The sequence below is a fragment of the Erpetoichthys calabaricus genome, chromosome 3, assembly GCF_900747795.2.
Source record: "Erpetoichthys calabaricus chromosome 3, fErpCal1.3, whole genome shotgun sequence".
NCBI classification, from domain to species: Eukaryota; Metazoa; Chordata; class Cladistia; order Polypteriformes; family Polypteridae; genus Erpetoichthys; species Erpetoichthys calabaricus.
In genome coordinates, this window is record NC_041396.2 from 279839838 (window position 1) to 279911926 (window position 72089).

At 38.9% G+C, this 72089-nt stretch overlaps 1 protein-coding gene across 1 annotated transcript; it reads right to left on the reverse strand.

Moving 5' to 3' along the window:
• Nucleotides 1-5146: 5146 nt before the first annotated feature.
• Nucleotides 5147-41486, reverse strand: sox19b (SRY-box transcription factor 19b). The gene is made up of 2 exons (XM_028798433.2): nt 40367-41486; nt 5147-7421 (listed from the first exon to the last, which is right to left on the reverse strand). The coding sequence occupies exons 1-2, from the start codon at nt 41011-41013 to the stop codon at nt 7175-7177; spliced, it is 894 nt and encodes a 297-aa protein (XP_028654266.1). The 5' UTR covers nt 41014-41486; the 3' UTR covers nt 5147-7174.
• Nucleotides 41487-72089: the final 30603 nt, after the last annotated feature.

The window sequence follows — 72089 nt, forward strand, 5'->3', positions numbered from 1 at the left end:
TGGCGAGAGTGAACTCAATACAATACAAACTCTTAAATAGAAGACAATAGGGTAACTATGATATACAGTAAATATGAAGAATGACAAACTCAGTGAAATATGTAAGTGAGAGATGACAACTCGTAAAATGTGGAAGATTAGGGACTCAATATTAGAAAAGTATGTAAATTTGATATGAATGCGAGACGTGAGAAAATAAAGTAGAAATTTGAAAAAGATCAGAAATGCAGTATGTAGAAGATATGGGTTGAGAAAAATAAAAGTGACATGAATGCAAAAAATTTCAAACTAAACCAACAGTAAAGTTAGAGTTAAATAACTGACTGTTAAAATTGAGAATCATAAACCTCTTATAATGTAATCACCACAGGTGATGGTCGCCAATGACTATGGTTAAGAGAGACATTGAAGTTACCAAGATACTGAAGCAGTTAAAAAGAAATTGAATAAAGTTTACAGACAACTGTGGAGGTGGAGAACACAAAATTAGACAAATCATTATTTAAGCATCTGGACAGAATTTAGTGATGGCCAGATACACAGCAGATACAGTTTAACGTCAGTTAATGTAAAAAAGAAGTCAAATACTAGATTTGAATGCACAGGTTTGAAACTTGAAAGGACAACTTATGAGAAAGATCTGGGAGTCAAAGTGGACTATCTACATCCAGACAGTGCACAGAAGAAATCCAAAAGGCTAGTATAATGTTAGTTTGTGAATGTTGTTAAGCCTTAGGTAGGGCTTATGTTTATTTTCCATTTTATTGTTATTTTTGAATGATTATTTTTCAAGGTTTTACCTGATGCAATTTTTTTAAGATTGTTATTTTTTGTTTATTTAAGATTTATATATTGTATATACTGCCTTTGCTTAAAGGATACATTGTTTACTTTCTGTAGGTGGAACTCCAAGAGGCAAAGCACTGAGGGAACACCCTAAACCTTTATATGGCAGGTTAGGAAGTGATTCCCTCTGAGATTCTTTGGAGTTTGTGGAGTGGAGATCCTTCTGTTTGGAGTATTATTGGATTTTCTGGTTTTTGTGAATATGATTACTGGATTTTACTTATGAGTTATAGATTTGGACTTGTTTGCTTCAGATTGCATTTTGAGTTGTAACACTTTGACTTATGTTACAATATTTTGATCTTCTTCAGCTGATTTAAAAAATTCTTTGAATTTGAAGAATATGGTTTTGGTTTTATTTATCAAGACAGAATGGTTAATAGTTTTATTTTTAATTTTTGTATATTTAGTACATTTAAAAGTGTCCCTAAACTTTTTAATGCCAGTGGCTCTTTTGGGGCATATGCAGGCCTTGAGGCCTACTGTTTGTGTTTGGGGTCAGGCTGCTTGAGGTGAGGCCTGCTTCTAAGCAGACCAGTGAAGGTCTTGGTCTGCTTTTGCTCATTTTTTGAAGACTTACACTCTTTTAATCATTTTCTGTTGCTGCCTTCACAACAGATCGGTGTAGTATAAGTCAAAAGAAAGTTATGTTTAAGCTATTTAACGCGTTAATGAGGCCTCACCTCATTTGTAAAACTTTGCCTGGATTTGAATGTAAAAATATTTGCACGCCATAAAAACAGGAAAATGTGTACATGTGTATGACCTGGTACACTGTGCATTATCGGCCCCTACACCTAGTTTGGGATCATCTGCAGACTTAACAATCTTATTGATTATATTCTTGTCCAGGTCATTCATGTATATTAAAAAGTCCAGCAGCCCCAGCACTTATCCCTGAGGGCACCACTTTGTGATCTCAAAATAGGGAAATGTAAGCTGAGATGGATCAGCAACCCATCCAGGGCTGGTCCCTGCCACAAGTCTGAAGTTGTTGGGGTGGACTCTTGCCACGTGCAGCACTGAAATGGATCAAGTGGAATTGGGAATGTAATTTTATGGTATATTAATTGCTTGATGTGGCATCTATGACAATCTATGATTAAAGGTTGTTCCATCCATGCAGTAATGTTGCCAATGTTTAATGAACTTCTGTAGTAATAAAGTCACCCTTCAAAGTGCATACATGGAAGCAAGGTTTTCATTTATACCTTTTATGTGTTAATTTAACTCTAGTGATTTTGCTCTTCCAACCATCTATCCTTATTAGCCACTTCTATCCTGAGCTTGAATTCTTTCAGCTTTGTGGTGACACATCTGTAGCCAGGGCGGGCCAGTGGTGTGTTGTGTACCTACAGTGAGTGTTCCAAGGTCATGTTTCAGTCACAGAGCTGCATGAATGAGGAACTAATCCAAGACACAGGAGATTTAAAGGATAAGTTTGGTATTTTTCGAGTGAAAGCTATTTCTTCATAAATAAGGTATATATGCATTTACCGTGCAAAGTTGTGTTCTAAAGTTAAGCATTTTCTATCATTTTTTTTAAAATATCCTGCCCACCCAAATGTTGTATAATTGGAAGTTATGAGGCATGGGACACCACTGAAAAATAAAAGCCTAAAACCTGCCAAACACATCCACTTTGAAGTTGCAAAAGTTTCAATAGAAGAAAAGATGTCTTCTGGGTTTCCAATGCATGTTTGTGACAACAAAATGGATCTGGAAATAATCACTTTATCGCATATTCATGGTACTAATTTTCTTGAGGTAATTAAGCGTTGTCTATTTGCTTGTGTGATACCAGGAGTTCTTATAAATGTGGAAGTAAATCAACATGACACCAAGCATGTGGCATGTACAGTTTACTGTGATTTTGTCTTTCGAGAGAATAGGATAAAATATTATTGTGGGGAAAGACAAGTGGTAAAGTAATGTGCACAACTGGCCTTCTTTAAAATGGCTGAATCTCATAATATTGGTGGTTGTTGTTCAGAAATTACATGCAAAAGCTCTTTTACAATGTGTGTGTAATCAATGCTTGACAACATCCTGGCTTACTCTGTATGCTTTTTGTAACTTTTACTTTTAGGTGCTCTGTACCCTATGGGTTCCATTATAAAATGCCAAATATATAGAAAACACTTGGCAAATGCATATATACCATGTAATAATTTGACTTGAAAAATTTTGAACTTATCCTTTAAGGGTCTGCCTAGGATGAATGCATTTTGGTGGAGGGAACCTGGACAGAGCGTTAGCAAGTGATTCCAGAGCTCTGCAAAACTTTATTTATTTTATTTGACATTTTGTTAATATAGGTGTTTTTCAATACACTGAACTGAATATCCCAAGTAAAGATAGCAATGTTGATTAATATTTATCTATTGGGCAGAGCACAGAGAAAGAAAAATCAAGAATGTATTAAAGCAGAAAGCAAATGACTTGATTGCCCTGAGTCACAATGAATTTTATATGCTGTGGCAATCACTTCAGTCGGGGAACTCTCATCTCTTCACGTGGCACAAATGCTGGCTCTGGGTTGCGTCACTTCATCCGATAAAAATAACAAGGTTTTACTTTGAAATATCACATAAACCTGCATTTCTGGGGCTTTCCTTGTTCTTCAGTACCGTCACAACTTTGGCTGACGCTTTTCCATTGGAAGTATTGTGATCTCCGTGAGAATTTTATCGTGCTGACACTTTTTTAGCCAGTTTTCATCTAAGTGACACAGACGCTTGGCATTCTGTGTGTGGTTGATTAAAATCACATAGCTGGACTTCTTTATCTCGAGCACCTTTGTTTTGCATTTTTTGCTTTGCTGGAATTTGCTGTCCGACCTCCCACCTCGTTTTCAGGCAGCGTGTAAAGAGTCTGAGACTACAAGAAAAACAATTCTGAGTCAGCCGGTGTAACACCTGGGGAGGTGTCTCTACGGTTGAAGTGAACCTCTCTGCAGGTGCTGAAGTGGATCATTATATGGATCAAGGCTTCGAGTCATTGTGAGGGCCCAGTGGGGACTTCCTGCCGGTGTTTAGTGTCCAAAGGTGAAGAGAGACCTCTGAGGAGGAGAATCTCAATGGAATTCAAGCTCCAGCAGTGTTATAATGTCAATATGTCTTAGTGCACAGTGAGTCACAGCCTCTCAGCTTCACTCCTCCTGCATCACACTGCGCAGCATGAAAAGGTGCAGCACCCTCAGAACACTCTCTGGTGGTAAAGGTGGACTTGCCTAAGGGATGAGTGGATGAACTGCAATTTTAGGCAAATGGAGAATAAGATATAACACGATTGTGTTTACAGTTATGAAAGAAATTAGTACAGTAGTTTGAGGCTGTTACGCAGTTGGAAACTTATTAAGGGTAAATTTCATACAAACATTTGGAATTTTTTCTTCACACAGAGAACAACAGACACATGGAATGTGTTGCCAAGTAGTGTGGTGGACATTAGAACCCTAGGGATGAATTAGGTGCATAGAACTGGCAAGCTCTGTTGGGCAGAATGGCCTGTTCTTGTCAAACGTTTTTCTAATGATTTAATTTGTAACCATCTCTCCCTTTAAAGGAGACAAGATAGTGAGGTCATTCAGTTCTCATGAGCAGGCAGGGGGCTGAGTGTACAGCATGGACTGCCAGTGTTTTATGATATACTGAGGTGCTTGATACTGAATATCCTGGGGCTTTTAGGTCTACCATGGGGCTGTATAATTAAAAAAGGGGGGAATTTGAATTGGATAGGAAACTAAACACTGTGGGGTGCAGTTAAACCAGAGCTGACCAGGGTTAAACAGGGAAATTTGTTCAAAGGTGGAAAATTGAGCACTGAATTGAAGAATAACGCTAATCCCATCTCTACATCAGCTAATGAACTAGTTAATTTGCTGATAAATTAATTACTTGTGAATCAGTTAGTTTAACTTTATAAGAAAGAAGAATATGACACAAAACGTCCTCAGCCTGGTTGGTCGAATTCTTGGGAGGCTGAAGCTTAGCACTAGCAACACTTGGAACAAGCCAGAAACAAAACCTCGAATGGGACACCAGTGCATGGCAGGCCCCACTCATGTGGAACCCTAACCTAACATGCACATGCTTGGGATGATATGGGAGACATGCAAACTCTACACAGGCCGGGGTTCAGGCTGCTGTGAGACAGCAATGCTGATCACTGTGTCACCAAAACCACTTTAAAATTGTAGACATATCAATGATAAATTATAGAATTAAACATAAACCTATACAATTAATTACTCAATTATCAATTTCAATGAAAAGACATTAATGTTCAAAGGCAGGTGTACAAACTTTAAAAATGTTCTTTTATTTTATTGTTTTTAAACCCTGGGCCCTTACTGTAAGGGCTTTGCTTTTTTGTTTTGCTTTTTTTTTAATTTTTTTTTAATATTCTGTACAACATTATCTCCAGCCCATTCCTTCAGACTATATACACAAAACACAAATCAAACCAAAAGCACGCTAAAAATTCAAACACAAACTATAATTTACAGTGTCACATTGATGGTGGTTTTGCAATATAAACATAAGCGTTTAATGCATTTTGTAAAAAAAAAAATAAACATAAAAAAATCACAGCGTTTTGACCTGCTTGATTGATTTATTTCTTATTCTTCTGGGAGACATAAAGAAGCAGGCTGTGAAATGTTTACTAAAATGTGGCTTCAACAATGTGTATCACTTTATTAGTAGCATTTCTGAAAGTACATCTTAGAAATCACAGTATACTATAAAGAGGTTTTTACATCTTTTTTTAGAGAATTGTTAACTGAGCAAGCATTTGCACACTTATCTTTAAAATATTGATATCTTGGGGATATAAATGTGTGAAATCAATACTTTACATTAAATGAAAACAAATGAACCTCTGTATCAATTGTAATGGAGACCTTTGAGAGCAGAAACTGACATCATGAGCAGTCAAGTGGGAAAAGAGTGATGGACTGTGGATAAAAACCTGTATCTAAATGTATGTAGAACATCTATTTCAAATGTGTATATATATACAGTATGTATATGCACTCCTATATATTTGAAATGTGTGTAAAGATAGATAGATAGATAGATAGATAGATAGATAGATAGATAGATAGATAGATAGATAGATAGATAGATAGATAGATAGATAGATAGATAGATAGATAGATAGAGGGCTTGTGTTAAAATAAAATAAAACAGAGCTGCTTAATTGTGATGGTATTTGATTAACAAACAATATTTTTGGCCTTCTGTTCTCTCATATATACTGTATGCATATATATATATATATATATATATATAAACACACACACATATACAGTATACATATATATGAATACATACATGTATGCAGTAAATATATTTACATATGCATATACTATATTTATATATGAATACACACATATGTACAAATATATTTACAGTATGTGTATATAGAGAATGTATATTTAGATATGAATATACACACGTGTATGAATACACACATATGTACATATATGCATACACTACATGTATTTGTATCTAAAGTATTCAGCCCTGACATGCTTGTCCAACATGCCATCACTTCTCCTCACTTACTGCGTATAAGTACCAATAAGTACACGCACATTATGATGTCCTCTGTAGGATGAGAGCCTGCAGTTTTCCATTCACACCCTCACCCCAGGATCTAGAATGGACCGTTCTGTTTCCATTAGTGCATCTCAGAAGCTTCCAACCAAAAAGGACCTGTTGGGGATGCAATGTCCATAATGTAACATCCTCGCACAACTTTCTAATGTGCATGGAAGCAACAAGTTCTTGGAGTTATGGAACTGAGAGGCAGTTAGAATTTTATGAATATAAAGAGGAGTTCAAGCCGCATTTCTACACCTAATCCCTTTGGCATAGTATATACATGTTTTGCATCAGTTCTCTGCTGTTAGTTTGGCTTCACTTCCTTCTCCACTTGCTCCTAGTGTTCAGTTTTACTTCTCTAGTTTTCTAAAGGCTGGAGAGGACATGGTACCAAAGAAACATTTACCGAGAAATGTAATATTTTATTCCTTAATTTTTATAAAGGGTTGAGTGTTTTTGTCTTTCAAAAGTATGTCCTTTTAATTATGATTGTTATTATTATTATGGTCATCATTAATATTATTATTATTATCATTAATATTTTTTTATTATTACACAAAATGTGGGTTTTCCTTAAACCAAGGAAAAAAACGTTTGTACTGTTTCCAAAAATAAAAAGTAGACTATTTACAGTGCTCCTTCATACGTTCTGTACAGAGAAGTCTTTCCATTTGTTTCTCTCTCTTTCTTTCAGGTTACTTCCATGGTGAGAGTGGTCAGATGTGCGTCAAGGGCACAGTCCCATTGAGGTAATGTTGCTGGACGCTGGCATAGCCTCTTTGTCCAGATGGGTCGGCTGTGTCATTGCTGGGGATGTACATGCTGATCATGTCACGCAGGTCTCCTTGCAGACCCCCTCGGTGGTGGCTAGGGGCCCCAGTTGGAGAGTGTGACACTGGCTCAGGTTTGACCATTGACATCACAGAGCTGGCTTGCTGGGCGCTCCCTCCGTATGACATGGAGCTGCAGAAAGAAAAAGGAGGAAGAGAGTTTAATTAGATGGAAACACATTTTATTCCACTTTTAAACTGGTTTGGTAGTTTGTTGGCTAAAGTCTATCCCACCTCTGACATCAGTTTGCTTGATTTTATCCTTCTTCAGAAACTCCAATAACTATTGTGCATTAAAGATTAGTATTTTGGATAATGTAGTCATTAAAGAACATAAATAGCAACACATACTGAATGTACATCAGCGTTTAAACTAGTACAATTTCTGCCTACACTCTTAAAAATACAAGTTCTTTAAAGAAACTTTACTGAACCACTACTTGACACAGCACCATTTCATTCATGGAAAGTGTCTTTGCATATGAAATTGTTTCTTTGGATTTTGAAAAGGTTCCTAATATGTGGACAAAACAGAAATGTTTGATGAATATTAGGTTAACTACCAGGATACAACAGATCAAGAAAACCTGAATTCTGCCTCAGTTATTATATGCAGCAAGAGTCATTTTAAATTCAGGAACCTACTGGCATTTCATAAATCTGCCATCATGTATTCATGGTTGCTTGTAGAACCTGCTACAGATCTTAAAAAAGTTCTTTCTGTAACCTTCATTTGGTTGGTTCCCCTATGGAATCGCTCTGAAGAACAGCATTGGCACCTTAATTTTTAGGAATGTAGATGTAAGCCTGCATTATGATTAACTAAATAAATAAATAGACAACACAGAAAACTAAGTGGTGTTCTAATTTGAATCATATAGATTCATTGTCTGGTCTTTTGTGAAAGCCTTAGACATATAGGATGGAGTGGACCAGTTATTAAAACAACTGCTGTTATAACAGTTATTCATTATTAAGAATTATCTAATACAAATGGCAGCTCAACGTGTAAGCTCCTCAAAACAAAGTAGAATGTCATATATGTGGGGTATACTATAGTGTAGTCCTACTCCATTTCAACATTTGTTCCAAAACATGATCATTTATAAGTATCTGCAGTACTCCCATATGAAACATGAGAGCAAACTTCAACCCTCTAACATACCTTCTTGACTTTAACACCAACTTTCAGATTTTTCAGGAACTTTTAATTGCATAAAGTAATACAATTATCCAGACTTCACTGTACTACTGAACTTTATAGCCCAGAAAATATGTTTCACTTCGTCTGGTTTTCTATAGCTACAGTACAATAAACCCACATGCAAACTCCCTGTGCTTTGTTTTTCAACCAGTCTGCCACCAGCAAATCATTAATGTTGTGAAGGCAGGACGGTGATACTGAATGTCTGATGAGCTGGCTTCTACGGAGCTGCCACCATGTTGCTTAATTTTAAGAGTCTGAGAAAGAATCATTCTCAGAGAACCCGAGTGGACACATCATAAGCTGTCATGTTTGAAACAAGTCGGTAAATGAACAAACAATTACAATGTTCAAGATACTCAGTAAATAAATGAAAGAATGAATAAATCCACAAATAAATAAATCCAGGCACGCCAGTTTTCTCCTACATGCCAAAGATAGAAATGTTGCACCAACCGGCAATTCTGAATTTACAAAGTATGAGTGAGTGTGGGTGTGTGTGCAAGTGTGCCCTGTGATATGCCTGATGATGCTGTGGTGGGATATGGATTTTGTGACTAAATACTTGGAATAAAATGGTGAGGAAAATAGATAGCTTCGTGTTAGATTGATGTTCCCTCCAGGGAAGGTTGCCTTTCCGCTAGAAGCTCTGTAGAGATAGATAGATAGATAGATAGATAGATAGATAGATAGATAGATAGATAGATAGATAGATAGATAGATAGATAGATAGATAGATAGATAGATAGATAGATAGATAGATAGATAGATAGATAGATAGATAGATAGATAGATAGATAGATAGATAGATAGATAGATAGATAGATAGATAGATAGATAGATAGATAGATAGATAGATAGATAGATAGATAGATAGATAGATAGATAGATATTCTCTGTCAACCAGCACATTTACTTAGAGCCTCATTTGTGTATCCATGCCACTGTCTAATAATTTGAGAGCATCTAGCAGATTACAGCAACTGACATTTAACTGGAGACATAATGGTATGATCCACTTCTTAAAATGGTCACTGTTACTACAGGTAAACCTTCTGTGATAAGTGACCATCCAATTGTTTTCTATTTTAAATGAGCACCAAAGTTTGAGATGTCATCTTCGGTTTTCATAATGAGACAGAGCACAATCAAATATAAAGAGTTAAAAATCTTCCGATGATGATGATGACAGTCCATTTATTGACATTCTTTTCTAATCCTGCTGTAATCTAAGTTGGCAGCATTGCCCACAATACAAGACACAGCCTAGAACAGGATGCCAGCCAAAACCATCCATAAGACCACAGAATGCACTGTCCCTCTATCTTGTAATTCAATTAAACTAATTCAATTTTTGGCATTTTGGGGTGGCCTAAGCCTATGCCAGCAGCATCAGGCAAAGGACAGGAGCCAATTCCGAATGAAAAGCAAAGGCCCGTTCAATTTCTGTGATTATTACATGGATTGTACATGAGTAGCAACAGCCATGAATGCACTGCCCATAACGCAATAATGCTTGGTGGCAATGGAGGAGAGGAAAACAAAAACTTCAGAGTGATGAAAATCCTAGAAAAAGGAAACTCCTGTGAGTTTATAAAAGCTGTATTTTTAATGTATGTTGCTATAATGCTCACTATGAAAGGGGAAATGTGATTGATTTTACAAACAGAATTGATTTTATTGGCACGCTGAAACCGAGTTTGAATCTATCAATCCACACTGGAATAATTTGTCTATACCAGTGAAGATAATGAATCACTCACATGTACAGTGGATCAAACAGTTGATTAGTGAATGGTTAAGCTGCACCTACTGCTGTATAAAAGATGGCAGCCTGATGCTTGCAAGCAATGAGGACAGACTCTTTATGCTGACAAATACAGAGAGGCAAATATTTTTATAGAATATTGTACATGTGAGTTCAACTGTGTCTTAACACAACATTTTTGTGTTCTGCAATATATAGGACAATGCCAACATTCCAAGCCCCTTTTTATTTGTAATTCACATGATACACACATTCACATAATATTAGAGCTTGAAATATGGCAATTTGTTTTTATTGAATTATGCAAATACACATGGATGTGTCTTGTTTACTACCAATATCTAAAGGGGCTTTAGCCTTAAAACATCTGAAAGTAAACCAAATTAAATTTCTTTAGTGAAAGAATTTTTCTTTTGCACATTAATTTAACATGATTCCAATCCAGAAGAATTCTCAGATATGTGTCTGGTGTTCACCATAAACTGTAGATGACGCCTTTTAGAGGAGGCCATCATGTATTATCAATTCTACGGGAATTTTTCAAAGGTATTTTTCTGCAAAGCTTTAACCACTGGGAATATGGAAATGGAGCAAAAAGAACAACATAAAATAAAATAGATTTCTGTATTTTAATACATTATATTTTATTAATTCCCAAGGGAAAACTGTCTTGGGGGCCTGTATATTGGTCAGATACGCAAGTAAGAATTTCAATGTACTCTGTACACTTAATACAACTACAGCTGCTGCTGCTGCTACTACTTCTACCTTAAGACCCACTAATTAAGTTTATATATGTTTAAATATATTTATTTAGCATATGGTTTTATCCAAAGCATCTTCAAATGACAGCAGTTGAGAAGAACTCTTGCTTCCATAATTCTTTCAATTGTGTACCAGCAAGTGGAGGAGCTCACTTTAGGGCACACAGTAAGTCAGTGTCAATGGCTGAGAGACCTACACCTATCCAACCATCCCTGTAAACTAATAATAATTCATTACATTTATATAGCGCTTTTCTCAGTACTCAAAGCACTATCCACACAGGGAGGAACCGGGAAGCGAACCCACAATCTTCCACAGTCTCCTTACTGCAAAGCAGCAGCACTACCACTGCGCCACCTGTGAGGACTCAAGCTTTCTCAGTGGCTACCTTAACACATGCAGGCTGTACTAGGAATACAGCATATTGATAAACTAACTGGGCTTGAAGTTGTCTATGAATCTATGAAAGTAAGAGTCAATATGCAGGAACCTCGAGACAGCAGTGTTATTCAGTGTTGGAGCAAACAAATTTCTACTCTCTGGATGATAAATACGAAGTAAATTTGAAACTTAAACCGATCCACTGTTGTTTCCAAGGTGTCTACCTCCTTGGGTTATAAGAGAGCAAAACAAAAATTACTGGGGCCATTTACACAAAATGTTCTACTCTAACAGAATTGGAGAATTAAACCTTTTTAGTCTTTAAGCAGAGGAAACTGTGTGGGGACCTAATTCAGATCTTCATAATACCGAAAGGCATCGATAAAGTGGATCCAGCAGAATTCATTCAGCTTAAGCGTGAATCACGTAGTCGAGGACACAGTAGAATTGAAGGGGATGTGTGTTTAGGACTGAAGCTAGGAAGCACCTTTTTACACAAAGAGTTGTGAGACTCTGGAACAAACTACCAAGACATGCAGTCGAAGCAGAAACCTTAACAACCTTTAAGGAGAGTCTGGACGAGGCAGCTTAGCTATACAATGAGCTTGATGGACTGAGTGATCTTCTCTCGTTTGTCAAATTTGTTATATTAGAAGGTTGCAGAATTTTAGAACATAAGAATACAAATCTCACGTATCGAAGAATGTGATTGTGAGTTACTTGTGAGTTTTCACAAACAAGCACCAAACTAAAACCTTTGTTTGTTTACATGGTTGGATATTTAAAAAGTTAAAATAAAAAGAAAAGAAAAAATACATGAAACAAAAAGAATCATATTTGAAATTAAAAAATGCAGTTAATTTTATTAAAAATTATTAGCCAATACTAAAAAAAATAGTGTAGTCCACCCATTCAGTTTCTAACTTGCCTAGTTCAGGATGTCGGGGTGCTGGCATCTATCTCAGTAGTGCCAGAAGACATTATGGATGAGACACCACTTTTAAAATACAGTACATTAAAACGTGCTGTGAGACAGGCTAGGGGATTGGAATATAAATTATAGAGCTCAGGTTATACATAAATGGAAAACTCTTTAGAAATGAGCTGATCATTTTTTGCACAATTCCCAGCAACTCCACCACGCTGTTTTGAAGCACTGCTGTCAGCTACTATAATAAATGGGTCATCCTTAGTAGTCTGATCAAGTAAAGTCCAATAAATTTTTGGGATTGTCATCCAAGCAATGTCTCAGACTCACTGTAGCAAAATAGGAAGGGTCTCGTCCAGTCTCTTCTTAACCGAGGGCAGAGTAACTTGACTCCTACTACCAGCTACCACCAAATGCTTCCAATTTGAGAATGCTGCTTTGTTGAGCATAACTCATCCATGAAGATGATTTTAATCAGTAGCTTGATAAAAAAAAAAAGTTCTGTAGTCTTTCCATTCTGCCTTTTCTTTTTATTTTCTATGCCTGGAGGCTAGGCCACCAGAGTAGTTTGGGAACCCCGTAGATTAATGCTTTTCCAGAATTTCTACAGCCAGTCTCTTTTTTCCCCCCTTTCTCCCCCAACCAGTTCTCCGTTTTTTCTTGACTCCTTGAGAATATACGGTACAAGATTCTCAAACTAGATTAAGCAAAGTCAGGGTTGTTGGGCTGGCAAAGCCCACCCTGGCAGCACTGGGTGAAATGAAGGACCCATCCCTGGATTTGGTGCTAATCCATGGCAGGGCCCACACACACATCCAAACTTACTCACACTGCATTAGTTTCGAGAATATGAAAAGGTGGCATAACATAACATTCGCAAACCAGCTTAACCCAGTTTAAGGTTGTTGGGGGCTAGGGCATATTCTAGCAGCCCTGGGTACAAGGCAGGAACAAACCCTGAACAGAAACAGGAATTGGACAAGAGCGACTCATGCACACACCCACATGGGGTCAATTTAGAACCGCTAATTAATCTAACATGCATGTCTTTTGAAATCATCCAAATGAATTCTTTTGGAAGCTGACAGGATTTTAGAAATAGACATAAAAATGTGTATACAGAATGAGCAAAGCCGAGGACACCTGCCGGGATTTTTAGTAATAAAAAGGCAAAGAAAAAAATGTCTGATTACCCAAACTCTGAAGAGCCCCCCCCCACCAGCAAAATCTGTTGCATTATTAGACAAAAAACCATGTTAGAACAATTTTCTTGTTATTTAGTGCACCAGAAGTTAAAAAAGGCTCCTTAATAAAAACAGATGTTTTTGTTGTTAAGCGGAACACAACATTTATTCAGTATTATGAAAGCATGGCGGCACTTGGCGGGCATCTTCAGTCGCTTTCAATGGCGTCCTCCAATGGGAGCGCAGTGCCTTTGACAGCGGGCCCGTGCTCAGCCAGCCACGCACATCCTCACTCCGCCGCCCCTAGGCCTAGGCCTCAATGGCTCTTCTATTGAGGCTTTTTGAGCTCTTGGGTTGCCATGGCAGTAAATTCTAAAGGCCTACTTTTTTCACACTGGACAAGGCTGCACGTTGGAGTTTGCATAACTACTCCAGCAAAGGAAAGAAGGCGCAAAGTTAACTGTTACCTTGCTCATGAGCCGCATATTGACTATTATAAGCAGGATACCTCACAAGAATGGAACCATAAGGGAATTACATAAAGGGGCAAAGGCAAACAAAGACAGCAGAAGTCTCAAAAAACCCCAGTCCGCCTTTGTCATTGAAGGTGAGCTGCAGTTTTTAATGACAGATTAGCCCTACAGTTGTGCTTACTCTACCCTTCAGTCTGAAAAACGTTATGCTTATAAGTAACCTGCCTTTCCTCTCGCTCCATTTAGTTGGAGCACCTTTCATTAGATCTGCTCAGTCCTTCCAGGACTCTACAGAATGGTGGACTACCACATTTTATGGACACCAAAAATTGAAATAGTTTATAAAGAGCTCAAAGAACCATCCATCCATCAGATCACCACTAAACAGTTCTGCTGCTCCCTGCCATAAACCAAATGTACGTTTATCTTTTACCAGAAGCCATCCCAGTTGCCCTTTGGAACAGGTAATCCACCTGAAGCTAAGCATGTTTGGACCTGGCCAGATTGGGTTGCTCCTGGAAGATGTGTTGGTGGGGTCAGCAGGGGACACTTACTCTGAGATAACAATACCCCAGTACAGTGATGGTGCCAGTCTTAAGAAAAGACCTTAAACTAATGTCTTAACTCTGTGGTTATAAAAGATCCCAGAGCATCTTTCGAAAATATTAGGGTATTTCCCGATGTCCTGGCTAAATCGCTCACCACAGCCTTGTCCATTCTGGCCCCCTAATCATTACTTGTCTTTAACTGGCTAACTCTCTCTCTTATCCCTACACCCCCTAATAACTAATGTGTGGTGAATGTACCAGCACAAGAATGGCTGCCGTCCCATCGTCCAAGTGGATATAACAAATGGTAGAGATTGAAGTGACACCCGTACTGTCTATGTAAAGCATTTTGAGACAGTTAGAAAAGCACTATATAAATATAATGAATTATTATTATTATTAGTTTTATTGGCCATGAATTAATATTGAACTAACTCACTCAAGAATGAGGGCAGAGGAGTTATTTAAGAACAATAATTTTAGGAAGAAAGTCAGTTTGGTCATAAAAACTGGTTTAGAAGCGTGTACATAGATAAGGGTCTGTCTGTCTGTATCTATCTATCTATCTATCTATCTATCTATCTATCTATCTATCTATCTATCTATCTAAGACAGACTGAGGGGTGGACAGAGAAACACACAGATGTAAAATATACTGTAGCATATAATAGATAGACAGTTAAATGTAAAGGCCATATATAATGAGTTAACAGACAGATAAATTGTTAGATATGTAACACACCGACAGTATAAGGATTTGTTTTTCCTTTACAAGCAGGTCCACTCCCAACCTGACTTCTGCAAACATTCACTAAACGCTAGGGGATCTATTGGACTACACTAACTCATATTTCACAGGAAACACAACATCACGGTCTATAAGATCTGCCCCCACGTTTTTTGTTTTCTTTTGTGGTTGTTGCCCACTTCACACTAATCTGTGGAGTACTCATCTGTGCCAAAGTTTGACCCAAAGCCATTATTATCACAATGTGCTAACCTGTTAAAGAGTATTGCATTCTGTTTTCTGCATTACTGTACATTTTCTACATTGAATATCATTAAATCTTTACTCAAAGCCTACAATTAGATTAAAGACACCCTGAGTGAACAAATAACACAGAAATGTGACTTTTTTTAGAATCAGATAATGCTATGTATTTCGGCAGATGAAAAAGTAACTGCCCCCTTTGGACTCAGTAATTGGGAGAAGTGTTCTTCATTAGAAGAGCATGACTCTGACTGTGGTCCAATGGCGTCTCAGAGTCCAATTAATGGGTTTATACCATCCATCCCCACCATAGATATCAAAAACATTTTTTCATGGGATGCCATGAATTTCTTTTGATTGTTGCATGATAGGCAGCAGGAACCTTTGCACTGACAACATCCCTTTGACAGCAATGGCTCATGTTGCCCCAATTTATATTGGGGAGAAAAAAAAAAGAGTAAAAATGAAAAAGAAAGTTAGAGACACAGCTAAATCAAATCTGTTTGCTATTCAAATTATTCCAAAATAACACCACACTCTCACATTTGATTCATATTATTCAGGGCTGGAATCACTGGGGCAGGAACCAGACCTGGACGGGGTGCAAGCGCATCTAAGGACCACTTTAGAGTTGTTAATTAACAAAACCTATATAATCTCTGAGTTGTGAGCAGAAAAACTAGAGGACTTGGAGTGTTTGCCTTACAACGAACCCCTACAAGTTTTTTCCCCCAGCATCTCACCAGTTGGAGTTTGTACTTTTCTTTTCTCGCTGGTGATCTGACCTCAGAAACAGACTTATCACTATAACCATTAGAGACTTAAGAATTAATTTAGCAATTTAATCCATGTTTAAGGACTTTACTTTTTCTGCTACTGGTTTTATTGGTATTACATAAGAACATATTGATCACTTCTAATTTACTATAAATGGTATCCATTTATTTATTTATTCTCCCACTTATTAATTTCCAATATACAGTATTATTTTTCTTTTTACTTAATTCTTTTTTTCTTTAATATTTTATAAAGCACTTCCAGCCATCCATTTTCCAACCCACTGAATCCGAACACAGGGTCATGGGGGTCTGCTGGAGCCAATCCCAGCCAACACAGGGCGCAAGGCAGGAACCAATCCCAGGCAGGGCGCCAACCCACCGCAGGACACACACACAGCAAGCACACACTAGGGACAATTTAGGATCGCCAATGCACCTAACCTGCATGTCTTTGGACTGTGGGAGGAAACCCAGGCAGACACGGGGAGAACTTGCAAACTCCAAGCAGGGAGGACCCGGGAAGCGAACCCGGGTCTCCTTACTGTGAGGCAGCAGTGCTACCACGCCGCTCTATAAAGCACTTTCAGCTGCATATTTTGTATGAAAATGTGTTATACAAATAAATGGAGGATTGACGCAAACACAGGAGGAACACTACGCATGGACAACATCACAGTGTGAAATTTGAATTTCGCATGTGAGATTTGTGAGGCAGCAGCACTAACCATTGTGCTAAACTGGTGACTCTTATTGCCTATTTAATGAACTCATTGGAGAAGCAATATCTTGTACATGTCAGAAGATTACATGTCTGAACACTGAGAATGTCACACAAATGAAAGAAGCATCAGACTTTGTCATTTTTCTGTCATACTCTTCTCTGTTGGTAACTCTAAACAACAAAAATAATCTGCTCAAATTCTCTATGAAAAAATATGTAGTGGTCTACAATATCAGACAGCACCAAATAGTTTTAACAGAATGTTATATTTGTAAATAATTAGGCCAACAGAATGCCTAGCAATTCTAGGTGCTAAGAAACATTCTGAGTTTTCACACAAGGTGACAAGCAGATTCTGCATTCTGGGTTTGAATCCTGTGCCTGTTTGTTGTCCATGTTGAGTCTTCATGTTCTCCCCATGTCCGTGTGGATTTCCTCCCACAGCCCCTAAGATGTGCTTATCATGTTAAATGGTGACTCTGAGTTGGCTCTTTGCAAATATGGGTGTTTACAGTGCACCCTGCCAAAGGTTCCAGTCTAATGCAGTGCTGATTCCTGCCTTCCACAACCCGGAACAGGGTTAAACAGGTTTAACAATTATATATTGTAAGGTGCTATAGATAAGGTATCATTATAGTAATTTACAGCACTACCATTTTTTATTTCACTGGATAGTGTCAGCAAAGACACAGAAACCTGTGAATGAGCCAGCCATGTTACTCATCTAGTGCCTTTGTGACTTACAATCCAAGTCACATACTTTTCAAAAAAAATACAAATGCAGTTATGCATGAAAAAATACAGAAATACATAATACTACATCGCCTTTCACAACTCCTGTCCAACCCCTCTTACCCCCACTTTTGCCCTCTTACCCTTACAGGGTAAAACATTCCCATCAGACTTGCCTGAGAGGATGAATAAAGTATCTATCTATCTATCTATCTATCTATCTATCTATCTATCTATCTATCTATCTATCTATCTATCTATCTATCTATCTATCTATCTATCTATCTATCTATCTATCTATCTATCTATCTATCTATCTATCTATCTATCTATCTATCTATCTATCTATCTATCCACTACAGACATTTACATTTACATTTACATCATTTAGCAGACGCTCTTATCCAGAGCGACTTACAACAGTGCTTAGTAGTCTACGACTGTTCTTCAGTCTTTAAGGCTAGGATTAAATCTACTGTCATTAAACAAGTTACCGCTGACCAAGTTGTATACAAAACCCTGCTAGAAGAAAATAGTAAGTTAGTACAAATTTTTTTTTTTTTTTTTGAAAAAAAAGGGTAGAAAAAAAAGTATGGGGACTTTAGTCCAAGTGCTGTTGAAAGAAGTGTGTCTTCAGGCGACGTTTGAAGACAGTGAGGGTCTCCGCTGTTCGTACAGCAAGAGGAAGTTCGTTCCACCACTGAGGAGCCAAAACTGCAAAGAGTCTTGATGCATGTCGTCCTCTTCTTTTAAGTAAGGGTGGTTCGAGACGTGCAGTGCTTGATGTTCTGAGACAGACCCTCCTCTGCAAAAGCTACTATGAAATGGATATTGGCTCCTTTGAATTAATTTCTAGTGACGTCAACCATTACTGTGACACAACTTTCAAAAAGAACTGATCCACAGATTTAAAATTTGTATTACATTTTTTAACAAAGAAATAATTTCATCCGGAGGCCATTGTCCAGTATATATGAAAACCAGCCACTAGTGAGACTTTTGTACCCTCAACTGCCTCTAGAGGGCATAACGAGGAAAACTTGATGCCACTTCAGCACACCTGCAATGTCCTTACATTGCAATTCAACAACTGAGCTCTTTTAATCGGTCTTTTAAAGTGTGGGTGGTCAGCCTGATGTGCTGAGCCTTTTACCGTTAAAGATGGTTGAAGGAATACTCTAATGTCAGGTGGAAAAAAACCTGGGAGGTACAGAAGAACAGCACATTATATGGATTATGCAACAGGCCATTTGAGTGCCTACATCTTCATTTTCTTGAACTGGCAGATAATAACACTGACCTTGGGATGACAACTCAGAAGAAAGGGTCCATTCCCAGCAGCCATTACAATATCAGGCACAAAATGTCTGGACTAGTATTAGACTCAAGCAGCCCTGACTTCTATGCACTGGAGATGTGACATCTTTGTTGGTGTGTTCCACTGTCGGCTTGGTTTTCATGCCATCTGGATCCGCACATGGAGACAAAGAAGACACAAGTGCCATCTGGAAAATATTGCTGTTGCAAAAGTGGGTGTCTTTGTGTAGGGTGAAATATAGTCAGTCGCCACAATCCGATCGCTGCGGAGGTCCTGTCACTCAAATGACCTTCCTTGGCAAGCCTCCCTGATGCCATTTTTCAGAAGGACAATGCCTGGCCTGTCACAGATGCAATCCTTCTTTCTAGAATGCCTACATGACACCTCCATTGGAGTGTGTGCATGTGAGATGTTGTAGAATGTTAGAAAGCGTTCACTCCACAACCTTCATGTGCCACTAACTCCTTCAAGGAGAAACGCCTGCATGGATGTACCATAGGCACCACTCAGCGCCCTCTTGACTCTTGAATATAAAACAATATGCCAAAGATCCACATGGGTCGCCCCAATCTGGAAAAATAAATTACTCCTTTGCTCTTAATGGAATCTTTTGTCTTCTGTATGTCAGTATTTACACAAACAGTACCAGTGCTTCGTGGTACCACAGAGATATTTACAAAGTCCATTTAAATAATCCTAATTAGAATCTATTTAAATATAGCTACATTAAAATATTTAAGTCATTTAAAAACATCTTCTCAGTTTCAGAAACTATCTTCTTTATTACGGGCTCATGATAGCAAAGCAGATGAGTACCAGCTCAGAGCAAATGCCAAGATACTCATGCCAGGCCACTTATCCAGTTTTGAGAACTAGGAAGACAACCAAGTGGCTGGAGAGAAAGCCATGGGGACAAGAGAAGAACATGCCTCCTTCACTCCTTGCTGGGAAGCCCTCAACCCCCACATACAAGGTCAAGTTAGAGATATAACTAATCTGCGTATATTTGGGTTGTAAGAGGAAAACATGAGTGCAAAAAACAAAAACACTAACCATTGTGTCACTTCAAATAATTTCTGAAACCAGTTAGCTGAAGGGGTACTTGAAACAATGACCATGTAAATCTTTTTTTAGGTTCTCATATTGCACCATCGCTTCATCTCCCACTGCATTCATTTCACCTGGGTGGTGACACTCATGCTGCCGCTGGTGACACAAATAAACACACATTTCATTGCCTCAAACGTGCATACGGTAAAACGCTTTAAGGCTGCTAAACCTTGTGTTTAAGATCAAACGAAATGTCATTGCTGTCATTAATCTGGAGATGGCATCTGATCCTCACCTGAATCTCACCTTAAGGTATAAGCTTCTGGCAGGTTGCCTTTAAGTCACTCCTCCTTCTGAGTGCATCATCAGTGTATCACTCAAATTATTCTTTTAATTGCTTGTTGTTGGCACGACTTAACTAAGTATGAGGCCTGTAATTTCTTGAAGTTGGAGTTCACGGCCAGCAAAAAGAGAATTTAAATATATGAGTTTAAAAAACACGAAGAATGGGAAGAGCAGCTGTAAGGGTTCATTCTGACAAAGGCTGAGATTTCTCCTTAAAATATTCAACACCATCAAGGCCCCGTTTTCTTATAATTACTTTGTTATTGTTGTAGTGGGTGCGCTCTTTTTAAAGTTCTCTGACTGCCTGTTTAGTAGAGTGTAGTAAGGGCTCCCCAAAAAACTGACCCTGCCTAATGATTAGGACCCTGTACAAGTGACCCTGCTTTTTCAGTAAACCCTCAGTCTGAGTATGGTGTGATATAATTTACCATGTCTGCTTAGTAGGGTGCTATATGAATAACTCCACCGCCTGAGCTGGGTGCTTTATAAATGACCGCACCTACGAAGTAGGGTACTATATAAGTATCTGTATCTACTTATTCGGGTGCAATATAAATGACTACAACTACTAATAGGGTGCTATACAAGTACCTGTGCCCACTTAATAGGGTGCTTTATAAATGACCATACCCACTGAGTAGGGTGCTATATAAGAGCTTGTGTTTGCTTAGTAGGGTGCTATATAAATGACCACACCCTCTCAGTAGGGTGCTATATAAGTATGTGTCTACTTAATGGGGTGCAATATGAATGACCACAACTACTAAATAGTGTGCTATACAAGTAATTGTGTCTGCTTAATAGGGTGCTTTATAAATGTCCACACTTACTAAGTGGGTGCTATATAAGTACCTGTGTCTACTTAATAGGGTGGTTTATAAATGACCAAACCTACTAAATAGGGTGGTAAACAAGTACCTGTGTCTACTTAATAGGGTGCTTCATAAATGACAACACCTACTGAGTAGGGTGGTATATAAGTGCTTGTGTTTGCTTAGTAGGTTGCTACATACACTAATTGACCATGTCTTCTACACAGTGTAAGTGACCATATCTATTAAGTAGATTTTATAAAGTCCCATTTCAAGTTTATCATCATGTGTACATGACATACTGACATTATGTCTCCCACAGGGGCGGCACAGTGGCACAGTGGGTAGTGCTGCTGCCTCGCAGTTGGGACACCTGGGGACCTGGGTTCACTTCCCGGGTCCTCCTTGCGTGGAGTTTGCATGTTCTCCCTGTGTCTGCGTGGGTTTCCTCCGGGCGCTCCGGTTTCCTCCCACAGTCCCAAGACATGCAGGTTAGGTGGATTGGCGATTCTAAATTGGCCCTAGTGTGTGCTTGGTGTGTTTGTGTGTGTCCTGCGGTGGGTTGGCACCCTGCCCGGGATTGGTTCCTGCCTTGTGCCCTGTGTTGGCTGGGATTGGCTCCAGCAGACCCCCGTGACCATATGTTCGGATTCAGCGGGTTGGAAAGTGGATGGATGTCTCCCACAGAGTAGTAACGAATGAGCAATACAAACCAGAAATGGTGAATATCACACCATAAATTAAACAAACTTCAGCTGATGGACATACAAAGCAGGCCTGCTCGTGCTCCTGTCATCATGGTTGCCTTTTATGTGATTTTGTAACCCAAATTGTGACTCTGTCTACTAAATAGGGAAGTATATAAGTGACCATACCCAATGGGCAGGGCACTTTAAAGAACAAACTAAGCTGAGGAGAGCACGTTAGTATTCAAGCTGTGGGCTCGTTCAGATTGATTCATTACTAAAGGTGGCCAGCAAACAGGTTGGCTTAGTAAAAGTCCTGTTGTACAGCCTCCATCAAGGATGTCTGGATTTCCCTTTTCACAAAGTAAATAATTTGATGTCAGTCTTCTAAAAGCCCACTGCGAGTCCTTATTACAAGAACAATCATTCAGATGGGGCATTCAACAGCTTTTCTCTGACCAAAGATAAAGACTAGAGGTTTAATAAAATACAGATAATAATACTTCTCTCTTAAGTACAGTAAGCTTCTTGCTGTTTTTATTGCTACTAGCAACACAATTATTATTATTATTATTATTAATTATTAGGGACATGTTGCCAATTAATTTAGAATGTCTTTGTTGTTTGTGTAATTATTATGGGTTGTATTATTAGTAGTGGTATCCATCCATTTATTTTCTGAATCTGTTTTTTTTTCAGTTCAGTATCGCCCTGAAGTTCATTCTAGAAACACCAGCACAAGGTAAAGAGAGATCACTCGAAGGGATGCCAGTTCACAACAGTGCACACTCACATACAGTTCATACCCAATGAGCCAACTCATTCACCAATTAACAACTTATGAAATTTGACAAACAAGAAAAGACCATTCAGTCTATCGAGCTCATTTGTTTAGCTAATTGCTATTCTGTCCCAAAATCGCATTCAGATATTTCTTAAAAGTTGACAAGGTTTCTGCTTCAACTACATGTCACAGTAGTTTGTTCCAGAAATAAAAATATGGGTGGAAAACAAAACACCAGCAAACTACACCCAGAGAGTAGCTGGGTTAGACATGGAGCTCTACAGTTTTTATTCATCGGTGCTCAACATCGCATTACAGTGATGCCATCATTATTACTATTGTTAAAAATAAGAGTAAGAATTCTATTGCCTCATGGATACAAGGTTGAATCATGCTTGTTGTCTGTGTGCAGCTTATGTGTTTTTCCTGTATCACTGTGGGTTTCCTTCTACAGCCCCAAAATTGTGCAGGTTAGGCTAAGTAACATATCCAAACATGACATTCTCATACCCACTTTATCATCACAGAGAACCAAAGCCCATCCTGGTAGCCCATCCAACACCAGGCCCATTAATACATACTCAACCCCAATCAAGGCGAATATAGACCTGTAAATTAACCTAATCCACACATCTCCACACCTATAACATCTAGATATAGGGTCCAAACCTTGGACAATGGATTCATGCATAGACAGTTATAACAACCCCACGTGTCACCCACTCATCAGTAATGCTAAACTGGCCCTTTTTATTAGACTCTGTAACACACTAGTGAGACCAAATCTGGACTGCTGTGTGCAGTTCTGGTCTCTACACTACAAGAAAGACAGAGCAGGACTTAAAGCTGTACAGAGCAGAGCAACTCAGGATTTAAGGACGTGTCTTACTGTGACCGACTCAGAGCCTCAAATTTGTTCGTTTTCGAGCAGAGGAGACTGCATGGAGACCTAATCCGGGATATCAAAATTTTCAAAGGCGTTGATAAAGTAGATCCAGCCGAATTCTTTCTACTTAATGGTGAAACAAATACTCGAGGACACAAATGGAAATTAAGGGGAAGTGCAATATGTCCAGGGCTCTTTCCAGACTTTATGGGCAATGCTGGCCCCACATCCCCAAAATGGAAAAAATGAGTCAGATATTGAATTGATACTGGATTATAGATTATTAATAATAATAATAATAATAATAATAAACAGAAATTAAACAGAACTTCACATGATTTATGTAGGAAACATATATCAGGACCTAATAATAATAATAATATAGCAATCGTGTCTAATTTCTTTATGTTTTCATTGTTATAAACAAACCTTTTGGCTTTATTGTCCTTGCTGTTATTGCAGTAGCTGTTGACTTAATCTTATAAATGGATTACACCTAATTTTCCTTCATCTTCCTTTTAATGTTATAGAGATTCATGTCTCTTTTGAACCTGCTTTCTTCACTACTGACTGTCGGGTGGTGATTATCATATTACAGGAAATTGTTTGTTTGTGTTTCTCTTGTGCCTGCGGTGGTCACTTCCTGCAGGTGTGTTCTGAGGGTGAGGCAGTGTGACCTGAACTAGAAAGCTAAGGGTCGGCTATCAGCCACCATCATGGACACCCTGTGCCATCCTGAGTGTGTCATTTCATCTCCAAGTGCTCATACCTGTAAAGCACCTCCAGTTAGGGGTCACTTGGGAAAGCTGCTGTACACCTAATAAAGGATAGCCATTACATCAGCCCAGCAACCGTGGTGTTGCACTTTATAAATCACAAGGTTTCTGGCTTAAGCACCTCGACTAAGCTGCTCAGCCTGGGCTTACTCCAGTTGTACAAATGTGAAGACTTGTTCAGCACACTTGTAAAGCATCTGGGATTGGCTTTTATTCTACCCTTAGAAGAGTATCCTTTTTGGAAAGGCACTATATAAAATGGTGTGTCTGTAACCTGAAGTCTTACCCGAGTTAATCAGTTCATTTATCAAGTCTCTAATTGTAGAAACACGGAAAGAATTACAATATAGCTTTGAAAAAAAGTTGTAGCTTATTCTGTGTGGTCCTGAGTCACAGAATATGTCCGCATCGCAAATAAAGGAAGACAGAAACAACTGTTTTACACTTCTGCTATGCAGGTGGTTTTGGACAAGCTTGTTATAAAAGTGTTAACAGAACAGGTCAGAAAGTGACACTGTAAGCAAAGGGGGCACGTGCTGTCTGAACTTGCATTCATAAAAATACATTCGGCTCTTTTACAGCTTTCACATCTTACTATCTGACTACTACATTTTTTTCATCCATTTTATAATATTTTCCTTTTAAAAGGCAAACAAACGCCATGGTATGGCTAATCAATTGTGTTCTCAAGACTTCGCCTCATGTGAACATGGCTCTGATCCTAAATTGCATAAGCAGATGGTGAAGAAAGATGTAAGGATGAGTGAATGGAGACATATTTCTTACGTTAAAATTAAAATTAGTGGCTACTACACCAATCCAACATCAGGAATTCAAGTTGTGTGCCTGTCACTCTGTCTGTCGTTTTCCCCCTTGCATGCCAGTTTCTTTTTTTTTTTCTTTTACATCCCATGAACTGGCATTCTTGATCAGCACTATGATTTTGAATTGGCATCCTGTCCAGGCTTGGTTCTTGCCTTGTGTCCCGATGCTGCCAGGATAGCCTCTGCCTGTGAAACCTTAAATTATACTATTATGTAATGGCATATTACACCCTTCAAAGTTTTCACAATATCCTTCTACTTCTTATTGTCTTTATGTTAGCAAGAGTGAAGTTTTATTCACTTTTGGATTATTGAAATATTGTTATTATGTTCAACATTGAACAATGACATACTTCATTACTATAGCTAACACATGTCAATGGGGGACATTATTATTCTTTAATGGTTGCCCTGTTTTAGTTGCATAGCGGCTAATCCTACCCTGCAAGCACTGGGTACAAACCTGGAACCAACCCTGGCTAGAATATCAATCTATCAGCGGGCACACTCACATATGCCAGTTGATCCAGCACACACACATATGTCTTTGAAATGTGAAGTATAAAGACTCACAGCCAAGGGAAGAATGTGACAAGTGTACAGAGACGGTGACCTGACCAAGTCCATAAGGCATGAGGTGAACCACTACCTCACCTGGCCATGCATCACCATTACCTTTAATTTTCCATTTTTGAAATAGTTCTTTAGTAGACTGTACACATTTTGCTTCAAGACATGATTTATCCTTTTTCATTTCTCCCTATTGTAACAAGCCCTCTTTAAACGGTCAGCATGCTCCTGATTAATTTCAGGAGCATTCTTCTTAATGAGAATCACTACCATGATCGTCACGATCAAAGATAAAGCCTTTCCACAGGTTGTTAGGCCGACTTGTTTAGACTAACATGATTAGAATGGTCGAACCTGGAAAGAGCAGGAGCAGAAGATGGATGAACTGAGAGATTTTCATGTCAGTGATAATCAATGCACATATCATATTTGGCCTTCTACAGCAGCCATCCTACTGAATGGAGCTATATAAGCATGAAGTAAACTGAATTGAAACATCTGAGGAATGGAAAGTGTTACAGAGACAGCGGGAGAGGTACAGCTAAACTAGTCATTCAACACTTCACTAACACTTCACAGCACTCGATATTAACTCCATCCAGTTCAGAGGTATGGGCGAAATGTTACCTGTCATGGGAATCCAGTTTGGATACTCATATGCTCCCTGACCTGCACACACTTACAAAACATCACTTCTTACTGGAAAGCCCACGCAGACACAAGGAGAACCTGCAAACTCCAAACAGGTGGTAGCCAGGCTGGGATTTTAACCCAAGACTCCAAGTGTGTAAGTGTGTGTGTGTGTGTATGTCTGTTAGTCAGCTATGTGTCCTGTCCAGGGTTGTTTTCAGGCTTGCACTTGATGCTTCTAGAACCCTAAATCTAAACCTAACCCCGAAAGTGTCATGTTATGTTAAGTGGTGCTATGGAAGAGTGAGGCTAACCACTGCACCACAACAACACATTGTGTAATAAGTCACATTTGAAAATAAAGACACAGTCAGTGACAGGTCAGTGTGTCACATGTAGATAAACAAAGTGCTATATGTATTCCTAAGTTTCTAAAAACAACATCCCAATATAGCACCTTTCTATACGGAATACCAGCCTCCAGATTCCGTTTTCTGATCCCTCATTTTTTAATACAGGGTCACAGACAGTAAGAACTCATTACATACATCATGGAGTGCAAGGTGGTGGTGCTGCTTATTAACCTTGAATGGGATGCCAGCCCATAACACCTCACACTCAATCCTACATCTTCACCCCAAGCCAATTTTAAGTTAAATCTCCAGGATTCAGGAGGGAACAGAAGTACCCAGCAGAAAATCATATGAAACAGGGGAGGCCTGCCAACCACCACAATGACAGTGTCCAGCCCAGGAGCTGAATCAAGGTGACAAGGTTTGTAATGCAGCAGCTTTAACTACTGCGCCACTGTGCCACCCAAAAATGTTGCGTATGTTTTTATGTTTCTTGTAATGAGAGGTTTACTGTTTTAGGTGACTAATGTGAGGTCTCACAGTGATTCAAAAGTAGGCATTAAGACCAACCTCCTGCTATCTCACAGTCCGCTACCCTGGTCATTAGGTCACATTACCAAACTGATATAGGAATTTGTGCTTGCTCATTTTTTGTTTGTTTGTTTCAATTGCTGTGTTTCTTCTCAAAAGGGTAGCCCCCTTTTAAACAATTCGATCAAATAGGAAAGCTGACGATTTAAGCTAAATTAATAACAAATATCACCAAATACATATGGGAGGGGTGGCAGAAAAGTGAAAGCCCTCACCCTGCTATGCATGTGTGTCTTTGCCTTCACTTCATTAACCATAATTTGGGACTATGTGTAATAACAATGTAAAAGTAATTAAATTACAGAGACCTTATTACTTAGAAGTAATAACCTGAATACAAATGTTTACAACACATAGTATGAGAGGACAGCAGGCAGGCAATTCAGCTAAACAGAGGAACGTTATGTGCACCAAGGAGGTGAAAGGTTAAAATGACAACTTTCACAGTGTTGAGTACAGGGCGATGAGAAGAGGTTGTATTTCTTTCTTTATGAGGACTTCCTGTTGGATTTTGCATTTTTTGTATTTAAAATCCATCCATCCATTTCCTAATTCAAATATCCAGTGCAAGTTGACAGGGAGCCGAAGCCTACTGTAGCAGCACTGGACACAAGAAAGGAATAAACCCATGTATCCCAGAGGTATTTAAGATGACAATGTCACCCAAATAAAATATAATTAACAAATTAAATAGACATCTGGATAAAACTTCAGCTACAACCCTGTCAGCCCCTAAGGATGCAGAGATAGAAGTTTATTCAAACCTGTCAGAACATATACTACTATATTTTTTTGCAGAATAAATACAAATAATTAAAATAATAATAACTTTAAATTAAAAAACAATCGACAAGAACATCAGTAAATATTTTCCAGATGTATAGTGTTTTTTGGTGGCATGTTCATGAAAGTTCTTTTTATCTTTAGCCAAATTGGAAATTTTCTTTTCGTTTTAGTAATTCTTGTGTGTTATTTGAGAAGAATTGCTGTTGTTTGTTATAAAAGTTATATTTTTATTTATTAAACGACTGTAAAAAACTAAAATTCCATCTTGGTACGAATAAGTATTATCTATCTTTTATAGCGCCTTTCACATTGTAAAGTATACATAGTTGTTACATTTCATTTCAAAACACACACAGCAAATCGCCAGTGTGTTAAACGAACTCTTCAACATTATATATGGAAAAATTCTTTCCATATACTTCTAGAGGTTTGCGCACATAACTGTCCATTGAGGTATCCTGAAAATGCGTACCCGTTGTCTCAGCACTTAAGCACACAAAATTTAAAACCAAATTTAAATAACAGAGTTAGTCACAGTTGGCATTTCATGAAATCTGAGCATTCAGATAAATGGTGACGCAGATACACGACAGGGATACGAACGTTTAATAGTATAGCAATCGAAAGTATATGAATTTGACCCAATAGAGGTGAACCAATCCGAGTTCTGGGCATGAATGAAGGGTAGATGGATGGGCAGACACACCTACTCTCACACGTTAGAGAAAAACGACATTAAAGGTGAGCACGCGGCGGCGTATAGAGCGCTGCTGACCCCATTCATTTGCCTTCCTCGACGACGGACCCGCTGACAGCGGCTTCGTAATGACAGGATCGCCGCTCCTTCCCTTTTTACTTTGAAGTCTGACAGCTTGAAGGAACCTCACCGGCTGCTAAGTTACTTTAAAGTAAAACTTTTAATTACAGACGCGGTTCATGCTAAACATTGCAATTCACATGCGACGTTGACAAGCTAATTGCGCGTCTCCTTAACTTCACGTGTGCACACACATTAACGGTAAAATCCCAAAGGAAAGTTAAGGGATTTTGTTTTTAAAACGATTAAAAGAAACATGGCGCTTTATTGCCCAGTTACTGTAAACCAACAGTAAGACATAACAATAATAATAATAATAATAATAACAGAAAAAAAATAAAATAGGTGAAGGAATTGATGCGTTTCTCCAAAATGGTTTGTTATTATTATTATTATTACTATTATTATTATTATTATTAACAGTAGTAGTACTAGCGCTATGTTTTGTAATTGTTCTGATCGCTAGCATCCCTATGGCATATACTTAATGTTCCTGTCACTCGCCAGAAGCTAAAACATTCGTCTCCAGCTCCGTACAGATGCTGCCACTGATATTAAAATCATAAGAGTAATACATTTTAATAGTAATAATATTGTAGTATGTTGAATAACTACTTATTCTTTTTCGTGCCGTGCGCCTTTGCTTCAAAGCTTTCTCCCGTCATGTACCTGTTGCTTCCAGGTTTCCTCCGTTCCCGTATACATCCCAATATTACCAATCCTTCCATCCATCTTAATCCATTCATCCATCCATTCTCTTGACTCACTAATCCAGTGCAGGATCGCGGGGTAGCTGGAGCCTATCCCAGTAATCATCTGCCACAAGGCAGGAACAATTCCTGGACAGGAAGCCTTCCCATCACTGGGTGAACACAGACACACACATATCAGGGTCGATTTAGCAACGCCAGTCCACCCAAACTAAATAGCTTTGATCGGTGGGTGAAAACTGGATTACGCTGATGTAACCAACACGCACACGGGGAGAACATGCAAACACCACGCGGAGGGGATCGGGGATACGAACGCCGGTCTCCTTATTACGAGGCAAAAACGTTACCTTAGAATTAATAGGAATAGAGTAGCGAACTCAGAAACTGCGGCAAGAATAATTTTCTCAGGCAACAACCCATACAATGTAGTTTCTAGTTGCTTGTTAACCTAACCTTCATGTCTTTGGGATGTGAGCGTAAAAATAGAGGTTTATTGGGGAAAACCCTACAAAAGCATCAGGTGGACGCAAAAATACCCATAGAGACAGCGAGCATGACTGAAATAGTAATATTAATGGTTGTATTGGTATTTTAATTCACGGCGTTTCAATTAACTTTTCTTTAAGATGACGTTTTCTTTAGGACAAAAAAATCACTGGTCGATTCATTTACATTTGACTAAAAGAATGTGTGAACCGCTCAGCTATCCATCTTCCAACCTGCTTATCAGGCAGAGTCGCGGGGCAGCTAGAATTCACCGGGCAAGGCAGGAACACCACGTGGTCTGCGCGCTATACACTGACACACTCACACACTAGAGCCAACTGTGAACCGTTATAATTAATGAAAGGTTTGCTTATGTTACGTCTGAATTAATAAAGTACAGTGTCCATTCAGACGATTACGCTACATAAAGCCTTAATCATATACTCAGTTTTTGTTGAATGTAATCTCACATTGAGTAGTTCGTAGACGTTGAAAAGTCACTCGTATAAACACGTCTGCAGATCTTTAACGACCTGTCAAGGGGCGTTGGTAACTCTGAGTAGGGACCACTTTAGGCCGAGAAGGGCTGTGGCTGAGGCTAGGAAATGAGTTCTGGCCGCTAATAAAAATTCCCTCTTCCCATTCACTATGTGATGGTTCTGGATTAGAAATGTTTCAGAAAATGTGGTTTATCTGCTTCCGTTCATGACGGTTATGTTACAAGCTGACAGACGAGAGAAGAAACCACATTAGAAATGCTTTATAGATAGATAGATAGATAGATAGATAGATAGATAGATAGATAGATAGATAGATAGATAGATAGATAGATAGATAGGAAAGGCACTATAAGATAGATAGATAGATAGATAGATAGATAGATAGATAGATAGATAGATAGATAGATAGATAGATAGATAGATAGATTCTATCTATCTATCTATCTATCTATCTAAGTGACCTTGAAAATGTGGTAATAATAACAGACCACCCATTGTTGATTGAATCACATGTACTACATTTCTAGTTTTCTGTTTCCTGGTCGCGTTACAGTGTGGAGAGTGGGCCTCGTGTTCCCATAGTTAACTTATTAAATACTAGTAACTACTAAATTAACTTATTTTCCTCATTGCGTTCTACATACACGAGCCTGTAGTTGGGATGCTGTGTTTTTGCCAGGCGCTATAGATTTGACTCCGCGCTCGGTCGCTGGCAGTGCGGAGTTTTCACTTATTCTCCGTGACCGCCTCGTTTTCCTTCGAAACCCCGCAAACCGATCGAGCTGCGAGTGTGCGCTGCCAATCTGCTTCTTGATTTGCTTCTCATGATTTCATAAAACAGGGAGCGCAGAGGCTGGAATTTTAGATAGCATCATTAAATGTTATAAACTCTATAGTAATATTGTTGGAGGCGGCAAGGAGATAATTTGGGATTTTATCATGAGGGAGAAAGACCTCACAGGACGGCTTGGTTTGACCAACGTGGCATCACCTGTAACTGCCGCCATGTATAAACACTAAGCGCACTTTTGAAGATGTAATCAAGTTTTGTGGGATATGCGGTAGTTTGTTAACAACACCACCACTTCCTTCAAAAGTTTTCGTTGAACACGGCAGATTGGACGGCAAATGATTTATTTATTTCTTACGGTCTCCCTTATTTATTTTACAACGATTCTTTTAAATAACGTGTTACATGTACGGTGCGCGCTAACTGTATTTTATTCAAATCATTATTCGTTTAACAAATTAACTCGAAAGTGAAACCTACGGTCTGCATGCACAGCACCCATACTAATCGTGACTCTTTGAAAGTTTAAAAAGAAAGGACTGAAGGCTGAAGGCATCCCTCATCTGCAATTGAAAAGCTCACTCCTGGGGTCCCTCGTTAAAGCTCGTTGAGCGGGCACCTCTAAGAAGCCCACCTCGTTTCCATTAGAATAAGACGTTGAATGTTTGAGCTTTAATAAAGAAATGGGCCGTCACCGCCCTCTTTGGCGGACATCTCATTGAAGTGAGGTCCTGTTTCTAAATCGAGATGGCGATCATCTCCCACTCACTTACATAAGTTTCACAAGAGTTGTTTTTGAACCTAAGAAATGCAAGTCATCATTATACCTCATCGTTTACAGCGGACACAATCCGAATCCGGTTATGAACAAAATAAATAAAATATGATAATTAGAAGGAATTATAATAACTCATTTCCAAGCGAAGAGCTTCATGTGCTTGTATTTTTTTTCAAAAACATGAGAAAAGTCGTTTTCAGGAATTCAGTTTCTTAAGAAAACTTTATAATCCACAGGTAGTTGTGCAATACCTTTGACGAACGCACGCGGCGCCCGCAAGCTCCACGCTTGGATTTACAAAGAGCCTGAAATGCGGCTACAGCCAATATCGGACATTAAACTCTCCTTTTAGTCCGGGAAATAAGTAAATTAAATAAACAAAATAGATTTCATTTTAAAAAGAATTCTTATAAACGATTTCTTCGAATTGGGAAAAAGGTTTCATTATTAAAGGGACCTTTAAGTTTTCATAGAGCATGGGAAAGGCGCTATAGAAATAAAATGTATTATTATTATTATTGCAATAAACTATGCTTATGTGGAAGTTTCTTGTTTCATGTCTGTTTTATAAGTTTATCGTACCCAATATACTGTTGAATTTTTATTATGTTTGTTTAAATAATAAAAAATGCGCACCTGGTACTTTGCAAAATTAAACGGTTTCACGTTCTGTTTAAATGATGAGGATTTCTTTATTTAAAATATCTTTGTCTCTTAAAGCTAAGAAAATGCATTCTTGTTCATTCACGTCCGCAGGCATCCATTTCCAATTCGCATTTCCGTGACAGAGGTTAGCGAATTAATGGCGATGCAGCATCCTGAGATTTTATCTTATATGTAGAATTGCGGATTTACTCTCCATAAAAACTATTAATTGATCATTTTCCCAAATAAACTGCACTATTTGAAGCCTTCCTCACGCAAGCTGATGTTTACCACTAAAAGCTATTGGCCGATCACAGATGTTGGTCTTATAGGACAAACCACATACGAGATGTGAAATATAGAAATCTGCTTTAAAATTAAAATTCATGTCGGTGACCTAGTTGGCTAAGTAAGGTGCTGAACTGGAAGTCACACGGCTGTGGGCTCAGTTTCTAGTGGGACCCTGAGCGAGTCACCGCACCTGCCGGTGCTCCCAGTGTAGAAAAACTGACCTGCACCCGAGTGGGTGAATGAGCTGCGGGGAAAGCGAACCAAAAAAATACACGAAAATTGTAATTAACGGCGTAGAACTGAGACTTCCAATCACTTCCTGGAGTGTCGCAATGCTTGTGCGTTCATGTTTAATTTCTTAAATAAAAATCAATTCACTAATCACTGCAGTTAATTGAACCTGCTGTTTAATTACATGGCTTGATCCTGTTCTCGGCCTCCACAATTACCAATAAATAAGCGACTTTCTTACAGTTTTGAGCAAGACCCGTATTGTAATTATAGACTGTAGTATGTAGATCACTTTATTCATTTTCTGTCTTTCTTTTCTTTCAATGTTTTGCTGCTTGTTCGTTACAATTTCAATTGCTCTTAACCAGCTGCCATTTAACAGAAAAGGAAAAATAAAAAGTCAAAGAGTCAAACGAAGATTTTAATACATTTTGCCCAAGGGTTTTGATATTTACAACATAAGATTAGGAATGAGATTTTAAAGAGCCCATTTGATGAAATATAGAACACGAAATTGTGATTGTGAGTCACTTTGGATAACGACTGAAAGCTAAATAAATGAAAAATTAAATATAATATAATATAGCGCCTTTCACTGGTAAGATCTGGGGACAAAATAGTTATTTGTAAAGCATATATGTTATTGCTTATTATTTGGCTGCTGCCTTTCATGGCGACTTACAACATTTGAGATACAGTTGGTGACGTTTCTTTTGCTGGCTTCTAGCTGGAGCACAGACGTGCAGGTGAAGTGACTTGCTCAAGGTCACACAGTGTCAGTAGCAGGATTTAAACCTACAAACTCACACCAAAGCAATATATATATATATATATATATATATATATATATATATATATATATATATATATATATATATATATATATATATATATATATATATATATATGGGGCATTCCGTTTTGAGCTACAGGGTACGGACACAGCAACAATAACAATAATAATAATATGATGGATAGGCATTGTAAAGTAGTTGTTAACAAATCCTTAAGCGTCGATTCCACATTTTTCTGTATAAGTGAACAACAATAATAGTAATAACCCGTTCTAAAAACGATGATTTGATTTAATTTATGTTATAAAAATGTTACCAATTTAAAGTACATGTTTAAAAAAATAAAAAGTATTTAACGAACGCTCCCATTAAGAGTGATCACTTTCCAATTAGACGGCTCTTGTGCAGCTGCTTCTGCTCACATATTTATTTACAAAGTGAGCCCCTGCAGGTGAAGTGACTCGCAGGGTCGCCGTGTAGAAACTGAACTATCAACCGTAAGCGATGTGCAGTGTAACGCAGGCAAGGATGTTAAGAGAGGGGCTTTGATTTTAGGACGTGTTTTAGTGACTGCTAGTAAACTTGAATCGTTTTGGAAATCTCAGATAAAGATGAGTGCTTATTAGAGGAGGTATACGTCACTTCTGAAAATATAATCAATACATAATAAAATGAACCATGCTTATGTTCCTTCTTTGGAATCTGTGTGATGGATTGAGGACATAAAAATGAGAAAATGCCATATTATCAACATTTTCTGTTACAGATAGAATACATTTCTAAGAAGATTCCGTTAAGAAGCTTTAGGCGTGTGATGCTATGATTCAAACACTAAAAGATGTGCTCGATAACGATCGTCGATAACTTCATTTCAAATGAAAGCTGACCCCTATAGGAAACCGGTAAGGGCGCGTAAATTACTGGCTCTTGAAAGCCCCTCTGCCTCCGCAGCCCTTCCGCTTGTCCCAAGAGCTCTTCATCGGCGTTGTACGTGACGTAGCGGCAGCGCCTAACGGCTTTGGCTGAATCAGGGACGACTCGTTAAATTCAGTTTTGAAAAAGCAGTTCAAATGTCCTTTTCAATTTTGGAGGCTCAGTGGCGTATTTGTTCTAACCAATCACAATGCCCGCTTGGCCGAATTCTACAGGTCCAGTCGGGTTTTTCCTCCAATTCTTTAGTCCGCCTGCCCTGGCCTCAGTGCACTCGAGTGAGCAAATATTGTCATTGCCTCGAATGTATGTGGCAAATAGTGCAGCCTGAATGTCAACGATATGAAGGTGGATCAGCTTTGTTAGCTCAAAGCCTTTGTAGAAGGTGAGGTTACCAACTCACTTCAAATGCAGAACGCAGATTTATTTTAAGTGATTTCATAACTGCCGGAACCTTTAATCCTCCTATGCACAAAAGCATGTTTATCACTGTTTGCTTTACTTTTTTTGAGTGTGCAAATAGAAATACCACTCTAGCACAGGCAGTGCCCAGTAACTTACATATCAGACTTGTTTCAAACTCCCTTAGTCACTCTTCCTTATGTAGCATTTTAAAGGGGGAAAAAAAAAGCTATAAAAGCAGGTCTGCGGTGACACTGCGGTAGGCGCTGCGACACACGAATCCAGCGTCATGTAGCTCGTGTAGACTTTGCACGTTCTCCCCGTGTTTGCCGGGCTTTTCCTCTCTCATCCCCGAAGACGTGCAGGCACACTGAGATGGTCTGCCCCCCCTTATAGGACTGGAGCCCAATGTTACCAGTATTACCTCTGGCGACCCCGAAATGAATTACGCAAGACTGAGATGGTCATGTTCTGTAACATATATAATGCCGGTGTAATCCCTATTTATAATTTATGATAATAAAGGAACGGAAAAGTACGTTCAGCATCAAGATAACTTTGTCGTTTTTATTACACTGTTTTTAGTTTTTACAAAAGACAAATGAAGTACATAGTTAACCACAATATCGCAATACCACCGCCTTGTAAACCTCTTTTGACAGTTGCTGTATTATTCTGTTGCGCGAGTCTATGTAGTCCATACATCATTTAAGACGAGTGGGTGACATGCAGTTCGATTGTAACCCTCGGGCAGTAAAGATTTGTACATGCCCCATTAAAAAAGTTGCTACTTTTAACGCTTCGTTGCAAGCATTTTAACGCTTTGTCACAAGGTGTGATCTGAAAGTAAAATGTCAAGCCTGGCGACCCACGAGAAAAGCAAAAGCCACGCCAGTCTCCTTCTCTTTACTAAGAGCGCCGTTTAAAGACATAAAGTAACGCGGGCTTGTTTGTTTTAGCGCTACAAGTGACCCTAACTGCACATTCTTTGATTCTGAATTGGAGGTTCGTGATGAACAGGATATTAAAAAATGTAAATATCAAAAAGACCAAAAACTAAGAAATCAGTGCATCAAAGTTTGTGGCACAGTGTAAGGGGCTCCCATCTTGAACAAGGGAAGTGCCCCTCTATCCTGTCTCCCAGGTCTGGAAAAAAAAAAAAACGAACTCCCAAATTTAGATTGAGCGATGGTTTTAAAATTGTCTCACCATTTATTTAAAAAAGAAGCGTCATGGTTGAACCAGTCTCCCTAATTGAAAATACAATGCTCTTTTTACTAAAGTTTTGGCTCGATAGATAGATAGATAGATAGATAGATAGATAGATAGATAGATAGATAGATAGATAGATAGATAGATAGATAGATAGATAGATAGATAGATAGATAGATAGATAGATAGATAGATTCCTCAAAATAAAGGTGCCAGAGTGAGGGATACCATAGTGGAATCATTTTTGAGTCCCAAAAATCCGTAGATCCCTAACAAGTTAAATACAGTACCATGTACAGGTGGTAACAGATTGTTGTGATTTTAAAAGGACTTTTGCTGCATACAATAACACAGGCTAAGTCCAGGTTTTCTTAACCTGTTAGTGTCCTGGTAGCCTATATAAAGGTTTCATTTTTCTGCATATTAGGAAGTTATTCAAAGCTCAAAGAACCAGCTTCATATGCAAATAACACATCCCAGAATGAAATTGTTTTTTGTTAAGCAATTGCTCTAGGAGGACCACAACACTCAGTAAAGAACCATATATAAAAGGCATTATATAACAGACATAGATAGATAGATAGATAGATAGATAGATAGATAGATAGATAGATAGATAGATAGATAGATAGATAGATAGATAGATAGATAGATAGATAGATAGATAGATAGATAGATAGATAGATAGATAGATAGATAAAAGGCACTATATAACAGACAGACAGATAGAGAAAAGGCAATATGTAACAGACAAGAAAGCAAAACCATAAGTATAGTAAGCAAAACGCTGTATAATTATTAAGGAAAAAAAATAACATTATTAAGTTTTACTGTATTCATAATAGCACACATAAACTATTTAATTTGCTTTAAAAATACACCAAAGATTACCAAAATGTACAGGTGGATCAAAAAAATGTCATTTATTGTGGCAGTGATGTGACCCTTTCCTCTGTCTTTTGTCACCTTTGTAATTCGTTGCTAAAGCTCAAACATGTTGAATGCACATCGATTTTCAGTAAGTATCCTTGCATAGAGGCATCTGCAAAGAATAACAACAACTTAAAGGCTACTTGTCATACACGATGTGTGATTTATTGCAGGTATTTGCGTAAAACGTACAATCTTAAAAAAGAACATTAAAATTAAATCCGATTAAGGGGCTGTGAATCTTATTTTTGAGGTCAGAGCAGTTACACGGGGGCTTTTCTGTGTAATTGTATCGTCTGAATTGTGGTTTTACTCGTTTATCTCTACAGTTGTTGAAAGTCTTTATGCACATTAGTTGACAGAAAGACATAAAATTAGCTGAAGTATATAATATGTCGAATTTTGGCATGTATTTATAAGCATCAGAGGCGTATTTTTTAGAAACTTTCAAAAAGCAAGGACAGTAGAGGGATAAGTTAAATACATAGACGCATATTCCTAAAACCCCACAGATAAACAAAAAGGTTTATATGAATTCGAGGGAACGTATTCTGGACTCTTCATTTTCAGGCAAAAGATTTTCAAAACGATTCTGACCTTCCATTAGTACAAGCTAACCACACACAAAAGTAAAACGTGTTGTGCGTTGTTTATTATAAGTTATTTATTATGTAAAGGAACTAGCCTTACAAATCGAGGAAATCTTTGCTTCATGTCTGCCCTGTAATGTCAAAGTAAACTGCACAACAAAATTTAAATTCGACTTCAAAGTTTTATGCTTATCGCGCGTTTGTTTCCATTTACAACTAATCGATTTTCCATTCAGTGTTTATTAACTGCAAGGTTTGACATACTGTGTCCAAGAAATAAACTCAAAAATGTATAAAAACAAACAAATTTAACTGTTTAACATCACACTGTGAAATACACCTCATTCAAAACAAATCACATCCACATCTGCACTTTTTAAGCTTCTTACAGCAAACCTGGAATGAGATGAAATGTTGCATACAATGGGATTCAAGGAATCCCCTCTGGACATAAATATGTGCGTGTCCTTAAGATGAGGGCACTAAACTCATAGTTTTTGTTTAACTGTGGAGAATAACAGGAACGTTTTTTGTGAACGTACCCTTAGTAAATAATATGACATTTTAAAATAATCAGTCTTGCTACTGAACTGATGTAACGTCATGTGTAAGTTTCGCGTTTCTCACCATAAAGTGCACTCAACTACACTGTATGTTCATAACGCCATAATATCCTCAGGTAGCTCGTGAAGCGCGGCTCAGGATATTAACGGGGTCAGTGCCAGACTGCCAACCTAATTTAAAGTGCTCACAGTGCGTAGACCCAGCCTTAAAATGACCTTGAATGTCTATTCACAGTTAGTTAATAAAAAATAATTTAATGTAGGTATTACACTACAGGGGAAAATAAAAAAAATGTCCACTTAGTTACATTTCTGAATTTAAAATTATTTATACATAGCATATAACGCAATAATAAAGAAAATTTCTGACGATGGTAGAGTTAGAGAAACGAGAAATATCTAACACATAGTGTAATTATTTTTATTAATTATGCGTTCAGTTAATTATATGAGTAAGCCGCTACTTGTAATGCGAGTTCATAAATAAAGACGCTATAAAACGTGTCTATGCCCCTCGTCAGCTCATTGAAAACGAAATAATAATAATAATAATAATAATAATAAACATTTTATTAAATACAAAACGTATTAGGTGAGGCAAAGAACTCATGATATAATCTGAGTTTGCCGCGTGAGTTAATCATTTCATATGCTGTCCTTGATTTAAAATTTAGTTTTCTTTGCTTAGCAGTTTAAAACAGTCACACTTTTTTCTCTTTTAAATAAATAAAAACATAGGCCCCTTTTAATTAAGCGTTTAAGCCGATATTTTCCCGAATTTAAAAATTGTCTTTACTTAAAAAATATGGTCACCTGAGATACGACAACTGATGCTTCAGGCACGGGGAGGGGGAGCGGGGGTCGCTTCATTTTTTTATGTTCCACTTTTGAGTTTGTTCTCTCATTGTTTCTCGTTATTGAATTTTTATGAATGAATTTAAAATTCAAAAATACCAAAGCACGTGCTCTACCGTGTTTACGGGGGGTGGCTCTGCTAAGAACAGTTTTGGTATGATAACAAGTCATTACATACAAAACCGTCAATTTCCTTGATTCCCCCCTTTTTTATGGGAGGAGGGGGGGTCGTGGTGAAGGTGGAGGAAGGGGGGAAACTGGAGCTCATTCCGATGGAAATAGACATAAGGCTGAAACAAATTTTGGAAGGACAGGACGTCGGTCCATCTTAGGGTTATAAATAAACCAAATAGGTAAACGAAACAAAAAAAACGATTTAAACTGATGTACTCATATTTATTGATTTAAAACATCCATTCACACTCAATGTGCTTAAATCAGAACATGTTCAAACCCTAACTATGCACAACTTAAATGTGTTTTTGTTAAGATCTCAAAAAAAAAATGTAATCTTGCGTTAATCTTTGCTGATTCAAAATAACATAAACAATTCAAAACGTACTGTTAAACATAAAAAAATACATAAATAATATTGTTATACACCACTCCAAAGTGTGATGAAATATGAAAATCTGTTGGTTCCGATACCGGACGTAGGCTTCTTACCTGTACGAATTAGCGCCGTTCATGTAGGTCTGCGAGGGGGCCATGCCAGGGGGGTACTGCAGAGCTGACAGGTCATATCGGTGGAGCTGCTGAGTGTAACCCAGCGCCTCACTCTGCATGCCCGCGTACCCCCCAGTGGGGCCCCATCCGTAGCTGTCCATGCGAGGGCTCCCCCCGGGTCCTTGCGCAGCCGCCGCCGCAGCCAGAAGATTGCCGGCGGAGAGCGGGTATTTGCCGGCGGCGTTGTCCTTCTTCAGGAGCGGCTTGTTCTTGCGCCGGGGTTTGTATTTGTAGTCGGGATACTCCTTCATGTGTAGTGCTCGCAGCCGCTTGGCTTCGTCGATAAATGGCCGCTTCTCCGCGTCTGTTAAAAGCTTCCACTCGGCACCAAGTCTTTTGCTTATCTCCGAGTTGTGCATTTTGGGGTTCTCCTGTGCCATCTTGCGTCTCTGGCCACGGGACCAAACCATGAAGGCATTCATAGGTCGCTTTACTTTGTCCATAGGGTCTCCGCCTGGGGGACACGTCCCCTTGGTCCCAGGGTGAGTGGCCCCCACGCCGTTTCCAACTGGGGACATCCCAGAACCGTGTTGATGGGGTGGCGGGGGTCCTGTCGATTTTATCTCATGTTCCATCATGCTGTACATCTTTAAACGCCGGGGGAAAAATCCGAATAAAATAAAATCAAATATACGGGACGAAGAAAGAGATTGAAGAGTCTGTGTTCTGTTAGTTGCCGGAGCCTTGATTACTGTAAACACCGGATTGTAAATCAAGTCAAACTACATTCACCCTGGCAATTAAGATACCTCCCTTCTGAATTCCCCCCGAGGGTTAAGGTGGGAACCAAACTTGGGAAAATTCTCTGTCTCACTAAAGCCACGGCACGCCGGCATGAAAAAAAAGAATTTGTTAATTATCGGAGTCCAATGACATACCTGCGCGCGTGTATTCTTACAGAAGCGTGGACGCGAACGAGTCCTTCATGGGCCGACCGGATCGCGAGCGAGGGCTTCGAAAAGTTCTCACCTACTAATTCTTACAGGCTAACTTCCCAGCTTTAAGTCACGGCTCCGTCAAAAATGTCCAACACTTTTTAAAAAAAAAGTTCTCCCACTTCAGTGAGCATGCTAGTTTATAGGGATATGTTCAGAGTGCCCGACCAACCCGCTTCTAGCTCGCCGACAACGGGCGTTTCTTAAGTGTCACCAATTTACATAACTATTGAAGGGGCGAGGCAACGCTGTGAACTTTTTCAAATGTACACCTTTCTTTCTTTCTTTCTTTCTTTCTTTCTTTCTTTCTTTCTTTCTTAGACTATGCTTAGCAATTAAATTTCACTGCATTTTTTGCATGTCTGTTTATTACTTACTGTATAGCTGAGAACGGGGCAGGCGTGCTTGGATTTGGACTTATTATTCAAGTTGTCACTTTTTTGCAGTTCATACTAGGTAAATAAACTGCACCGAACTTGACATATTATTGACATTATATTATTATTTATTCATTCAGCAGATACTTTTGGCTAAAACAGCTTGCAGATCTGAAGTGGACAATGGTAAATATCAGGACACCTGTGAAAGTAGCAACTATGAATCAGTATGCATAATTCATAAAGGCAATTTAATTGTCTATATACCTTATTTGGGTTACTGTTGTGCAGAAGTAGGCGCACATTTTGTTTATTGTTCCCCCAATAACATTTTGTTTCACCTCAAGTACACTCTTAAAAATAATGGTTCTTTAATGGCACTATAAGGATTTCTACTGGGTTTCGTGGTTCCTCATAGAGCCATTACTTGATCAAAGAACCATTTCATTCTGTGACGGGTTGTTTGCATATAAAGTTGGTCCTTTGGACTTTGAAAAGGTTCTTTATATGTAAAAAAATCTAACAGTTTAAGAAAACCTGGATAAAGCATGTGTTACTGAACAAGAAATTGATGACCCACTGGAATTTCACAAAACTGTTACCATTCATGGTTATTCACTGTATGGAGCCTGTTATGGATCTAAATAAAAATTCTTTCTGGAATCTTTATGTGGCGGTGTCCTTGGGGAACCAAAAATGTTTTTTCTATGGCATCACTCTGAAGAACTGCTCTGGCACTTTATTTTTAAGACTGTACCATTGCAAATGGACTAATAAAGGTACCAAAGTGATTCTTCAGAGCAATGTCATAATGGGACTATTCATCCATGTGAAGTTTTCATAGAGAACCTTTATTTAATTAGATCCGTAAGAATGCGATGGGTTGGCACCCTGCCCGGGATTGTTTCCTGCCTTGCGCCCTGTGTTGGCTGGGATTGGCTCCAGCAGACCCCCGTGACCCTGTGTTCGGATTCAGCGGGTTGGAAAATGGATGGATGGATGGATCCGTAAGAGGTTCTATAAATATCCATCAATAACAGATTTGTGAAATACCAATGGGTTCCTGACTTTAAATGGATTTTTGGTGCCAATAATCACACAAGATAAATTCTGGTGTTCTTGATCTGTTAAGTACCCTGCTAGGTAGCCCACTATACAATAAATATTTCTGTATTAGGAACATTCTCAATGCCCAAAAAGCCAACTTCAAATGCACAGAAACCTCCTCAGAATGCAATAGTTCTTCGTCAAACAATGGTTTTGCGAGGAACCACACAAACCATTAAAGTGCCTTTAAAGAACCAGTAGTTTTAAGAGAGTAGCAGGAATTAGGCCTGCCTGCCTTCATTATTTTTTCTTAAAAACCATTTTTCTTTAAAATAATAGTTAAAATTACAGTTATTAAATATACTATGATATTGAATGTATGTAAAGAAAATGTTAATCTCCTTCTGGAGGTTAGTCAGATGCTACAAGGGGGGAAACATACACCAGACTGTGAAACATTGCTGTGTCCCACATAATTATGATTACTGTTACTATGCAGTTTTCATAAGTGGTGGTTTCTTTTTCTATTAAATTAGATTTGCTAATCCCCTTTAATATAAGAAAGTTTCTGAAAAGCAGAGGTTACCCCTGCTGCCTCTCAGATCCAGTGTCCTGAGTTTAAATGCTGTACCCAGTTATTGTCTGAGTGTGGTTTGCATGTTCTCCTCATGTCAGTGTCAGATTTCCTTCCCCTCCATAGACTTGCATGTACGCTTGATTTTAGGACTATAGAGTGTGAGTGGGCCCTGCAGCTTCTTTTGCACCTGCTGCAGCTAAGAGTATTCTGGCCTCACAACACTGAACTGGATACAATGGGTTTGAGAACTGTTGTTTATAGGAAGAAAACAGAAAAGGAACACAAATAGGCAGATATAAGTAACATAACACACTCAAGCACACTTATATGTCTCCATATTACAAAACAGACACAGCAGCACTAGAGAAAGTCCAGAGAAGAGCAACAGGGCTGATTAAGAGGTCTAATGTGACAAGAGACTGAAGGAGTTTAACTTTTTTAGTTTAATGAAACAGAGATTAAGAGGGGACATGACTGTAGTGTTTAAAATTATGAAAGGAATTGTTACAATGGATTGAGATTGTGTCTTTAACGAACACAGAGGTAGAGCTGGAATCATTTTTGCACAGATGCTAGATACGTTTTTCTTCACTCAAGGAACCACACAAACATGGAATAAATTAGCAAGTAGTGTGGTGAAGAGCAGCACATCTAGGAACTTCAGAATTTGACTTGGAAGTTATTTTGAAGAGTCTCATTGAAAATGATGGACAAGCTTGTTGGCCTGTATTTGTCACAGTTTTTCTAATGTGACACCTCAGCACCACACTAGTTTGAATGGAATGGAATAGTGTAAGCTTTTTTTTTTTTCCCTGCAAGTTGGAGAACTTGCTTGCAGGGGTGGATGCAGGTGAACATCATACCCAGGATGGAGGAATTGCAGGTTAAGGGCCTTGCTCATGCTCCCAATCTCCTCTTCCTTCTTTTGTAATGTACAGAGTCACATGGAACAGGAGCCTATCTGAGCAGCATTGGGCTCAAAGCAGAGCACCAGACCATTACAGTGTACAAACCACACTCACAATCATACTGGGCCAGTTTAGAGGTACCACTTAACCCAACACGACGAAAGCCAATACATGAAGAAAATGTCCCAACTTCACATCAGGAAAAGAACAACTGAAAAGATATGAACCTAGGCCAACAAATCCATGAAGCACAATCTTAAATGTAATAGTTCCTTAATGGCACTTTATAGTTCTTTACTGGATTGTTTAGTTCCAAAAGCTATTGCTTGAAACAATCACCACTTCATTCTGGGAAGGGTTATTTGGGTCTTTCTGATGTGAAAAATAACCTCATATGTAAACAAAAAACAAAACTGAATTTTTTAATGTATGGTATTCTACTCAGCAGGATGCTAAATGATTAAGAAAATCTGAACATAGCCTGTGTTACTCTGCATGCAGCAAACGTCCTTTTAAAATCACGAGCCATTGGTATTTGCCAAATCTGTTACCATCTATTTATGGTTATTTATTGTATGGAGCCTGATACAGCTCGAAATAAGTTAAGGTTCTTTCTGGAATCTTCATGTGGACGGTCATATGGTTTCCCTAAGGCATCTCTCTGAATAACCACCCTGGCACCTTTATTTTTAAGAGTGCAGTTGCATGAATTTGCAGATATATAGAGAGTGTTAAATACTGGACATGCCCCAGTGTCACCTATGTGAAATGCTGCAGTTTAGATACCAATGTGTATATTAAATCAGAGCACTTAATTAAACACAGTTTCAAAATCTTCTGAAGAAAAGGTTTTTTAACTGGCATATCATTGTGTTTTTTATGTGTTAGAAGAAGGCCAAATAAAAGACTAGTAAAATGATCTGTCTACGTCTTTCTCTAAAATGTCCCATATTTATCATATAAATAAAACAGGCAGTCATTTCAAATACAGATATTTTTAAAAGAGGTGAAGGCCTACTCTTACAAGCAGATTTTTTAGGGAAGTGGATTGTATCTTTGGAAAAAGAACATAAAATATAAAACATATCAAATTGCACTAAACCTGTCATAACTGCTTTCTATACTTGTGTTTATATGTAATTAAAAAACAAACACTGCAGCCATTTTCAGAGTTAACTTTTTTTTAGGGAGAAATTAACTATTAGCTAAACAAACAAACTTGATGGACTGAATGGTCTCCTTTCAATTGTCAAATTTCTTATCTTTCTAAAAAATAAATGGGGCAGGGTGGATTTGCTTTGGCCTCTACTGCCTTACAGATCAAGCGCCTTGAGCGCAGTGTGGAGTTTGCATGTTCTCCCCAGGTCTGTTTAGGCACTCTGTTTTCAAACATTCCCAAAACCCATAACTGTTAGACCAGCTGGCAGTCCCAAATTGGCCAAGTATGTGTGTGTGTGCGTGTGTGTGCGTGTGTGTGCGTGTGTGTGTGTGCGTGTGTGTGAGAGAGAGAGTGGCACCCTCTTCAGGGTTGATTCCTGCCTTGTGCCCAGTGCAGCTTGGATATGCTCCATGACTTCCAAACTGGATTAAGCAATATACATATCTATGTGTGTGTTTGCTTGTAATGAATTATATATGTATGTATATATGTGTATATGTATTGTATGTATGTATGTATATGTAGTATAGTATGTACTGTACATATACATACATATATATACAGTTATATATGAGTGTGTGTTTGTAATGAATTATATGTGTATGTATATATATGTGTAAAGTATGTACAGTATGTATATGTAGTATAGTATGTACTGTATGTATGTATATATACATATATATATATATATATATATATGCAGTTATATATGAGTATGTGTGTGTGTGTTTGCTTGTAATGAATTAATTGAAGTCCAGTTTTCCCAACTACAATCCGCTACCCAACTGACAAACTAATGAGGTTCCAAACTGAGACATTATGGAATGAAAGCCTGGGCTTTGGAGGTCACCGATTCTTTTTAGTGCACATAACTGAAACAAACAAAAGCATTTTATACAGTATAATTACATTTTATAATCCTTTCAAGGATGTCTGCCAATTCAGACCTGAGCATTTAAAGAAGATGAAAACACCTAAAGCCTGTGAAAATTCATCTTTGTAACTCATTGAGAGCCGGTCGAGTGTTAAGCCTCACATTCGTTTATTGGATTTCTTAGGATGGTGCATTGTAGCAAGGGTCTTTTATGATTATGATATTGACGGATGTCTTTTTTTTTTTTTTTTTTTTTTGGAGTAACAGCATCCTAAAGAAGCCGACATTTCAGTACATGAGGAATTTCAGTTTTGAAATCGGCCGCAGCACACTTCTCATCTTTGCAAGCTGCTTTAAGGCTCTTTAGGTCCGCTGAACAATCTGCATTATGTCTATGTCTTAATTATATGGATTGTGAGCTCAAAGCCACCAAAAGTTTATACCTTGTTCTTCGTCTATTAGCAAAAGCTATTAAATATTCAATTCTGTTCTTGTAGAGAAATGCCACAGGATACTTCTTCTGCCATTCTATTCTATCTCAGGCTTGGCTCAAGGAAATAAATAAAAGCGTTGCAGACAATGGCCGTCTAGAACCTGCTTTTAGGTAGAAAACCAGACAGACGTATTCTGTTTTATTCACTTCACTTCTATTCTCTATAGTTACTTTCATCCGACTGAAATCATTGCAGTGTTTGTGACTGTTTTAGCTTTTATTCCTGAGGTTCTTTATTCCACCTCATACTAATAAATTGCATTCTTATATTCTCTCATCTCAATGAGGAACTCGTCTAATAAAAACTTTTACATTCATCCAATAAATGTGCTCTTTGGTATTTAATGCCGTTATTTTTTTCTTTTATGACTTCTGCGTCTGTTTTATCATGCAAATGACCTGCTGCCCAACTCCAGGATTTCATGTGCAACAGGTTATGCAAAGAGAATCTGCCAATTAATCAATATTGCAATTCAAAGAAAAATAAATGAAAAGGCACGCTAGCCATTCTCTACATTTTAAACTTGGGAGTAAACTGGGGATAAAATGTGGGTGTTTCTTTTCGGTAAGGGTGAAAAGAGTTGCCTTCTTATGATTATAGTGTGCTGGGTCCAAGTCCTGCGCCTGATCTTTTTCTATGTGCAGTTGGTTCGTTTTTCCAGTCTGCTTGAGTTTTTCTTGGCTGCAACATTCTTTAAACTCCAGAGATGCATTTGTTAAGCTAACTGGTGATTCTAAGATGGCTCAGTGGGGGTGAAGGTTTGAGCAAAATGGGGTCTTGCAAAGAATTGGCATGCCATTCAAGGTTAGTTCCTGCCTTATGTCTAGTAAGGGCAAGTCATGTTCTAGCCCTCATTTGACCCGTCAGGGTTACTTTATGTTAAACTGTAGTTTGCTTAAAGAGAGCCCACAAAGTGTAAAATATTAAACAAGAACTCGAGACTCGATTAAAAATTGCTGCGTATTCATAGTTTGAGATCTAAATGACTAATAAGACCAGAGACAGTAATCTAAACTGCCTCTGGATGGCTGTTTGTATGAGTGGGTCCTACAAAGGACTGGCTTGCATCCAGGGCTCATTCCTACTTTACCCTTAAAGAAACCAAGAGAGGCTCATGCTCACCATGGCCTTGAACACAGAAAAGCAGGTTGGAAACATGTTTTTGAGGTGATCCATAATGATACACTCAGCAGATGCTGAGGCACAAATGCAGCCTTGCACATTGGGGACCTGCTAATGTGTCACTTGCACCTTGTCCTCAGATCCATGGAGATCCACCTTTATACTCCACACACATACCCGGAGTACTTCACAATGCCATTTACATTTACACCTCATGATGCCAACCTGCCCAGAGTTGCAAGTAATAGACTGGCAAAGGGTGCAGCAGGCAGGTGTGCACTTCTGTAGTTTGAGTGATCTTTTAAAGTATAAGCAAATGCACAGAATAAGTTGGCAAAGAATGTGTTATAATATTTAATAAAATTAGAAGAGTCTCGATTAATGAGGATAATGATATAATAAGATTGAAATATGCCCCCACCCCCAAGCCATTGATACCCAGATAGGCTCTGTCAGCGAGAATAAACTGAGTTCATAAAATTAATTAATTAAAGGAATGAGCATATAAATAAATAATTGAATTAAAAAATGAATATACGAGAGATGTTCAAAAAGTTGGTACGACGCTAGGAAAATTGCCAATGAAGTTGACTATGTAGAAAAGTGATTTGTTTTCGAAAGACTTAATAGAGTTAAAAAAAAGTGCAGAAACTCTTTGAACATCCTTCGTATAATATGTGACTAAATAAATGAATGAAAGGAATGAGCAAATGAATTAATTAATAAATAAACAAATGAATGAAGAAATTAAGAATCAAATGAATGAATAAAAAACAAATGAATAAAATAACAAAAACACAAGGAAATGAAGGAATGGATGAATGCATGATTGAATAAACCGATGAATAACTGAACAGATAAATGAACAGATGAAGAGAAAAAAATGAACACGCAGATGAACAAATGAATGAACGAATGAATTAATTAACAAACAAATGAATCAACAAAGTAATGAATGGAACGTACAAATGAATGAGTTAATAAATAAACAAGTAAGTGTTCAAATGAAAGAATGACCAATCACATGAAAGAACAAGCAGACATATTAATAAAAGAATGAAAACTTAAGCACATGAATGTGTGATCGAATGATTGACCAAAGAAACCAACGAATAATTGAACAGAGAAATGAGCAAATGCACCAGCAAACAAATAGATGAACAAAAGAATGAATTTATAAATAATTAAAAGAGCAAGTCAATGATTAAGTGAATGATAAAATGACTGAATAAATGAATGAACAAATGAAAGAATTAATTAACAAATGAATAAATGAACACATAAACAAATGAATTATCAAATGAATAAACAAATTATTTAGTAAAAAATGAACAAATGAGCAAGCAAATCATTGATTGAAGAAATGAATGATTATGTGATTGAATAAATGACCAGACAAACGAATACATGGGTGAATGGAGGGATGGATGAATGGATGGATGAAGAAACAAACGAATAATTTAATTAATTAATTAATGAGGTTACAATTTAGGCAGGACAACCACAAACCACAAACTACCAAAATGGGGACACCGACTGTAACCTTTTTGCCGCCGTCTGTTCCTGTGTGCATTTCTGTCATCTCCATTAATGGTAACGTTTGCCTTTACTTCACAATCCTAAAATCTGAAATGTGACAACACCCAATTGTGTGGGCAGCTTTCGACAAAATAATTACTAAATTTCACCTCATGTTTGCACATTCCTTCCCTAATTTAGCTAAATTATTGTTATTAGCAATAATGTATATTAATTCATGGAATATTATTATAATCAGCCACCACAACAAAATAAGTTATTACGTATCTATGCTCTTTAATTATAAACACGTTTTGCTAGTTTGGTCTCAAGTCGATGGAATGACTCTGCATTATAAATTAAGTAGGCTTTTAAACTATTTAACATATACATTATGTTGTCTTTTCCTTTCAACATCTGCCTCTGAGATTTCAAACATATCAGTCATACAGTATTTGCCCTTTATTACTTAAGGTCAAAGCATTTAATAAAACAAGTTTTATACACGAATCACTTGCTTTTTGTTTTCTTTGCAATTTTTCCAATAAAACTAAACTTTAAAAATATGACGACGTGATTTATGAAAGAGAACGTAACAGCCGTATGTGCGAGGCAGCTGTTCCGATTAGGACTCGAACGCACGAAGTGCACTCGCAGTTTATGAATGAAGCCGACTAACTGAATGGTCAGCACTCTCCGGCAGGAGCCTAAACTACAGTCACGGGCTCGATTCAAAATGCTTACACATTCATAGGCTGGGCTATAAACAAATACAATAGAGGCACAGTCTGAATGCTAAATTATTCAAACATAGCTGCAAATTGGATTCTAAAGGGATACATTAAAGACGCACACTGAGTTCTCAAAAGCTAAAGAGTTGCTCGGCTGGATTCTAAATGGCTATACGCCAACAACACACTGGAAAACAAATAGTTAAAGCAGCCATCGACCGCGGGGGGTGAAAGAGAGCCGGACCGGAGTGAAACTGAATATAGCTCAACTTCACACTGCATTCGAAATGTCTGAAACACGGGCAGGCTGGATTGACGATGGTTAAACCACTCAAAGAGACTGGACTCGAAACACGGCCCGTGGCGATTAATACTGCATTAAACATTGTATTACATACACCACATTATGAATGATGAGACGGGCATAGACGGGATTAGAAAGAGCTGATTCTAAAAAAATAAAGAATGAAGTAAAGCAGTCGCAGGTTGAGTACCTACTATTTACAGAATACAACTATGATGAACTCTAAACCTAGAAAGCTGCAAAATAATGGCTTCCAAACGTTATAAGGGTGGCGCAAACAGGTAGCACTGCCTCCTCAGGGATCCCGAGTTCGGGGTATGAATCCCGGTTGTTGCCCATTTAAAATGTGCTCATTGCCTAAAACATGCTTATTAAGCACTCTGACTTTTCTCAAGCATCCTCAAAGACATACAGATTGGATTAAGCGGTAGCTGTATGTGTGTACATGAGCATAGCATGTGTGGCAAAGGACTGGTTCCCCATTCCGAATGTGTTCGTGCACTCCGCGATCGCGAAAAGTATCAAGTGTATGGAAGAATATTTCGGACAAAGTAAATGTCATATTAAATATGTCAGAAAATATTTATGTATTCGTTTTATTATTTCATTGACACCGCACGCAACACGAACATCCTGAAATTAAAACTGTCACTTTCATTCGTCAAAGTTGAAAAGGCAGCCTCTATTGAGCACTGAGTTCTCATTGGTGAATTGTGCACAGAAATGACGCATGCGCTTTGTATTAGTTGGGAAAGCCTGTGGGCTCGTGCCCAATGCTCAAAGTTGTGACTGTGTTGCTTGGACACGAGTGCTGTGCGAAGTGCAATGTGGGTGCCAAAAAACCCATTGATTATCAGTTGTTTGCATCTTAAGTGTCTGCTGTAAATGTTACCTGGATAGCCGTAGTTTAGCGTCCACCTTGTGCCGAGGCATCCAATCCATTAGACGATTTAGGCGCCTATCATATGGGTGCCATTTATGAAAGTTAAGGGGAGCGCCCACCAGTACACCGAGGGTGACAACCGGTGGTCGTAAAAGTATGTTGATAATATACACAAACGGGAGCCATTTGTGTTTTTTAAGACGCGTGCACTCCTCACAACAAGGGGGGGTCCCCACCTCCTCGTCGTCAATTTACTGTATGGTGATAATGAGTCTGTGCCGTTAAATGCCTTATACGAAGGGACGCGTACTTCTTTAAACTCTGCCGTAAATGTCTGCTCTAGATACCAAAGGTGACCCCCTCTCCAATGGTCGTCCAGGTTTAATAATACCTGCAATGGACAATGAGGGGTATAATGTCCGTCAACGTTGCCTAAGGCTCCAAATGGGCTTCAACCGGCACTGAGCGTGTGGACAATTAACCAATCAAAAAACAGTACTCACTAGAACCCACCCTCTCACCTTTGACGAGCGAAAGGACAGTTTTGATTTCAGGAATTGTTTCATGTTGTGCAGGTGTCGCTGAAATAAACCAAGAAATCATAGAATAGGCATCTTAGAATATGTTAAGACGTAAGCAACAAAATATATGTTGTGAAAAGTTTATTATTTTTTGTCACATTTCATGGTATTTTTATTTATTTGTATTTTTTTTTCTTAATTTTGTCTGAAGTATCCCTCCATCTACATATGTGTGATGTTGAGAATGGTTGTACACCCTTAAAGATTCTGGTTCTTTAATGGCACTTTAATGGGTTGTGTTTCCTCCTTGAACCCTTGCTTAACACATGGTTCTTTGTCTCTGAAAAGGTTCTTAGTATATGGACAAAACAGAATTCTGTAATGTGTAGTAGGTAGCAGGATACAAGAGATAAAAATAAAACCTGAACTGAGCCTGTGTGATATTTTGCAGCAGGAAGCCTTTTAAAATCAGGAACCCATTGGTATTGAACAAATCTGTTATAATCCATCTATGCATCCATCTGTTTTCTTAGCCATGGCAAGGTGATTGGTACAGCTGGAGTCTATCCCAGCAATCACTGGTATCATCTCTTCATATTTATTTACAGGGCCTCTTATGGATTTAAATAAAAGGTTCTTTTTGGAACCTTTACATGGTTGGTCCTTTTATGAACCAAAAATGGTTTCCGTATGGCATTGCTCTGAAGAACCACTTTGGCATCTTTATTTTTAAGAATCTACAGTGTGAAATGTCGGTAAACACAAACACAGGCAGGCTTCTATAGGTTGGATTCTAAATGCCTGTGTTTAAATTCTGGATAGCCAGAGTCCATGTACAAACTCTAAATGGTTAAATCAGAGCCGGAATCTAAAATCTAAATAGCAGGAATGTCTTTGACTAAATTGTAAACGACAGAAATTAGACGAGACACCGATGCCTACATTGTTAAAAGACAGTCAGAAAGGGAGTTGTTTATGGGTATATAGAAACAAACAGAGTTTGTTCTGAATTGTCAAGCATCCATTTACAGTACACTAAATGGATAGATTAGGATTGTAAATGACCACACATTCATAGCTGTGTTTTAAAAAATTCAAATAAAGTCCAATTTGGGATGATTCATATTTCTGCCTTACAGATCTTGTCTCTTGCTCCTCGGTGTTTTCTGTGTGGAGTCTGCATGTTCTCTTTGTGTCTATGTGAGTCTTTCTCTAGTTATTCTAGTTTACTCCCAAATCCTAAAGGGTTTAAATTGGTCCAGTGTGAGTGAGTTTGTGTTCAAAACAGGGAAATTTGATATTAGACTTTCAGAATAATTTTGTTGTGGTTTACTTGTTTAGTCAAGTCCAACTCTTTATGACCTGATGGACTTCAGCTCTCTAAGCCTGGCTTCCCTGAGTTCCCTCAAGGTCATATACATACACTCAGTAGTGCTGTCTATCTATCTATCTATCTATCTATCTATCTATCTATCTATCTATCTATTCTATCTATCTATCTATCTCTATCTATCTATCTATAGAGTGGTCCAGATCTAATTATGCAATTTTCATTACGCTATAACTTAAGTTTATTACATAGAGAATTCACAGCACCTGCCCTACACATACAGATTTCACTTAAAATTCTTTTTGTTGCCGATAGATGGAAGCACCTGCCCTGCATTCCAAAATGTCGGGGAGACAGTTGTCAGTCGAACAGTTCCATAATTAGACTAGACCACCCTGGTATCTATCTATCTATCTATCTATCTATCTCATCTATCTATCTATCTCTATCTATCTATCTATCTAATCTATCTATCTATCTGTTATATAGTGCCTTTCGCATCTATCTATCTATCTATCTATCTATCTATCTATCTATCTATCTATCTATCTATCTATCTATCTATCTATCTATCTGTTATATAGTGCCTTTCACATCTATCTATCTATCTATCTATCTATCTATCTATCTATCTATCCTATCTATCTATCTATCTATCTATCTATCTATCTATCTAATATAGTGCCTTTTCCTGTTGTCCTCTCTTTTTGAATTCAGTCTTCTCCAACATGAGATTTTTCTCCAAGGAATCCTGTTTATTCAATATGTGGCCAAAATATTTGAGCATTTTTTTGATAAGCATGCCTTCCAATGAGAAGTCTGGTTGCATTTCTTGAAGTACCGATTTGTTGGATCTTCTCAGCAGTGTTCTCCAGCACCAAGGCTGAAAACATCAGTTCTTCCACGTTCAGCTTTAAGTGATAATCCATCTTTCCCAGCCTTACATTACAACTGGAAACTGTAGAATAGTAGTAGTGCCACAGAGAAAAAAATAGAGACATAGTGGATAAAAAAACATGAAAATGGTTCCATGTTCATTGGCTGGTTTCTAAACAGAGGATGCCATCAAATTGCCTAAGGGTTAACAGTGGGGCAGATTTTTGATTCAGGCCCAGTCAGGATTTGGAGTTTTCTTCATTTCATATATTTCATATATTGCCCTTAAAGCACATTATCTCTGTCTACTTTATGAAAAATGCTATCTTACTAATGGAAGTCTCAAACATAATATAATATTGCGATGAGTACAAGCCCTTAGCCCAGTTTACAGCGCCTTCGGAAAATATTGTTTCACATTTTGTTACAAAAAGACAACACAGAAGTAACTTAGGGTCAACTCTGGGAATTTCCTTGAGTGGACCAATCAAAAATCTTTGGAGAGACCTGAAAATAACTGTCTACCAATGTTCTCCATCCAACCTTACACAGCTTGAGTGGATCTGCAGAGAAGAATGACAGAAAATCCCCAAATCCAGGTGTGTGAAATCTTTTGCGTCAGACCCAAGAACACCCCAGGCTGCAATCATTTCCACAACTAAGTATGGAATTAAGGGTCTGAAAAAAGGATCTGGGCTGGTAAGTTGGAAGTTCCAAGTTCGAATCATGGCAGTGACACAAGGAATGTTATTCCATTGGGCCCTTAACCTGCAATTGCTGACCCCAAAAAACTCTCTGGAGAGTAAGTTGGGGTATACAAAATATGATGAATTCCTAATATAGATAGATAGATAGATAGATAGATAGATAGATAGATAGATAGATAGATAGATAGATAGATAGATTAGATAGATAGATAGTATAGATAGATAGATAGATAGATAGATAGATAGATAGATACTTTATTAATCACAAGGGGAAATTCACATACTCCAGCAGCAGTGTATTGATAAAAATCAATATTAAATTAAAGAGTGATAACAATGTAGATATAACAGACAGTAAGTTTGTATAATGTTAACGTTTACCAAACCCCGCCCCCAAGTGGAATTGAAGAGTTGCATAGTGTGGGGAAGCAACAATCTCCTCAGTCTGTCAGTGGAGCAGGACATTGACAGCAGTCTGTAGCTGAAGCTGCTCCTCTGTCTGGAGATGATACTGTTTAGTGGATGCAGTGGATTCTCCATGATTGACAGGAGCCTGCTCAGTGCCCGTCGCTCTGCCACGGATGTCAAACTGTCCAGCTCTGTGCCTACAATAGAGCCTGCCTTCCTCACCAGTTTGTCCAGGCGTGAAGTGTCCCTCTTCTTTACGCTGCCTCCCCAGCACACCACCGCGTAGAAGAGGGCGCTGACCACAACCATCTGATAGAACATCTGCAGCATCTTATTGCAGATGTTGAAAGACGCCAGCCTTCTAAGGAAGTATAGTCAGCTCTGTCCTCTCTTGCACAGAGCATCAGTATTGGCAGTCCAGTCCAATTTATCATCCAGCTGCATTCCCAGGTATTTATAGGTCTGCACCCTCTGCACACAGTCACCTCTGACGATCACGGGGTCCATGAGGGGACTGGGCCTCCTAAAATCCACCACCAGCTCCTTGGTTTTGCTGGTGTTCAGGTGTAGGTGGTTTGAGTCGCACCATTTAACAAAGTCCTTGATTAGGTTCCTATACTCCTCCTCCTGCCCACTCCTGATGCAGCCCACGATAGTAGTGTAGTCAGCGAACTTTTGCACGTGGCAGGACTTCGAGTTGTATTGGAAGTACGATGTATATAGGCTGAACGGGACAGAAGAAAGTACAGTCCCCTGTGCTGCTGACCACAATGTCACACCTGCAGTTCCCGAGACGTACACACTGAGGTCTGTCTTTAAGATAGTCCACGATCCATGCCACCAGGTATGAATCTATTCCCATCTCTGTCAGCTTGTCCCTAAGGAGCAGAGGTTGGATGGTGTTGAAGCTGCTAGAGAAGTCCAGAAACATAATTCTTACAGCACCACTGCCTCTGTCCAAGTGGGAGAGGGATCGATGTAGCATATAGATGATGGCATCCTCCGCTCCCACCTTCTCTTGGTATGCGAACTGCAGATGGTCGAGGGAGTAGCAGACCTGTGGCCTCAGGTGGTGAGCATGGTCTTCATCACATGTGACGTCAGAGCGACAGGCCGGAAGTCATTCAGTTCATTAGGACGTGATACCTTTGGGACTGGGGTGATGCAAGATGTTTTCCAAATATATATATATATATATATATATATATATATTATATATATATATATATATATATATATATATTTATAATATATATATATATGAATATGGTAAATAAAGAATAACTATGTCAATGGGATATTTCAGTTTTTAATTTTTAATTAATTTGCAACAATTCCTAAAATTCTGTTTTCACTTTGTAATTCTGGGGTATTGAGTGATGCTTGATGAAGAAATAAATTAATTTCAGTGACTTTAGTACAAGCCTGCAACATAACAAAACATGCAAGACATGAAGGGATCTGAATGCTTTCTGAAAGCCCTGTAAGTACACAATGCCTCTTAGCATAAAAGTTCCAAAACAGTATTGAGTCGTAATTTTGTGATGCATCTTTGTGTCATTCTATAACTGGTTGCATAGATTTACATTTGCCTGCCTAAATGATAGATTTACATTTCTTCTAATATCACTCAAGGGATTGTGTGATTGAGGGCATCCAACATTCAGCCATAGGCAGTGAAATAGAGGCAGAGCAGCCAGGGCAAAGCTAGAGTCAGGTTCAAAACACAACATGGACATGGTCAATATAGTGCCTTTACCGGTAAATTCTAAACCAAAGAGTTTTATAAGCACATCAGAAGGAGATTTGTAATCATGTAATCTTTGTGTAGGCCAGTTTGCCTGTTTGTTGAGGGGCCACACACCAAGGAAGTGAAGGCACCCTTGTGAGTCCCAGTCCAGCTTTCTAGCCACTAATGCTACCTAATTTGTTAGCACTACAAACTGACTGGCGGAGTCATGTTGATAAAGGACACAATATGTTTCAGCTGGGCTGAGGTGCATTTTAGTCACAAAGAGAGCTTTGCAATGGACCTCAAAACACACATGCACCAACCTGTGGAATTCAACCACCATGACAGATCAATGAATTGATTTTGAACAGCATAGACAGTATGGCACATTATGGTTCAAGTGTAGGTTTTAGCTCCAAGAGGAATAAGTAAGTGTTGAGCACTTAACCAGCTTACTTCACAGTGCAATGTTCAGCTAGACATGTTCACCAAGAATGGGTTGGAGTTGAGTTTTGGTCATTATAAATGGAACAGTAAGCTCTGTCTTCATCATTACAAACAGTTTATTACTTCTGAAAGGAATGATCTGGACTGAGCCTTCAGAGCATAGGCTATTGGACACTGGCCACCATGCACTGCTTTTCAGTTCTTAATACATTTCCCTTTAGTCAGCATTAATAAAGCAGACATTTAAATATTGGTCACCATGAGGAGCAAAGTCAAAGATACTGTATGAATTGGGAATTTGTAATCATCAATAATATGGAACTTCGGTCTCCATAGAATATTGTCCAGTTTTCAGTACATGACTCTTGATTAGATTTTGGATCACATGAAAGTCACTGACTGCTGTGTTTTGGTCACCAAAGACAACTTCTTTAATCATTAATTATTTAGTAACTGTGCAGAGATTGGACATTTATATTTTTGCCACCACGGACTGTGTTTAAGTTTACAAATCAAAGATATAGATTGGGGTATCACAATTATGGACATGATAGAACACACAACTGGGCATTGCTCACCCTGGCCTTTTCTCAGTTCTCAGTATCAGCTGGACTGGACTGTTGGTGGCATAAGCAGAACAAGTTACTGGACTTTGGTCACCATGGACTGTTTTCCTGGTCTCAGTATGGAGTAGACTAGACTTTGGTTGCCATAGATCTTTTAATTTTCCAATTCAAAGACATGGATTAGACTTTCATAATAACAGAGGACAAGATACTTGACTTTGGTGGCCATAGACTATCTTCCCTTTCTCAATGCAGATGTCTGGACCGATCCTTGGTCAGCCATAACAGAACAGACCACTAAACATTGGTCACTGCAGACTATTTTTCAAGATAAACCTCAAAGACATAGAGTAGGCATTATAATCACGGAGAACTGACTCTTGGACTGGCTACCATGAGTGATTATCCATTTCTAAATATAGCAGAGGTCTCTGAAATACAATTTGGTCACCATGAATGGCACAAGTTGCCAGGTACTGGTCACCAAAGACCTTGTTTCCTTTTTAATACAAGGTTCTGGCATGGATTTTGGTCACTGTGAATGTAGCAGGCTACTGGAAATTGATTCACAAAAAAAGGCAACCTTTAAAATCTTAATTAAAACTAACAGACTGGACCTCGTCCACAGCTGATTGTGCTTTGGACACCATGGAATGTTTTAATTTCTCAGTCTAACATTCTGGACTGGACTTTGCTTGGTATGAATTTAAGGGGCTACTGGACTTTGGTCATCATGGGCATTTTCACATCCCAATACTACACTCTCAAAAATAAAGGTGACAGAACGGTTCTTCAGAGTGATGCTATAGTGGAACCTTTTTTGCTTCTCAAAAGAACCATTCATATGAAGGTTCCAGGAAGACCTTTTAATTATTTAGATCAGTAACAGGGTCCACACAGAGGCATGAATAGATGATAGCAGATATATAATGATGGGTTCCTGATTTAAAAAGGACTCTTGCTGCATACAATAACAGAGGGGAAGTTCAAGTTTTCTTGATCTGTCTGTATCCTGCTAGTAGCCTGTTCTACATCAAAGATTTCTGTTTTGTCCAAATATTAGGGGCATTTTCAACACCTTAAATTTCAATCTCACATGCAGAGAACCCTTTACAGAATGAAATTATTTGTCAAGTAATGGTCCAGTGAGAAACCACACAACACAATAAAGTGCCATTAAAGAACCATCATTTTTAGGATTGTGGGCTCTAGACAGGTCTTCATCCACTATGAATGGAAGTGAATATGAAGCATTTGTCTCCGTTTTTCACTTTCACTTTGCAGTATTTTGGTTATTAAAGACTGACCTTGCTGTTGAATTTTTGTAATGAAGGACTTGTTTCAGTTCTATTGCCAAAGTTACCAATTGAACGTTGGAAATTATGGGCAGAACAAACTTGTGGACTTTACTCACTCTTTTTTTACTTCTCCAAACTGAACTCAGCATTGGCCTTTTGCTCACCACATATGAAACACACTACAGGATATTTGTGTCCATGGGTGTTTTTTATGTTATGAGTTTAAGATAGAGTTTATTTTTTGTCAGAACAAACTAGTGGACTTTTTGAAGTTCTCAATACAATGTGCGTAGTTGTAATTTGGTCATGACAGGCAGTGCAGATTATTTTAGTCACCCAAGACTCTTGCCCAGTTTCTTTATTCAAAGTACAACACAGCCTTCAGTAATAAGGGACCAAAAAGACTAGCGGACTTCGATCACCTTCACATTATGCACTCATTCCTTCTGGACTCTAAACTGACCTTTGGTCACCAATAACAAAATACACCTATTAACTATTTTTTCCATTTCCAAGTTCATAATAGTTCGAGGAAGATGCTTCATCAGCAATGCCTTTCACTTGCTGATACTATGTCCAGAAGTGTAAATTATGGGAAGAGCATGCTAGAAGACTTTGCTTACCATGGACATTTTTCACTTCTCTACCTAAATTCAGGATTGCTCTTTGGTCACCAAAAATGGAAAAGACCATTAGACATTTATACTTATGGGCTATTTTTAGTTTCCAAAACCAAGGTAGGGTTTAATCACTGGTATTAAGTACAAAGCAGGTTACTGGATTTTGTGTTGGAAGTTCAACATACGTAGTGACTTTGATCAATATTGGAAGAGCAGGCTATTGGACTTTGGTCTACATGGACACTTCTCATTTGCCAACACAGTTTTCAGTAAAAAAGTGAGAAGTGCTACATGTGGATAAAGTGCACATCAGTTATACTGTATATACAAGATGGTAGATACTGTCTCACAGGTAGCAACATCTGAAAAGGATTTAGAGGTCAGTCAGTCATTTCACAACCCGTTACATCCTAACACATTTATGTTGTCAAAATGTTGTCATCATATAAGCAATATGCAGAAGCTATTATTAGGCTTAGACTATAAAATGCACTAATTATACTAGATCTGGATAATTTATGTGCAGTTCTGGCCACCACTCTACAAAAAGGACTTTACAGCTCTTGAGGCTGAACATAGCTGAACAAGCAGAACTTTCGGACATGTTGCACTCTGAGAAACTTGAAGAATTAAACCTGCTAAATCTCCAGCAATGGAGATGGCATGGAGACCTAATCCAGGATTTCAGGATTCTCAAAAGCATGGATACACACAGAAAAATTGTTTTAATGTAATGGTGAATCACATACTCAAGAACACCAGTGGAAACTAACAGGAATGGAATTTAAGATTAAAGCCAGGAAGCAGTTTGTTACACAAAGTGTTGTTGGAATCTGGAACAAGCTACAAGACATGCAGATGAAGGTGAAACCTTGATAACTTTTAAGAAGTATCTGGATGAGATTTTGAGACAGCTTAGCTTTTAGCTAAACAAATTTCTCAAAATTTCTTATTTTATTACTTTACATTGGTCACTATGGTTAACCCAGCCACAGGGAGATGCACAAACCAGTGTTTTTTTGTGCCAGTCCTAAGGAGGGATATGTCAGATCAATATGCAGACTACAATATAGATTTCCATCCCGGATTGGGTGAGGCATAGGTTAACAACGACCACCACCAGTGCTGTTGCCAACAGGGTGCTGGGGGAAATATGTATTCGGATGCAAGAGGAGAGAAGGAAGGTTAGGAGAGTGGGAGTGAGGGTAGGAACTTTGAATGTTGGCAGTATGACTGTTAAAGGGAGAGAGTTAGCTGATATGATGAAGATTAGGAAGGATGATATATTGTGTGTGCAAGAGACCAGATGGAAGGGGAATAAGGCCAGGTGTATCAGAGGCCGGTTCAAATTATTCTACAATGGGCTATCCTGAAGGAACAGTATGTCAAGAGTGTTTTGGAGGTGAAAAGAGTGTCAAACAGAGTGATGATTATGAAGCAGGAAATTGCAGGTGTGATGATGAATGTTGTTAGTGCATATGCCCCGCAAGTTGGGTGTTCAAAGGATGAGAACAAAGATTTTTGGAGTGAATTGGATGAAGTGGTGGAGAGTGTATCCAAGGGAGAGAAATTGGTGATTGGAGTGGATTTCAATGGACATGTTGGTGAAGGGAACAAAGGGGATGAGGAGGTGATGGGTAGGTATGGTGTCAAGGAGAGGAATGAAGAATGTCAGATGATAGTGGATTTTCTAAAAAGGATGGACATGGCTGTGGTGAAGAAGGAGGAACACAGGGTAATGTACAAGAATGGAGGAAGATGCACAAGGTGGATTATATCTTATGCAAGAGAGTCAGTCTGAAGGACACTGGAGATGGCAAAGTGGTGGAAAGGGAAAGCGTAGTTAGGCAGCACAGGGTGTGTGGCCTATAGGTTTTTAGATATCAAGAAGAGTAGGAGAGTGAGGACAGAGCTAAGGATGGTGGAAGATGAAAACGGAAGACTGTAAGGTGGAGTTCAGGGAGGAGGTAAGACAGGCACTGGGTGACAGAGAAGACTTACCAGATAGCTGGACAACTATAGCAGAAGTGGTAAGGGAAACAGCTAGAAGGGTGCTTAGTGTGATATCTGGACAGAGGAAGGAAGACAAGGAGACCTGGTGGTGGAAGGTGGAATGAGGAAGTACACTAAAGTACACAGAGGAAGAGTTTGGTGAAAAAGAAATGGGACAGTCAGAGAGATGAAAAAAGTAGACAGAAGTACAAGGAGATAAGGTGTAAGGTGAAGAGAGGGGTGGCAAAGGCTAAAGAAAGGGCATATGATTAGCTTTATGAGAGGTTGGACACTAAGCAAGGGATAAAAGGACCTGTACCAATTGGCTGAACAGTGGGACCGAGCTGGGAAAGATGAGCAACAGGTTAGGGCGATAAAGGTTAATGATGGCAACTTACTCACGAGCAAGGAGAATATGTTGAATAGATTAAAAGAGTAGCTTTGAGAGGCTGATGAATGAAGAAAATGAAAGAGAAAGAAGGTTGGATGAGGTGGAGATAGTGAATCAGGAAGTGCAATGAATTAGCAACGAAGAAGTAAGGACAGCTATGAAGAGGATGAAAATTGGAAAGTCTGTTGGTTCAGATGACATACTTGTGGAGACATGAAGGTGTTTAGGAGAGATGGCAGTGGAGTTTTTAACCAGGTTGTTTAATGGAATCTTGCAAACTGAGAGGATGCCTGAGGATTAGAGAAGAAGTGTACTGGTAACAATTATTAAGAATAAGGGTGATGTGCAGAGCTGTAGTAACTATAGGGGGATAACATTGATGAGTTACAGCATGAAGTTTTGGGAATGAGTATTGGAAACTAGGTTAAAATGGAGGTGATGATTAGCAAACAGCAGTATGGTATCATGATGGGAAAGAGCACTACAACTGTGATGTTTGCTCTGAGGGTGTTGATGGACAAGTATAGAGAATTTCAGAAAATGCTGCATTATGTCTTTGTGGATCTAGAAAAAGCATATGACAGGATGCCTAGAGAGCAGCCCTGGTGTTTGATGAGGAAGTCGGGAATGGCAGGAAAGTATGTAATAGTGGTACAGAATATGTACGTAGGGACAGTGGTGAGGTCTGCGGAAGAAGTGACTGATGCATTTAAGGTGGAAGTGGCATTAAATCAGGCATTGACTCTGAGCCCTTTCTTATTTGCAATGGTGATGCACAGGTTGACAGATGAGATTAGACAGGAGTCCCCATGGAATATAATGATTGCGGATGACATTGTGATCTGTAGAGAGAGCAGGTCGAGGAGACCCTGGAGAAGTGGGGGATATTCCCTAGAAAGAAAAGGAATGAAGGTCAGTAGGACCAAGACAGAAAATATGTATGTGAATGAGAGGGAGGGCAAGGAATGGTGAGGATGCAGGGAATAGAGCTGGCAAAGGCGGATGAGTTTTAAAACTTGTGATCAACAGTACAGATAATGGGGAGTGTGGAAAAGAGGTGAAAAAGAGAGTGCAGGCAGGGTGGAGTGAGTGGAGAAGAGTGTCAGGAGTGGTTTGAGACAGAAGGGTACCAGAAAGAGTGAGAGGGAAGGTCTACAGGATGGTAGTGAGACCAGCTATGTTATATGAGTCGGAGACGGTGGCACTGACATTAAGACAGGAGATAGAGATAGAGGTGGCAGAGTTAAAGATGTTAAGAGTTTCCTTGGGTATGATGAGGATGGATAGGATTAGAAACAAGTACATTAGGAGGTCAGCTCAGGTTGAATGGTTTGGAGGCAAAGCCAGAGAGGAGAGATTGTGTTTTGGTTTGGACATGTGCAGAGGAGTGATGCTGGGTATATTGGGAGAAGGATGCTAAGAATAATACTGCCAGGTAAGTGGAAAAGAGGAAGGCCTAAGAGAAGATTTATGGATATGGTGTGAGAGGACATGCATATGGTAGATGTGACAGAGCAAGATGCAGAAGACAGGAGGATATGGAAAAAGATGATACACTGTGGTGACCCCTTACAAGAGCAACTGAAAAACAAAGAAGACTTTGGTCACCATGGTTGGAGCAGGCTACTCCTGTTTGATCACTAAAGCCTGTTTATTATCTACCAATACAATTCTGTCAATTGTATTTTGAGTGAAATGAATACAAATGCTGTGGTGGGTTGGCACCCTGCCCGGGATTGGTTTCCTGCCTTGTGCCCTGTGTTGGCTGGGATTGGCTCCAGCAGACCCCCGTGACCCTGTGTTTGGATTCAGCGGGTTGGAAAATGAATGGATGGATGGATGAATACAAATGTTGACTGGAGTTTGGTCACAATGAGCCGTAGAGATATAGAGTTTGTTTTTTCTTCAGTAGTGTTTTATGGGCATTCAGCAAGTCACTCAGTGAGTGTTCTTTTTATCACTCAGTTACAGAGACAATGCCATTTTCCATGACAGAATAATGAAGGTTATACCCAAGTCCAAGCTGGTCATCTGATCTGATTCCTAAAACTCAAACTGCAATTCCTGAATGGCCCTCATTAACACACTTTTCTGGACTGAACTTTAAAGACAGAGCTAACCACTCCAGACTGACATCCAGTCCAGAGTTGGTTCCTGCTTTATATTTGATGCAGGTCAACAGGCTCCAGCCCACTGCAACTCTGATTTGGATTAGAGAGATTTGAGAATGTTATGTCACTCTTAGCAGTTCCGGAAGCTGCACATGAGCTGAGATATAGAACAGGCAGCTACCCTGGATGGTGTATGAGTAGCCATGTCGAGTTTCAATGGTCTACAGACACTGTTTTTGGTACTCCACTATCTCGAGGGCACAGCTCTTGGGCTGTGGTCATCAGGTCCCAGTTACGTTTAGAGCTTTAATCAAGAGGACTTTCAGGGACCAGACTTTAGAGGTTTAAAGCACAGCGTGTGACCTTTCAGGCAGTATCTGTGCTCGGTCCACTCTCAGAGCGCAAGCTCTCACCAGCAGTGCCCCGCCAGCCGGGAGATTAGCTGCCATCCCTTAATAGCGTGTCTCCTTTAACTGGAGAGATTTCACAAGTCCTTCTTTTGTGCTCGAAGGACCTTGGATTTTCCTTTGGCTGGCTGTGGGCTTTTTTTTTTGTGTGTGTGTTGTGCAGGTGTTTTGTGCTTTCAGAGTGCTTGACTGACAGGAAAACTAAGAGCCAATCAAACTGCAATCGGGGGCTTCATTCCTGTTTCCGTTTCCACGGAAACGCTTTTGGAATCTATTCAGACTTCTTCTTCTTTTTTTTTTTATACAATCGAACCTCCAAGCTTCTTTTCTGAGCGTTTTCAACTAAATACACACACGCACACACACACACACACACACACAGAGCCAACCACCCACCCCTTCTACTCATGCTCCCCCATCTCTCTCCCTCTTTTTCAAAGTATTTTCAATGCTAAAATCTCAAGTCCTAACTTAGCCAGCAGGCCATATGTCTAGAGTTCTCTATTCAACCTCATCCTCTTATCTATTATGGATTTATTTGTGTATCAAGTGATTTATTTTAGTTCTACATGGGTGATGATTAGTAGGCCACCACACTTTTCCTTATTTTCTGACTCTACGGGGAAGTACAATAGTTAGCGCTTCAGCCTCATGGTGCGTACCCCCCACGCGATCATTGTCCATGCAGAGTTAGCTTCACATTCTTCCCTTATTTAGTGGGTTTTATTATGGATACTCTGTTTTTTCTCCCACATCTTAAAAATCCATGTGGGTTTGGTTGATTAGCAGTGGCCTTTTGTGAATGTGAGCAATATAGGTAAGTAATGAGCTAGTGTCCCATCCAGGATGGATTGTTATCTCAAACTTTACTGGGGTTCTACTCCATCACCCTACAATCCTGAAATAAATTAAGTGGGTTTCAGAATGTTATTAGGACTTTAGAACAATGTGTACAAGTATGGCCGTTCAACCCAGCAAGCTTGTCAGTCTAGTTATATGCTATGTAGACCCCAGTCCTTAAAAAATGCATTCCACAGTCTTGGACAGGAATGGCTTAGCGCAGGGGTCCTCAATCACAGTCCTGGAGGGCTGCAGTGGCTGCAGGTTTTTGCCAATAATTTAATTTCATGGCTTGTTAGTGCTTTAACTCTGCTATGTCAGGTAATTCTCATATCCTAGATTTTCTTCCCCTTTCTAAGGATATCATCCAAATGATTTGAAGGCTAAAATGGATGAATAATTCTTAGTCCTTTATTTTTTTCTCTTCACTTTCCTTCCAAGTATTTAATTAAACCCAATAGTGCATGATAAATACACACAGGTGGAAATGGTAACAAGCTAAATGGAGAAATGCTGGTGTCTTTTGTCATTTGCATGTTATTTCTAATTAGGAGCTATTAAAAACCAAGAATACAGCTGTTTAAGACTAAAATAAGAAATAAGGGTTCAAAATCTTAACAAGCAGCCACTTGAGCAATAAGTGCTTCTTATTAAGCAATTGGGTTGGAGCAAAATCCTGCAGCCACTGCTGCCTTCCAGGACCGTTATTGAGGACCCCTGGCTTAGTTAGTCACAAACACTCTATCAGCTAACAGCAAAACACAAAGTTCACTCTATCAGCTACTCTGCAGTCCATATCATGAAGAAAAAAAAAACATTCTCAAACCTGCTTAATTTGATTCAGTAGTACATGGAGCAAGAGTGAACAACACCAAGGCAGCTACAAACCCTGGATGAAATGCCAGTCCATCAAACTACATTCTAAAATGACATAATAATATGTGTCCCCGTGCCACTCCTGTCCAAGACTGTGGAATGCATTTTCCGGAAACAACTTACCTCTTATCTGTCTGACAGAAGTCTATTATATCCTCTTCAATCTGGATCTTGACAGGGTCGTTCTACTGAGACTGCACTGCTTTAAGTCACAAATGCTCTTAGATCTGGTCAAGATGCTTCTCTCTCCTCTGTTTTTACCCTTGTTGACCCTTCATTAGTTTTTGATCCTGGGAATGACTCACTCTGTAAACTCAGAATCCGTGGTTCTGCTTTGGACTGTCTGAAGTCCTACCTTTCCAATTGTTCCTTTTGAGTCTTCTGATTTAACTCCTTGTCTCCACCATAGAAACTCTCCAAGGTATGCCTGAAGTATCAATGTTGTGTTCACTTCTCTTTTGTCTCTACATTTGTTCCTTAAGCAATTTTATTTCTTATCATCCATCCATCCATTTTCCAACCCATTGAATCCGAACACAGGGTCATGGGGGTCTGCTGGAGCCAATCCCAGCCAACACAGGGTACAAGGCAGGAACCAATCCCAGGCAGGGTGCCAACCCACCGCAGGACACACACAAACACACCAAGCACACACTAGGGCCAATTTAGAATCGCCAATCCACCTAACCTGCATGTCTTTGGACTGTGGGAGGAAACCGGAGCGCCCGGTGGAAACCCACGCAGACATGAGGAGAACATGCAAACTCCATGCAGGGAGGACCCAGGAAGCAAACCCAGGTCCCCAGGTCTCTAAACTGTGAGGCAGCAGCACTACCCACTGCGCCACCCTATTTCTTATCATGACTTCTCATAATGCCTCTTGATAGATAGATAGATAGATAGATAGATAGATAGATAGATAGATAGATAGATAGATAGATAGATAGATAGATAGATAGATAGATAGATAGATAGATAGATAGATAGATAGATAGAACTTCAGGCTGATGATCCACAGATCTTTCTTTTATTTCCCTACTACAGCCTTTAAGTTTCAAATCTCTAACTGCCTCTCTGCTGCCTCATCTTGGATGAATGTTCACCACCTTAAACAACCTCTCAAAGTCAAACATTTCATAATTGCTTTCTGATTCTTCTTCCTCTGATTTGTCTCTAAGTATGTCACCCTTTCGCCGTCGGTCACAGTCAGGAATCTCGGCATTACTCTCTACTCCTCACCTCCATTCATTGAATATATTTTTTTCAATGACCTAATTAATGTTTCTTTCTTTATAATTTTCAGAGGATCTGGCTCCTACTCACCAATTATTCCAAACAACTCCTTGTTCAAACACTGTTTCTCTCTTGGCTGGACTATTGCAACCTTCTGGTGGCAGGACTACCTTCAACTGTTATCAGACCTCTCCAGCTCCTCCAGAATGCATCTACCCAACTGGTGTTCCCTACTCGTCCTTTCACACCTACTACTCCTCTTCATTGGGTTTGTGCTACTGCAAGGATCCACTTCAAAACTCTTGTCTTGATGTATGGTTCTCTGAGTGGTTGTGCTCCTCAGTATCTCCAGTCTTTGGTGTTTGCATATGTCCCCTCAAAGAATCTTTGTTTTGCTTCTGATTCTCCCTTACCTTGGCAGATGGGTCAAGACTGGACAATGCTTCTCTGTTCTTTCTCCAAACCTGTGCAATGATCTCCTTTTAGTTATTCAAACATATTCACGTTTAGATGTCTTCTGAAAATGCACCCTTTCACTATAAATTTTGGAAATGCTGTGTCTCTTCTACGGGATAGCTCAGGGGTGGGCAAAGTCGTTCCTGGAGGGCCACAGTGGCTGTGGGTTTTTGTTCCAACCCAGTTGCTTAATAAGAAGCACTCATTGCTCAAGTAACACTTGTGCTTCATTTTTGTTGTCTAGATCATTAAGATTTTGAACCCTTATTGCTCATTTTAGTCTTAAACAGCTGTATTCTCATTTTTTTAATTGCTCCTTATTAGCAATAACATGCAAATGACAAAAGAAGCCAGCAGTTCTCCGTTTTGCTTGTTTCCATTTACACCTGTGTGTATTTATCGTGCACTGTTTGGTTTAATTAAATACTTGAAAGGAAAGTGAGGAGAAAAAAGTTAAGGACTGAGAATTACTCATCTGTATCATTTGGTTGATATCCTTTTAAAGGAAAAAAAATGTAAGATATGAGAATGACTTGACATGACAGAGTTAAAGCACTAACAAGCCATGAAATTAAATTATTGGTAATAATTGCTTTCTAATTAAGCAATTGAGTTGGAACAAAAACCTACAGCCACCTCGGCCCTCCAGGACTGAATTTGCCCACCCCTGGGATAGCTGCTGCTGCACTGACAAAGAGTTTAGGATACTGATGTTTGTCTTACTCAAGTTGCAGGTATGAGCATATAATTGTAATACTCCTACTCCCTCCTGCTTGGCTTTAATCTTGTTCTCTGTTCCTTTTAATTCTTACACCTTCCAATCATTCTTGTACATATTATAACTTCCTTTGTAAGTCTCCTTGGATAAAGGTGTCTACTAAACTAATTAACTAGCTGTACAAACAATCTTCAAAAATGCATTTACATTTAATTACAGCCACTGACAGTAAGTAGCTCGAGACTTGAAACAGCATTCTTATGATCTGCAGTCCAGCACGTTATTCATTTAGCCCCAGTGCCGAACAAAATGTATGTTATTCAGCATCTTTCCATAGTATTCACCATCCCAAGGTACTTACGGGTATACTGCAATATTTGTCCGTATTTCTTCAGTGGAAGCATTGGTTTGGATTAGGTTTGTCATTCACACGGAGTGAACCTTGATGGAGCTTTTCTGTGAAGCACTTGAGCCACTTTGTCTAATAGACTGTACTTTATGTAGTGCCTTTCTATAGTCACCACCACCCCAGACTGTTCATACACTGCACACTAACAATTTCCAAGTTTCTACAATGTGAGTACTGCTGGATGACATAACTAATATAGGGTCAGTTCAGTGATGGCAACTAAAGCAATAAAACGGATTTAATAGCTCAGTGCTGTGGTCTCATGACCTCATCTGTTTTATTTATTTGGCTGACGACTTTATCCAGTACAAGTTATAACAGTGAATTCTGAGGACCAGTGTATAATCAAACTTATACAGATTCAATATTCAATACAATCAAAGTTAATATTTATTGCAAGGTAAACCTCCAGATCTTTACCTAATCACTGTGCTCCAAGTGGACTAGTATTCACTGGTACTTCTATGTTTTGCTCTTTGGAGTTCTGCAAGGTTTTTTATGTTTTCTGCAGTGTTTAAAGTCAGCCAGTCTTCACCAAGGTGCACTACCAGTACAACGTGCTATAATGGGGCACGTTGTAACTGGCAGTGGGCGCTTGGAAATTGTAAAAAAGGAGAAACCCCCCCATTCTCCGAGTCTAAAATCCATTTCTCCTTAATTTTATATACTACTAGCCATCCCCCACGGCTTCGCCCGCGTATTAGTGAAACAGGACAGTGAGGCGAGGGCCCCGCTCAGCTCTCTACTCCTGATGTCACTCTTCCCCCTCCCCTCGGCCCGCAGCCTCTGTCTCAGATTAGCGTGAATATATCACTCCTGCAAGCAAACTATGATTCTTACTGCAATGAGAGAAATCGCAAAATCAACCGGAATGTTCAAGCAAATTATAGAAAAACAAACCGATATAAATCCGTTAAGTAGTTCTCTCGTTCGCTAACTAAGCGGAGTTAAGATTACGCCCTGAGGCAGACGCATGAGTGAGGAGGGCCCCGCAGCCCGATGAGTCTCTCTCGGATTGGCCCTAATAAATCGTTAGCGCAAGCAAACTATGATACTTAGCACAATGAGAAAGTCGCAAAATCAACGGAATGTTCAAGCAAATTATAGAAAAAAAACCCAATCTAATCCGTGAAGTAGTTCTCTCGTGAAAAGTGGACAGACATACAAACAGGTCTAAAAAATTATAAGAAATTTGGCGCTTGGACCACAAAATTTTTAAAACCGTTTCTTAGCGAGCACTTATGGGCCAAGGGTAACCTACATTCCAAATTTCAAGTCCCAAGCCCTCATGGTTCGGGAGATTTCGTGATGAGTGAGTCAGTGGTATTTGGCTTTTATATATATAGATTTACTTAGATGATGCCTTTTTCTGGAGTCAGTTACAATTGGTTCCATTTCTTTTCTTTTCTTTTTTAATTTGGAACACAGGAAGGTGAAGTGCCTTGTTCATGGTCAGACAATGTTAGTAATGGAATTTGAATGCGCATTCTCAGGGTTTGAAGTCCAAAGCCTTTTACCGCTACACTGCCAGGTCTGCCTAATAAACTGGTTTATACAGCATCTTTCCATGGTCAGCTCACCTAATGTGTACTAGGCATTTGTCTTGACAGTATTGGTGCAACAAACAATGACAACACAGAATACAAATGATAAATTAAAAAGATAAAATATAAAACTATACAAAAAGCATAACGAGGTAATAGGATTAAAATGTCCAGGCAGTCTAGTGTGTGGGTATACATAGATACTGAGTAGAAGCTCAGACTTTATTAGAATAACTGCACGTGGAAAAAAACTGTTTAGGTGTTGTATTGTTTTAGCTTTCACTCCATGAAGGCATTATCTGGTTGAAAGCCTTTGGAAAAGGTGATGCTCTGGGTGAGTTGGATCAGCAATGGTCTTTGTGGTCTGTTTTCTTACCCTGGACTCATATAGGACTTCAGTGTGTGGTAAGTTACAGCCTATGATCCTTTTCACAGGTTCTGATGATGTGTTGCAGATTGGCCATAGGATGAAGAGAGGCAGCACCAAACCAGACAGTTATACTGTATAAGAGGTCAGAATGGACTCTGATCGCTGTGTAGAATTAGACCAGTATTGCTTGAGTGAGATTGAATTTCCTCAGCTGACGCAAAAAGATAATTCGCTGATGGGCTTTCTAAATAATACATATGTGATGTTATGGTCCCATTTAAAGGTTTTGTGGCATGTCACAGTCATGTTAATTGTTTCTTTAGAAAAAACCTTTAACGATTCTTTATTTCTTTCTTTATTTCCGTAATGTGAGCAGTGGCAGATGAAATGAATCTTGAAGAGCCATATAATGAGGTGGTGACTGGGTTTAAATGACCATTTCTGTGCATTAAAGTCTAGCTGCCCAGCCAGTAAACCAACAAACTTAAATTTGAAAGCACTTTAATGTGGTCATCATGTCCATCTGTCGTCATCAAATATTTCGGCCTCCAGTGGGCTGGTTTCCTTGAAATTTGGTACATTGACTCCTCAATGAAATTTATTGAAACCTTCAATTTCAAAATGCCCATTGACAAATATTCAAAATCTATCTGTTTTAAAACAGAAAAAAACATTCAGTGCTATTTCAATTCATGATAAATGTATTTTCAAATTTACCTTGCCCTACTGTAGGTTGTTTCAGCCTCTTTTCCTCTTTTACACGTCGGACCAGCTACACAAATTTCCAATAGAAGTGACTGAAAGGCTGGAAGAGTCGGACACGTGGCCAGCAGCTCACAGTCACTTCATGTGCGTCAGGCCCGGCCTTAGGCATAGGTGAAG

Coding starts and splice junctions, on each gene's coding strand:
- sox19b (XM_028798433.2), bottom strand. CDS start 41,013: ATGTACAGCATGATGGAACATGAGATAAAATCGACAGGACCCCCGCCA. Junction 7,422..40,366: donor AACGGCGCTAATTCGTACAG/GTAAGAAGCCTA, acceptor TTCTTTCTGCAG/CTCCATGTCATACGGAGGGA.